Source organism: Mustela lutreola, chromosome 15 (assembly GCF_030435805.1).
Source record: "Mustela lutreola isolate mMusLut2 chromosome 15, mMusLut2.pri, whole genome shotgun sequence".
Classification (NCBI taxonomy): Eukaryota; Metazoa; Chordata; class Mammalia; order Carnivora; family Mustelidae; genus Mustela; species Mustela lutreola.
The window spans coordinates 52,738,537-52,810,625 of NC_081304.1; positions in this window are offsets into that span (position 1 = coordinate 52,738,537).

The following is a 72,089-nucleotide window of genomic DNA, read 5'->3' on the forward strand; positions in this document are numbered from 1 at the left end:
GATAGCCTATACAGGACAGACCCAATTTCCCGAAGGGATTTTTCCAGGAACTTCTGCCTTTATACCTGTTTTCATTGGCCTGTGACCTTCATTTTGGGAGTTATTTTGTTTTTGTTTTTGGTCCTACAGGACATTAAAAATGTTATGTCATCAAAATGTCTTTACAGAGTCTGAGTTTCTGTAGCAGTCCTTGGAAAGATTTCTAGAGGTATATTCTCCTGACTTTTCTTTTCTCCTGTTTTTTATTTTTACACTTAAATATTTAATTTGTGTGCAATAAGTTACTGTGTATGGAATGAGTTTGGCTTTATTTTTGCCTATATGGAGAACAAATCATGTCAGCACCATTTATTAAATATTGCAACGTCTGTGGGCACCTGGGTGGCTCTGTCGGTTAAGTGTCTGCCTTTGGCTCAGGTCATGATCCTAGGGTCCTGGGATCAAGCCCCATGTCTGGCTCTCCACTCAGGAGGGAGTCTGCATTTCCCTCTCCATCTGCCCCTTCCCCTGCTCATATACGCTCTCTCTCGCTCAAATAAATAATTAAAATCTTTAAAATAAACAAGTAAGGGGCGCCTGGGTGGCTCAGTGGGTCAAGCCACTGCTTTCGGCTCAGGTCATGATCTCAGGGTCCTGGGATCGAGCCCTACATCGGGCTCTCTGCTCAGCAGGGATCCTGTTCCCCCGTCTCTCTCTGCCTGACTCTGCCTACTTGTGATCTCTCTGTCAAATAAATAAATAAAATCTTTTAAAAAATAAATAAAATAAACAAGTAAATATTATAATGTCTAAGGAACCAAAAATACAAAAAGAGATTTATAAAAAATGCAATTATATTGGGAAATTTAAAAATTTGGACAAATGGCAAAATGTAAGCAGCTCTACATTATATCTGAACAACACAATTCCAACAATTTTCAAGTGTAATAACAGAGAAAACGTTTCACTACAAAAACCAGACTAAAGTTTATAGAAAATTTTATACTTATATATGATATGATTTTTAATTTTGAAAAATAAAAAAGGCTGAAATGAACAAAGGATATAATTTCAGAAGTTAGGAAAAGAAAAACCAGAAACCAAATGAAAGCAGGAGGTGGGTATTAATGAAGATAGAAGCTTGTACTGATTCACTAGAAGACAAAGGGAGAGTAGGAATGAAACCAGAAGTTCGTATCTGAAAAGATTAGTGGACTAGAGATTTCCCTGCTGATTCTGATTAAATAAAAAGCAAGAAAGCAACATTAGACTGTGATAGTAACAAGAATGGAGATACAAATATGGAAGAGATTAAAAGAAATACTAAAGATTATTATGTACAACAATGTGGCAATATACTTTAAAATCTAGAGAACACAGAAAATCTCTTATTGAAATATACACTTCTGAAATGGACCCAAGAAGAGTTCTAAAACTAGCACAAATACAGAATAGACAGGAAAGGTAATTACAGTGCCACTATTGGAGACAAGGAACTAGGCTCAAATGATCTTACAGCTGAAATCCATATAGCAGAACAGACAATGCCTGTATTTATTGGAATGCTTCCAGACTGTAGAAAAGATAGAAAACTCCTCATTTATGTGTGTGTGAAATGTTTAATGTTCGTGTGCATATTTAATATTTTAAGTGATAAAAAGCAAGAATGGTTGCTTCTTCTCTTTCACAATTGCCTGTTCTTTTCTTTCCTTTTTTTTTTTTTTTTTTTGCAATATTGTAAGTGTCTCGAGACCTGTTCTTTTCTTTCTTTCTTTCCTTTTTTTTTTTTTTGAATATTGTAAATGTCTTGAGAATATAAAGTTCTTCAAAAGTTTCCCTCTGCCGATTGCATGAGTCTGTTTGGAATGAAATAAGTTGCTTTGATTCTATACCTTGCACCACTCTCTCCCTTGCTGGCTTCTTTCCATTCTTAGAATACACATTTTATCCTGTCTCAGGGCCTTTCTGAAAACTACCTTGGGTCTAGAACATTCTTTCTTCCGTTTGCTTCGTGACTACTTGTCCTCATTATTCAGGGCTCCCTATTGTATTTAACTCTGTTTATTTCCTTCCTTAGACTCCATAACCAAGAATTCTCCTGTCTTCCTTGCTCTCTTACCCACTGTGGGAGGCATATTTCTAAGAACCACTCCCAACAGTCTTCACTTTTGTTTGATTCTTTTGACTGGGGGCAAGGCTGGGAATACGAGGAGATGTCATTTCTGTGATTGTCTTGTGTCATTCAGCAAAAGGGAGATTATCCCAGCCGGCCTACTCTAATCCCATGTACCTTTTAAAAGCAGAGAATGTTCTCTGGCTGGTGGCAGGAGGGGAACCAGAGCAAGCCAAAGCATGAGAAGGGCTTGCTGGGTTAGGGATAGAGGCGTCCTTTGGGGAAAAAAAATGTGAGAACCCTTTAGGAACTGGCAGAGGTCAGACAACCAGCAGGAAACTGGGGACTTGAGTTCTACGAGCTTATGGGGCTGAATTCTATCAGTGGCCTGAAGGAACTTGGAAGTAGATTCTCCTGCAGATAAAAGCACAGATAACTGACATCTTGATTTTTGTCCTTGGTCAGGGACTCTGGCTGATTCTATCCAGACCTTGGATCTGAAGATGTGTTCTCCCAGAATAAATGGGTTTAAACCTCTAAGTTAGTGGTAATTTATTGCACAGTGACAGAAAACTCACACTCCATGTGGAGTCATGGCTGTCTCAGTCATCACTCTATCACTAGCTCTGAGGACCGCCAGCAGATATCAAGCACTCAGAACATGTATATAGATGGGCTCCATAAATGCTTGACAGATGGGCAGCAAATATTAGCTGGAAAGCCAAATAATGAAAAAGAGGTCCTGACCGATTCGGTCACTGACCGATTCCTGGGTTATGACAGTTCATTCTTTACATGACTGTATTAACCTTTTAGCAATGTCACCTGGTCTCCAACCTTAACAGTCATAATTATTTTTTAAAAGATTTTATTTATTTACTTGAAAGAGAGAGAGCTATGGGAGAAGAGCAGAAGCAGAGGGACAACCAGACTCCGCACTAAACATGGAGCCTGACGTGGGGTTCAGTCTCATGACCCTGAGGTGATGACCTGAGCCGAATCAAGAGTCAGATGCTTAACTGACTGAGCCACCCAAGTGCCCCTTAATGGTCATAATTATTAAGGATCATTTTTCCTAGGGATGTATCTGTTGTAAGAGAGAAGCAGGACATTCAAAGTCCTTGCTTTTTTATTCCTTAGTTGGATAACATTGGGCCAAACTAAGACTTCTGAGTCTTAGTTTTTCATCTGAAAATTAAAGATTAGGGGTACCGTAAGAGGAGTATCACTGATATTTTTTAAAATGCACTATAGCTTTGTTTCTTCTCAAATACTCATTATTCTTCAAACTATTATCTCAGGAACTCCATATAGAAATCATGTGCAAATAAAATATGCCGTTTTACCACAAGAGGGTGTATTTGACCTTTATAGGCAACGGAGCCCAATTATTTAAAGCCTCTCTTCATAGACATGGACTTTTCAGAGGGTTTAATATGTATGAGATCAATTCCAAATGTCATCATCAAATTATTTAGGAAAGTTATTCGTGTGTGTGTGTGTGTGTGTGTGTGTGTGTTCAGGAAGTCTATATATCTCTCCCATGTGTTTTCTGATGACTATGGAATGGGAACCATATTTTGACAACATTTCCTCCTTCAAACAGTAAAGCTTGGCATTAAAACAAGAGATTGCCCCAGGAAGAAGACAGGATTCTCATTTGGAATCCATTAAAAAAGAAATCCCAGCCCAAAAGTACTGCTGTGAAATATGTCTTGCCTTTTGCAGCAAGTTGAATGGCTCATGATGGAGAGTCCAAGACTCAGAGCATGAAGTCCAAGGGCTCCTTCTTTCTTAAACTTCCCCATTTGATAATTCAGGTTTTTTTTGGTTTCTGTTCCTGAAATAAGCTACCTTCTACAGCCCTCTTCTCGACACCAGGGAAATTCTAGTTTAAATTCTCCATCCTAGTATCATGCTACCATGTTGCAATAATATTGTGCTCTATCCTAGCATTCTCTTTCTCTGCATTTCCCCAAAGCTACTAGTCCAAAATACAGAGCACAGGCTTGAGGTGGGTCAGATTTTGAAGTTTAAATCCTTCCTTGGCCACCTACCAGTTGGGTTGCAATGAGTTATTGAAGGCTTCCTCGTTTCTGATTTTTCTTCTGAAAATTAGAGACTACAGTCATTAAGCTATAAGTTTGTCATGAGGTTTCATGAGGTAATATTAGTGTGACAGTATGCTTTTTAAGGAATATGGAGTTTTTTGTTTTGCTCCCGTTTTTCCCTCCCACACACCCAACTCTGCCAAAGGAGACAGCTCTATTGTGCTTCCTTGCTTTGGAGAAGGAGAAGATAGCTGGAGGTGCCTCTAAGCCCCTTTTCTTTCCAGCTACTCTTTTGCTAAATCCTGACCTCATTGATGAAATTCCACTTATGGAATCCTCTTTGAGGAACACCAGAAGAAAAGGAAAGTGGGAGCAAGTGAGATTATTAGTTTGCTCCTACAATAAAATGAGAGGACAAAAGCCAGGGTGGGGGTAAGAGCGCAAAGTCACAGACCTCTTCAGGTATCAAGACATAATAGGGAATAAGGAGAGCTCTTTTTAGGACACTTAGGGAGGCTGGACCCTAGGTTCTGAGGCTTTCAGTCCAGTCACTGATTCCTAAATTTCATCTAGGGGTGGCATGGAAGCAGAGAGCTTCCAAATTTCAACAAATCAGTGTAGACTCAGACAGTGAGGCTTTCAGCAGGGTTATGATGAACTAGAGACTAGAAGCCCTTCCTATCATTACAATATTGCACAAATCTTCCCTATTCTATTGCAATTCTTGGAAGGAGAATACAGAAATGAGTGAATTTTCTACCAGTCTAGTGGTAGAGGGTCTTGAACTTAGATTTCATTGAACTGAAGGAAAATAGAGAAAGAGTTGGAGTTTTCATGTTGGATTTGAACACGGAGAGTCCACTCCTGCTACATTTAAAAAATCCTTAGGCAGGACCTAACACTTAGAATGTTATTATGGTAAGACAATTAAAAAAATCTGCCTTATAATTATTGGATGAGTTCTTAATACCACTGGGTCCCAGCCTTCTCCCTTGATGATAGAACATGACTATGTGATCCATATATCCCTGCAAATTCTAATGTGTTTTCATTCAGCAAATATTATTCAGTACCCGGTCAATGCCAGGGCCTGTGGTAAGAGACTGCAGCGAAAATAATCATAGTCTCTGTCAACATGGGTTTATCGATTACAGGGAAAGAAAGTACCAGTAAAACAATCCCACAAAGAATGTAATATTATATCTGCAATGAGTGTTATAAAAGAGACACACATGTAAATTTGAATTAGCGTGTTTTGAAATAGTTGAGGCCACCTATTGTTCTTAGAAGTCTTACTAAGATATATGATGGCTTCAATATGGGGGAAAGGGAGAGGGAGTGTCAAGAAAATATTAGGTTTCTGGTTTGATTGACTGAATGGATGAGGGTACAGTCCCCAAGGAGGGAATTCTGGAAGGGAACATGTTTTGGTGGGAAGATCATTATGCTATTCTTCATGTGTCCCTCCAGTTCTACTCCCCTTTCACCTGGATTTGAGCCCCGGGAGGCTGACTTAAACTGCCTCAACAGGCTCCCATGTTTTTCTGTTTCTGGTTGAGTTTTGCCAGTGGTCAAGAGGTCACAGGGCAGAGGAGAGTGGATGTCAAGGTATTTATTCCCCTAGCTCACTGTCTCTTGTCTGTTTCCTTTTACTTTTTGGGTCATTTCACACAATGGAAAGTAATCTTTTTATGATTTTTTTTGGGGGGGGTTGTTAAATTCTTCTTAATTTATTCCCATTGAAAGGTGCCATTGTTTTCTGGCCAAGAAGCTGACTGAAATGCAATGAATTTACTTTTGCTTGTGTTAGGTGTGAGGAACTTTAGAGGCTTCTGTGAGGCTAGGTCAAGCAGGTAGATGGACATAAGGGACTGGAGCTCAGAGGAGAGGACCAAAGGTGTTAGTCTTAGTCACCAATGAACACTCTACATTAGATGTATTAGTCGTCTACTTGTAGGTGGTAGTTGAAGACACAGGCATCGCTTTAACTGATCAGAGAGAGGAGCACGATCCTACCAAGCAGATGGAGGAGAGCCAGGAGAATGTCCAGGAAGCCTACAGAGTGTTTCAAGGAGAAGGGAGTGATTAACACTATCAAACACTGCTGGGAAATTAAGTAAAATTAAGGACTGAAAAAAGGTTTATTGCTTCTAGTGACAAAGAGGTCCTCAAGGGCCTTAAGAGGAGCTTTTGAATGGCGGGGCGGGGAGGGTGGGGATAAGGAAGATGCAAGTCACTAGGATGTGTTGAGAAGGGCTTGAGAGGTGAGGAATTGGGGATTGTGAATTTAGGCAGTACTTTGGGAAGCTGGAATGAGAAGAGGAGAGAGGAAGGAAGACAGCTGGAGAGGAGGTAAGGTGAATGGATGATTTTTTTTTTAATGGGGGAGTTGAGTTCATAAATCATAGACTTAGCCAATTTGAGAGATAATTTGAATCCAAGTCAAATATAATAATTTCCCAAATATCCATGGTGATATGTGACGGCAACATAGTAGAAATCAGAATGTTATCTCTCTGAAGGGCGATCTGTATTTGGAGGCATTGGACCAGAGGATGAACATATCTAGAAGGAAGAAGGAGTGAGGTGAAGGTTGGGGGGCGGTGGGGGGCGCTGAGGTCTCTTTCAGAGAGAATGAATTCTGTAAAAGGGATATGAGAGGAAAAGCTTGTTATTCCTGGGGAGTCGCCTGATGTGATGTCAAAAGTATCAGCTACTTCTTAGTGCTCTATGACATTGGGGTTAATCAGAAATGATTAGAAACAGAGAGATCAAAAGTGAGGGTAGAACAGTCAGAAATTGAAGTCAAGCTCTTAAGTGAGCAGGGTGAATTCCCAAATCAGAGTCAGGAACAGAGGAAAAGATACAGGTTTCTAGGCTGAGATCAAGTCCTGACAGGGTTAGGAAGGTTTTTGCTATAACTTTGCAAATTTTGCTACAAATTTGCAAAGCTATGAGGCTTTGCAGCAGGAACACCTGGAACAGGGAGGCCTTCTGAGCTGTTTTAACCCTCAACACCTCTGACACCAACTGTGTGTGGCATTTTTCCACATCGACAATCCATTCCTCATCTCTCTGGACACCAGCTAGGTGCCCTACAACCCAGTTCCATTTGAACACCCGGCTACCTACTTAGTGCCAAACTCCACAGGAGTAAAGTTTCAGTCCCACAAGGCTGCCCTCACCTCGCAGGCCAGCTGCAAGTCCCAGACTGTCACCTGTAGTTCTGGCTAATTGGCTATAAATCCAGGATTCTTACATCACCTTCCTTCCTTAGGTTTCTCATTTGCTTGATTGGCTTACAGAACTCAGGAAAATGCTTTACTTACTATTACTGGTTGATATGAAAAGTTGTAGCTCAAGAACAGCCAGATGGGAGAGATGCATATGATCAGCCTTGCAGAGCTCCCGTGGCCACTCCAAGTGCATCACTCTCCTGGCACCCGGAATGTGTTCACTGACTTGGAATTGCTCTGAATCACATTGCTTAGGGGTTTTTATGGAGGTTTAGTTATAGGCATGGTTGCTTAAATCGCTGGCCACTGGTGATGACCTCAATCCCCAGACCTACTCCCCTCCCCAGAGGTCAAAATTTGGGGTTAAAATGTCCAAATCTCAAATCATGGCTTAATTGTTCTGGTGTTCAGCCCCCAATCCTAAAGCTGTTTTGGGGGACCTCAGCCTCCAGTGTATCACTAGCATACCAAGACACTCTTATAACTCCAGAGAGTCCAAGATTTTTAGGACATGTGTGCCAGAAACCAGAGCTGGGGACAAACCCCAAATATTTATCTTTTATTATCCCAGGTAGTCATTCACATATGAGCCTGAGAAGGGAAGGGGACTCTGATTGTACAGGCTAGCAGCCCTGATGGTAGGCTTACACTTTTCTTAAGAGATAAAAGTCCTGGACATACTCGGAGAAGAGAAGAGAGATGAGCGTGCTGCTGTGAGGAAACGGTTTTAAGAGTGTTGGCCAATAGGTAGGCATCTGTTTCCTGGGAACTAGAGGGATCAGGGCTGGTGCAGAGAGGGGAGAATGATGAAGCTATGGGAGGACTCTGAATTGGAGAGAGAAGAGGGCAGTTGAGAAAGCTCAAGAGAGATGGGACTTTATGTCCCATCGTGGGAGGAAGCTGAAGTCATTGGAGAAAGTGGGAACCATGGTGAGAACAGGCTGGTTTCCCTTGCTCCATTTACCAACTCTTCTCTGGATCAGGGCATGTGATTCACTTGTTTCCTGTTGACCGACTGATGTGGTTGGTCTCACTGCACCTCTGAGTCACAGTCCCCAGAGGTCCTTCTAGAAGTCAGGTGGCACACAATGTCTCCTCCTGCAATTCCCAGCCTAAGAGACTTGCCTGGCTGGAGAGGAAGTTTGATTTCCCAGTGCCTGACTGTCCCAGTCCTCTAGCAGTGACTTCCACCCTGACATATGTTCCCAAGAAAAAGCCAGTACAAACATCCAGGTGTGAAGAGAGTTTCTCCACATAAACCAATGCCCAAAAAACTGTTTTGTGGGGACAATCCACAAAGTCAAAGCCTTCTTCCAAAAGTTGTTGCTAAAGAGAAACGCTCTCACTTTCAACACTGGCAAGGAGTGGAAATTACGGGTCTCAACTCTTAAGTAGAAAGAGTACTCTGTTTCCTACATAGGATGGGCAGGGTGGGAAGTTGTGGCACTGCTGCTAGGTCAAGTCTCCCAGGTTAGCACAAGTCATGATGTGTTACTTCCCTAGGAAGTACAGGCCTTTGGTTGCAAGTTCTTGCAAAAAAAAAAAAAAAGTCTTACTTTAGAAAATAACTTCTTTTAAGTACAGTTGACAATGATGCCAGGACTGTCATGTCCCTTTAGGTGCTTCTTTTTCTAGAATTGTTACACTCACTGTAATTCTGTTTTACCACTTTTGGCAAGTGCCTACTTTCCTTATAGGACAGATATGATTTAAGAATTCCTTTCTTCCTCTGTGGGGTTAAAGAAACAAATTCCATTTTGCATTATTATTATATATTAACTAATTTAAATAAAGCTTTAAAAATTCAAGTGCTGAGGACTTAAGTATTAATGGTTTGTTGCCAATTTCAATGGTCTGGTGAAGATCTTGGTTCAACTTTTTGAAATGGAAGCTAACAGTGGGTATTAATTCTGCCATCTTCCTCTCCTACCTCCTACCACAATACTGTCACCTCCACCCACACTTGGATGATTCTCCCAATAGTTTGACCAGAGACGGTTCTGACCTTCTCTGACCTTTGTTTCTACTTCAGCTCCCTTCTGGACAGTCCTTCTGCAGAGTGCATGTGTTGACCACTTCAGAGATGTTATCATGTCCTTCCCACAGGAGATCTCACTGCAACTTGGAGCTCTGGAGATCTCTGGGGTCCTTAGCTCTGAAATTCCTTTATTTGCTTCCAATCTCCTTATCTTCAAGATCTTCCTTGTTTTTACTCTTATTTAAATCTTTTCCCTCCTTTCCTACTCTGGTTCCTTAGTTTCTCCTTCACCCCTGAAGTCATATTCCTTCACTTTCTCTTTCTTGACTTGGGTCAACCATTTTGGTGATGCCTTACATAATGGCCCAATAGCCTGTGTCTTCCACCAAACCCCACCGGCCAGACCCGCTTCTACACTACCTCTTGTCCTTGGGTCTTAGGTGTTATTGGAGAAAATCTGACCACAGGGGTGCACAAATATCTGCTTAATCTAGAATATTACAAACCCATTCTGTTCAATTGAATAAACATCATAGCAGGCCACTCTGGGCAAGGCAGCATTATGGGCTTCTGGGAGGTATTTTGAAGTGCATGTAGGAGAAAAGCATTGTCATAAAAACAAAGAGGTGTGTCAAAGGAAGTAAAACTCTAGTAACCCAGAGGAAGGCAAATTTACATCTGTGCTCTGAGTTTTACCCCCGACCTTTGGTGCTGCCCTGACCTTGCTTTCATTTAGCTTTGTTACTATATATCTCAACTATAAATCCTTGAGAATGGTAATTTCAGTTCTAAGCAGCCTGTTAGCAACACAATTCCCGAACATTTCTGGCAAGCCTCTGATTGAGGGTGAACTCTCCAGAGTTCCTTATCTATTAATCTGTTATTTATTGGGCTTAGTTTGCATCCTGCAGAGAAAAATTGTATTAGATGAGCAACATATTAAACCATAAAGGGTGAATTTGACTTTTCCCCTTGTTTTCCTTCTAGTAGCCACAGCCCAGAAACGGGTGATAGAGGAACATTTTGCTTTCTTCTGGCTTTGAGGTCATAGAGAGGGGTCAGTGCTGTGGACATCCTAAATATGGGTAACATATGAGCCTAGGAAATGTTAATTACTGAGGTGGAGGGGTAGAGGAAAGAGGAAAAAACGGGACATAGGTCAAATCTCTTTAACTATTTACATATTCTAATTTTAGGTTGCCTACATTAGATATTTATGCATGTGTTTAGAGATGGGGAAAAATAGTTTTCTTTCTGGCTGTGGAATTTATACCTTGTTGGGAAAATGTATACAGACTTGTCCCCACCGGGGAGTGAAATCCCAACAGTGAACTCGTTATTATTTATGGCTGGAGAGATAAATGAGATAGGTTATGAAATGTTCAGGGATCTGAGAGAGGAAGCTTACTATCAAGTGGGATTTCTCTGTTGGCTTTAGCATGCTGGCTTTGGTGATAAGAGTTTAGAAATTTACAATGTTAACGTGACCTATATGCTATATGACTTTATTTTGCAGTTGAAATGACTTAAAATGGCATCTGATGAGCAGTTCTCTATGGATCTCTTTCAGCTTCCACTGAACTATTTTTGAAGACAGAGTGAGATTAAAACTAAGCCCGATGAACAACCTAAAGCCCAAATGGGGAGTCAGGTAGATGGGGCCTGAGGGAGAAAAACTAACCGGGCTTTCCCTCATGGCTAACTCAGACTTTACCTCATCATGAGTAATATTCCCACTGAAACAAAGGTAGGGGGATATTTCATATCTCACCCTCTACTCTGAGCCTGGGGAGGCATCTATTTATGTTGCAGGTTTAGCCTTTGGCAATTCTTAAAGAAATAATTTTGAAAAAAGAAGGGGGAAAAGCAGCAGGACAGAAGGCAGGCTGCAGGGTCTGGCTGTGGTGGATGATAAGAGCCCAAGAGCACTATGGAGAGGGCTTGGGTTGTGGGTCTTAACACTAAATACTTTGAAACATTGGAGTATCAGGCAGAAGGGGTGAGAGACAACTCTCACCTCGGTCTCTAGGACTGTGTTAGCCCACTGGATTGCCTGCTAGGTTGAGCCAGGAGCCATACGTGTGAGCCTGCTCTCCAGCTGAGGATCTGAGAACAGGTTCAACTGACTAGAGCAGACAGTGAACGGGACCATGACAAATGAAAAATTCTCCTCCCTTTTAGACCCGCTGTCCTGAAGAAAACAACCCCCCAAACCTATATTCTCATTCAAACATGCATACGAAGAAAACAAGAACTCCAATTAGGGAGCTATAAAAAAAAAAAAAAATACTCAAGGCTAACAGCTTTACCATCTACATGTTGATGACTCCCAAATTTGTTTGTTCAAGTTCTTCTCCCCAAATGTAAGGCTTATATATCCAGTGGCTCATTCAGCATCTCCGCTTAACTATCTAATAGAGGTACCTGGCTCATCACATCTAAAACTGAGCCCTTAATGTCCCCCCATCCTAAAAATCAGCTCGAGGTATAACATTCCCTCATCTCAGATGATGAGAGATCTGTTCTTTCGGTTGTTCAGGTTACGAAATGCAGAACTATACTCATTGCTTCTCTCTCATGTTTGACATCAAATGCCTTAGGAAATGCACTGGTCTATACCCCCAAAGCAGATCCAGAAACCACTTTGTAGCCAGCAACTTCATTTCTGGCCTGGATTATTACAGTGCGTTTGCCTATTTTATTTTTTACAGAGAGAGAGAGAGAGAATGAGCCAAGGGAGGGGCAGAGGGAGAAGGAGAGAGAGAATCTCAAGCAGGCTCCATGCCCAGCGTGGAGCCCAACAGGGGCTCAATCTCCCAACCCTGAGATCAGGACCTGAACCACGCACATGCCCCACGAAATTTATAAGCGGGGACTCTTTCCCAGAAGCCCTTGCAGAGTCTCTCTCTTCTCTCATTGGCCAGAACTGGGTCACATGACGACTCCAGCCGCCAGGGAAGCTGGGAGCGGGAAGGATGAACTGCCCTGAGGGAAGGACGGAGAAACCGGTCGTTTTCTGTGTAAGTGAATTTAAAAGTTTACCACCACGTTTTTATGAAAAGATGGAAAAGGGAATCCTCTTCCGTATACAGTCAGAAACTTAACAAAAACTAGACCTGCTTCCAAAAGTACTAAACGGGTTACACTTTAAAGAAAACTGTAGGGGCGCCTGGGTGGCTCAGTGGGTTAAAGCCTCTGCCTTCGGCTCAGGTCATGATTCCAGGGTCCTGGGATCGAGCCCCACATCGGGCTCTCTGCTCAGCAGGGAGCCTGCTTCCTCCTCTCTCTCTGCCTACTTGTGATCTCTGTCGGTCAAATAAATAAATAAAATCTTAAAAAAATACCCAACAGCTATACAAAGGCAAAACTATCAAAAAAAGAAATGAAAACGTGCCTTCACGCACAGAGGTGAAACGATAAATTGGTCACAATATACTGGAAACACGTGGCCTCGGATGAGTCGGACTGGCTTGCAGTTTAATGTGCATTTCTTGCCCTCATTTCCTTGGCCGTGACTTGCCCTTCAACCATGTGCGTGTATCAGCGTCACCTTGAACAGGTGATATGGTTGGGGATGGGGATGCAAAAAGAAAAAGACCAAATTAAAAAAAAAAATTTTTTTTTAAACTTTCAAATTCGGGAAGGACAGCAAATCTGGAGGAAAATATAGGGTGACGTTTAAGCGTTAGCAATAGACTAGAAAAATAGATGGGAAGGAGCCAGGCTGCCTGGGGGACTCTAGAAGGTGGTCCCCAGTAGGAGTGAGTGGGATGAGGGGATGGAGCCCTCGAGGAAGCTGGGGAAGCTTGACCAGAGTGCCTGGCTCGGGCTCCCATGGCTGGAGGGTCAGGGTCAGCAGCTACACTGCAGCCCAGCATCTGTGAGCAGTGCCCCAAGCCCAGAAGAGGAGAGCCTTAAGAATAGTGCCCTTAGGACGCCTGGGTGTCTCAGGGGGTTATAGCCTCTCCCTTGGGCTCAGGTCATGATCCCAGGGTCCTGGGATTGACCCCACATCGGGCTCTCTGCTCCGGGCGGAGCCTGCTTCCTCCTCTCTCTCTCTCTGCCTGCCTCTCTGCCTACTTGTGATCTCTGTCTGTCAAGTAAGTAAATAGAATCCTAAAAAAAAAAAAAGAAAAAGGAATAAGACTCCACACCATGGTCCTGTTGAGGAGCCAGCATGCTGTTCGTCTTGCTCCTATGCGGTGGGGTCTCCAACACATGTCTGAGTATCTATCGTGCATTATCTAGGCGAGGATGTGAACCCAGGCCTCCTGGCTTTGTCAAGCCCATTCAAATTGCCCTGCCCACACAAATTCCCTCCTGCTGCCCCCCCCTTTTTTAAAAGATTTTATTTATTTATTTGACAGAGAGAGATCACAGTAGACAGAGAGGCAGGCAGAGAGAGAGAGAGGGAAGCAGGCTCCTTGATGAGCAGAGAGCCTGATGCGGGACTCGATCCCAGGACCCGAGACCGAAGGCAGCGGCTTAACCCACTGAGCCACCCAGGCGCCCCTCCTGCTGCCCCTTTTAATGGTCCAGGATACTTGTTATATCCCCCGAAACAGGTACAAGAAGTCCCTAGCGCCAAGCTGAGCAGTGGTGGTTTAGAAGGCAAACCCCAACCCCTGAACTGGGGGTTGGAAATGGACAGCGGTGGAGATAGTGAACAATTCCTCAAACGGCGGGAAGATTATGTGAAACCTTGTCAGGGGTTTGAGACGTATTCCCATTTATGTCTTGAAGAAAGTCAATTTCCTAAAAATGTTTAGTTAGTCATTTCAGATGATGTAGTTATTTCTCAGCCGTTTGAAGCTCATGTCCCCATTTGATAGATGTAGGGTTTTTTTTCCCCAACCACACTTCCCAGATTCGGAAAAATCCTTGCACCTTAAAATCAATCAGAGGCAGATGATAGTCTTCATGGTACTACTGAGGAATAATATTTGGTTGAGTTTCACTTTCTGCAGCTTGTAAGACAAAGTCAATACGCATTTTCTGCTATAAATCATTTTCAGGTTGTAAGTAATTTGGAAAGTAAATCAACCTCGGCTCAAACGTAAATCAGCCGGGGTGTGTGTGCCTGTGTGTTTGCGCATGTTCACATTCATCCATTCGCGATAGAAGCTGAGACATTGTTATTTTAATATCATGTTACGTATAACTGCTAATGGCTGTCACATGGGCATTTTATGAGGGACCAGCAATAGGACAAGACTAAGCATCCGGTTGCTTTTTAGTTCAGTTCTTAAACCTGAGACTCCCAGACAAGGAGAGGTCTTAGTTGGAATGGGAAAGTCAAGTCCTGCTGTTTGGAAGCTCATTGGCTATCACTGACAAGAGTCTCCAGGGTATGAAAGTAACCCCATAGAAGGAGTGCTCCTGAAGGCAATGGGGAGAAAGTCTGGTGCCCTGATCCACAGCGGTGGATTCACCTCACTGGGGGAGGCCATGCCAGCAGGCTGGGAGAAGCAAACATGTCATCCCATATCCTGCCAGGATTCTCAAATCCTGCTGATGGTATAGGATTGTCTCCTCCTCCTTCAACATAGGGTAATAAGATCGCTCGCTCAGTAGAGTGGCTGAGAGGTCGTCTTGCTTAGAGCAAAACCCTGAGTGGCAATAAGGTACCCTTAGAATTGCCCAGTGAAGGAGGTGCGGTAAAATCCACCTTTCCCCATGGATTGTCTTTCCCTGCTGCCTGAATGGGAATGTCTCAAAGGTGGGAAAAGACTATACCATCTGTAGCGTTAAAGCAGAAAAAAGTTGTAAGGCCATACTGCTCACACCCACTGTGCGGGTGCTATAGATGATGAAACTGACATTCAGAGAGTTTACGGGAGCTGCCCAAGGCCACAAGGCAAGAGGAGGTCCTCAATACCAGGGCCCTTTTCAGTGGAAGGCAGTCGATAAGATAACTTACCAAGGCTATCAGATGGGGCAGGTATAGTGGGAGGGATTTGTCCCTCTAAGTTCTGGGCAAGGGCATTTTTCACAGGTGACTGGCTTCTGTTGAACCTTTACTCCTTTGTCTCTGGAGAAGTGAAGTGACTTTACATGCTTAGTAAATTTGAGATCAACAACAAGAACAACAATAATAAAACCAGCAGAGAGCTGGAGTTCTTCATGCCTTAGTCTTATTGGAGCATGCGCCATTACCAACGCGCAGGATGGGGAGTGGAGAGGCTGGCCCAGTTGGTCGGCTGCATTCCTGGCCTCACCAGCAGCCCAGCGAGGCTCTTACACCAAGCACTGTGCTCCAGTCTGGTGTCTACCAATAATAACAGTGATATTTCAGTGCTCAGATTCACTCTCTGTTCTGTTTCTCAGCTTACTGAGTACCGAGGTAGGAAGAGGGGATTCAGATATTGGAGGTCCCTTTAAAAATGTCCAAAGCAGGGGTGCCTGGGTGGCACAGTTGGTTAGACATCTGGATTTTGGTTTTGGTGCAGGTCCTGGTCTCATGGGTCATGGGATGGAGCCCAGCATGGGACTCTGTGCTTGCAGTGGAGTCTGCTTGAGACGCTCTCTTCCACTCCCTCTGCCCCTACCCTGCACCCTGGTGCTCGCTCTTTCTCTCTAAAATAAATAAATCTTTTTTTTTTTTTTTTTTTTTTTTAGATTTTATTTATTTATTTGACAGAGACAGAGAGATCACAAGTAGGCAGAGCAGCAGGCAGAGAGAGAGGGGGAAGCAGGCTCCCTGTTGAACAGAGAGCCCGATGCAGGGCTTGATCCCAGGACCCTGAGATCATGACCTGGGCTGAAGGCAGAGAGTTAACCCACTGAGCACCCACCCGGGCACCCCCAAATAAATAAATCTTTAATGAAATAAAATAAAAATGCCTGAAGCAGGACAACCCAGTTTTTGTAGTATTGTTTTGATTGCAAGTTGAATTCAAATGATGGAATGTATTCTCTTCCTGATTTCTTTTACTGAAAAAGAGGTTGGCCATTTCTCTCTGTGACCCAGGTCATTAAAGGATTTGGAAACGAGGCAGGAAGATCTGCCTCCCCTTCTCCCGCAGCTGAAGCAGCCTGAGGTCTAGAACATATGTGATTTACCCACTTTCTCTCTGTCCTTCCACCAAGTGACGAGCCACTCTTAGGGCAAAGTGGCCCCCATTCCTCTCAGAGGACTGTTTCCAATTGTTTTCTGGCTCTGTCCAGAAATCCTGGCCCTACTATCACGAAACATTTGTTTTGGCTGAACTGGCGATTTAGGACTCAGATTCTATTGCAGGAGGGATATGGGGTGTGTGTGTGTGGGGGGGGGGTTAGTAAGCCAGAACTTCTCCCTCATCCTCATTTCCTTTAGTCTCAGATGCCAGTGAGACCTGGAGAAGCCCCTGCCCCTTCATTTTTTTTGCCCCCATCAATTTACACGTAGGCAGCAGGCTCTCCCTTAGATAAGGGTACTAACCAGCACTAGCATCCTGCCACACTAGGTTCGAAAAATATATCGAATGGCTCCAGGGTGTTTCTGTTCGAGGCCAGTCTGGATGAAGGAACAACAGGCCTAGAGAGGGAATTTACAGAGACTGTCAGTGAAGTCTGAATTAGCAACAGGGACAACATTCCTGCGGCAGGGCTGGTCCCCAGCACAGCACAGGCATGAAGGACCATGCCGTTCCAATTCCACGGAGTGGGGCGCCCAGATCCCTGGATTTACTACTGCAAGAAGGTGGGTGGTGGTGCATGGGTGAGTGTAAGGGTGCCGGGTGAGGGCCTCAGGCAGCAGCATGTCAGTGACCATTTGTCTGTTCATTCATTCATTCATTCATTCATTTGGTGCTTATTGAGGACCAGAGCTTATAGAGGACCAGAGCTGTCTCCATAGGCCTGGCAGACAGGCAGATGAGATCTGTATACCTGCAGAATTACCGGGGCACCTGGGTGGCTCAGTCTGTTAAGCATCTGTCTTCAGCTCAGGCCACGATCTCAGGGTCTTGGGATTGAGTCTCATGTTGGGCTCCCTACTTGGCAGGGAGCCTGCTTCTCCTTCCTCTCGCCAGTCCCCCGGCTCTCTCTCTGACAAATAAATAAATAAAATATAAAAAAAAATATAGAATTTAGTGCATTGGGGGGCAGAATCTGACAGTAACAAGAAATATATGAGCAAAAACATAATTACAAGGTCAGAGGTGATTCTTAACGTCAGCACCCCTAGGGAGTGCTTAAACTATTTGGGGAGGGAAATCACAACTAGTACAGAAAGTGGGGTCTTGGAGTCCCAAATCTGGCACATGTCTAGCTCTGACTTCTCTTACACCCTGGGGTTTGGGCCGGGGAGGGGAGGGGTCCCTTTTTACAGGTTTCCATGCAGTGAACTTGTGTGTTTCTCAGTTCTGATTAATCCTTTTATGGACATCCATTCATTACCTTATTTTTTTAACCTCTTGCATTTGTTTGGCTTTTATTTTTGTCCTTTTTTCTTTCACTTTACCTCCCCCCTTCACACCCCACACCCCCTCACCTCTCCTATCCCAGCCCAATTTATACTTTCTGGGAGTCAGGTGGCACTTAATTAAGTCTTTGGAAAATTCCAGCCGAGTCTCGGTTCTCACGTCGGGTGGTAAGAGGTGCCCGGTCTCACCTTCTTGTTATTGTCACCAGAGCTGAAGCACCTCTGACTCCAGGCCCGTCTGGCTGGCTGGGTTGGCAAATGTCTCAGCCAGCTATGGCCCCTGCAGGCCTGCTGCTGGCGAAGCCACATGCCTGCTCTGTCCCTTTTCCTCCTCACGTGTGCCCGCATGTCTTCAGTGAGAAAGACGCCTGGGCGCTGGGGGAGTGGGGGGCGTGGGGTAGAGGCATCCCATGTCTTCCAGACTCACCACCAGCCCTCTTGGGCTCCCTCCACGGTTACAGGGTTTCATGGGAGAGTCGCATGCTGGTGTCCCATTGAGGACCCTCCCGACTGTTGTCACCCACCAGCCTGCTTCATGCCCCTGTGGGTCCCTGAGTTTGCTGGAGGGTCATCATGAGCAGGAGTGCTCACCCACTGTCTTGTGCAGCCTGCTCATGTAACAGAGGGGCACGGATATGTCCCCCAAGTCCCATAGCACAGAGCCACAGATCAGAATGGGAAGGGAGGCTTCTGACTTTCCCTCTGTGCTTTTGCTGTACTTCCATACACTGTTCCTTGCCACTGAGACAAACTGCTTGCACAGAGCCTAGGGACATCTGTCAGAGCCCGTGTGAGGCCCGGTCATCCCCAATGTGTGGCCTTGGTCAAGCTTTTCTTTAGAAAATTCTCCTCCTCCTCCACGGGCCAAGGGACCCACTTCTTCTGCCTCCTTTCCCATTGCAGCTGCCACCCCTGTTCCCCGGGTGGTCCCCGACTGGGAGAGCTCCATCAGCGCAGAGATCTCCTGAGTTAAATCCATCATTCTGGGGCCACAGATGGAGAAACAGAACCCTAGAATTTACATCTCAAAGTCGCAGAGCAACTAGATAACCGAAGAGGAGCCCAGCAGCATTGGAAATCTGAGAAACGAGACGTAGGAGAAGCCTTTTGTCTTTTAGACATTCTGGCCTTGGCTTTGTCCTCAGACCGTGGTGTCTGTTGGGAACCCGGGAAAGCAAAGGGTTCTCTGGACTTGGTGGCTCTCAAAACAAGTGACCCAGAAAGTCACAGAGATACGCTGCTGAAACTCATCTAGGGGACTTGGTTGCTCTTTTGGGGAAGGAGAAGCAAGTGTGGGGAGAATGTGCTGAGTGCCCCCCCCCCCAAACTGCTCATAAAATATGTGTTTTATTGTCTGGTCATTCTGTATCAGGTAACTCCCAAATGTTTGCCTTGATGTGGATTCTGCCTCCTCCTCCTTCCCACATCATGGGAGAGGGAGAAAGGAGAGACCCCCTAGGTGCGGGGGGTCAGACCCTCCACAGTGGCCCCAACACCCCACCTCTCAGGCTCGGTGCATTTAACCCCGCCAGATCCCAGCGTCCTCCTCTAGAGGATGTGGAGGGGGCGGGGAGGTGTCCTCAGTCCTGTCATTTCGAAGTGCTGTTAAATGGAACAGATCGGCCATCGCTCTTTCGAAATGAGACCTAGAGTCCTTGTTTACAGAAGCTATAACATTCCTGCCGAGATAACAAAGTCCAATTTGGATTGAAACTGTGTCTCCTTGTAAATGGCTTTGCCACAGCAGGTCTGGGTCTGGGGACTTAAATGGCCATAGCCCGCAGCCCTATTCACTTCTCCCCGAAGTGACTCTTTAACAAGGCACAGGCAGGAGCAGAGGAAGGCAAAGCCCAAATCTGTCTACATTTCTTTGGCAGAGTTAGGAGGTAAACAGTCCCCTAATTTATAACAGCCCATTACTCAACACCTTAGATTCATTGTAACAAACTGCACCAATGGAAACACAATGCCAGGCCTGCTCTCCCCACCCCCACCCCCACCCGCTTCCCACATCTGCTTATAATATTCACTTCTAAGCACATAAAACCCATTAATGTCTCTAGGAGTTGGCTTGTTTTTTAATCAAGATAAATACAGACAACTTTAGGACAATTAAAAAGGTACCGGGCAAAAATGGCTTCAACATATAACATTTATTAATAGTGGATCGTAAGCAGAGACGATCTGTATTACCATCATATTCTCCACTGACCCACTCTATAAATGCTTGCTTTAGTGTTTTTCTAATGTTGTTAATTTGTCTATGGCTGTCACTCCGGGGCTGTTAACTTTGAACAAATGACTGGTATTAATCACGAAGGTCCATTAGATGCCACGGCCCAGTGTTAAATCATTCTGGAGTGGCACGTGTAAGCATCCTTAGAGTAAATTTTAAAAACTGCTCCAGCTCTGGGAGCTTGTCGCTACCACTGGGACTTTACCCTTTGGGTGTTGGAAACATGGCAGAACCCGGAATAGGCTGGTGGGGTCAATGTTGATATGGGGAAAGCTTCGCAAAGGGGCAGAAGGGGCGAAAAATGTCTTCACCTGATCTTTGCTGACCCACTGGCTTTGAGGCGACCATATGAAAGCTGAGTTCCTTGGGAACAAGTTCCCTGATGAAGAGGGAAACAGAGAGGCCAGGCAGACTGTCTAGCCTAAGCTCCATGGTCTAAGTAGGAACTTGAAACCCACATTTCTGTAGGTCAGTTCTCAGGGTTCAAAATGCTGGCTGGTTTCAGTCTTGAGAAAACGGAACACCTTGCAGATGAGGAAAGCTTGTTAGGGGACCCCTGGCCTGGCTTATGACCTCTGACATCTCTTGCTGAGAGTTCAAGAGGAATAACTTTTGACTTCGAAGAAAATTCTTTGGAACTGCTATTTATTTATTTTAAAGGTTTGATTTATTTATTTGACAGACAGCGATCACAAGCAGGCAGACAGGCAGGCAGAGAGAGGGAGAGGAGGAAGCAGGCTCCCCGCTGAGCAGAGAGCCCGATGCGGGACTCAATCCCAGGCCCCTGAGATCATGACCTGAGCCGAAGGCAGCGGCTTAACCCACTGAGCCACCCAGGCGCCCCTGGAACTGCTTATTTAGAGAGGTCAGGAAATGGCTAAAGCCAACGGGCTGTGGTAGGTATTGGGCCTAGGGTGGTAGGTTTCATTCTAAGCTTCTGTTCAGATGAATGAATGGGTACAGACTTGGTTGCTCTGAGTTTCAGGCTCAGAAAACTTACCAGTTGATTCAGGAACTGGGGTAATCCAGCTACACACACACACACACACACACACACACGCACATGCACATATGCACATGTAGCTCTCACACACATGGTCACACACACTAATAGGACATTTGCTGTTGGAATTTGAGGCTTTTCTCTCCCTTACGATTGTAACTTGCTTAGCTCAGACTGTGTAAATATTGGTGCCTAGCTATGGCTGGGTTAGCTAAATTGGTGTAAGAGCAAATGTAAACACATTCTTCGGTTAATTATAAATAATAAATTCTCGGGACGCCTGTGTGGCTCAGTTGGTTAAGCAGCTGCCTTCGGCTCAGGTCATGATCCCAGCGTCCTGGGATCGAGTCCCACATCGGGCTCCTTGCTCCGCAGGGAGCCTGCTTCTCCCTCTGACTCTGCCTGCCTCTCTGTCTGCCTATGCTCGCTCTCGCTCGCTGTCTCTCTGACAAATAAATAAATAAAATCTTTAAAAAAATAATAATAATAAATTCTCAGGATGCAATATACGGCTGTAAAGATACCTATGTAAATGTATATTATATATACAGCTGACCCTTGAAAAACGCAGCCTTGAGCTGTGTGGGTCCATATATGCATGGATTTTTTTCTGATAAGTACAGTACTATAAATGTATCTTCTCTTTCTTACGATTTTCTTAATAATTTATTTTCTCTGGCTTACTTTATTGTAACAATACAGTCTATAACACATATAACATACAAAATACATGTTATCGACTGTTCATGCTATCAGTAAAGCTTCTGATCTACATTAGGCTATTAGTAGTCAATTTGAGGGGAAGTCAAAAGTTACATGCGGATTTTTGACTGTGTGGGGGGTGCGGTCAGCGCTGATAACCCTCATGTTGTTTAAGGGTTAACTGTACAATATACTATCTCTCTATATGTATATTTAGAGCCTTGCATTGTCTCCTCAGAATCGATTTATATAAATATGAATATAATTATAAATATAATATGTATTTATATAAATATGAATATTTATTATATAAGTAAATGCCTATATAATGTAATAATATTAAAACCTAATTATACATAGCACACATTCAAATATATATGTGTTACATATCTGTATACATATTTATAGCCTTATATTATTTACTTAGAATTTATTTATATAAATATGAATATGTTATGCATGTAAGTAAATGCCTAAATAATGTAATAATATTACATATCTAGTGATATGTAGTACACGTTCGAATATATATGTGGTGTATATCTGTATACATATTTATAGCCTTATATTATTTCCCTGGAATTTATTTATATAAATATGAATATATTACAGACACATATATCTGCCTATACAGAATTTGCAGAAAGAAATTCTGGGAGAGAGTCCTAGGGTGGGTGTGTATGTGTGTGTATGGGAGGCTAGATATAGTATCAGTGGATCACGATGGGATCAAGACTGCTCATTATATATTTTTAATGTTGTTTTATGAAATGTTTAATTATATTAGCTATTCAAAAAGGATGGAATTTCCATTTTTAAAAAAGTGTAGCAGTTAAGCAAATTCATGATTTGTCATGCGTTAGAATCTAGCAGTGGTTCCCCTGCATGGGAGGGTCACCCGGAGAGTTTTTAAGGCGTCTAATGCTGGAGCCACATCCAAAACCAATGGAATCAGAACCTCTGGGGGGAAGGACCAGGCATCTGTATTTTTTAAAGCTCTGCAAATGATTCCAATGTGCACTCAAAGTTGGGAACCACTTGAATTAGACCAAGTGTTAAAAAAAATAAATGCTACTTTAAAAGAAAAAGTTTTTATCAGTAATATTTTAATAGAACCCTGGTTTTTCTCTGGGGCACCAAACAGAAAGCACAGTAGAACTGTTGTTAGAGTGTAACTGGGATTGTACTTAGGCATTCAGAGGAATTTAGCTTCAACAACCACAAACTAATCAGCCTTTCATTCCCTCCTGTATAGTTCGGAGGGAAAAAACTCGCACTACATTTCAAGGCTCAGTCCACTCCTTTGACTACAGGGACAGCTGGTGGTTTTCTGCTCTCTCTAGTGCTTGATGCCTTTCGTAGCTATGCGTACCATCTACTATTGTCAACTTTCTTTCTTTTCTTTTCTTTTCTTTTTTTTTTTTTAAAGAAAGAGCGAGCTCATGTGAGTGGGAGTGTGGGGAGAGGCCAAGGGAGAGAGAGAGAGAGAGTCCACAGCAGATTCCATAACCAGCACAGGGCCCCACATGGGGCTTATCTCATGACTCTGAGATCATGACCTGAGCCAAAATCAAGAGTCGGTCGCCCAACCAACTGAGCTACCAAGGCACCCTACTGCACTTAACTTCTAATGAAGATGAGAATAATGAAAGGGACTTGTCATACTTGCACGTTCCCTATTTGAGCCTTGGGGATTCTGACTCATTAGTTCCGGCCTGGGGTACAGGAGTATGACTTTTTAACATGTCCCTGTAGGTGAGTCTCTTGAAGGTGGTCCAAGGATCCTATGTGATTACCAAACACCATGGTGCCCCGAGCTGGCTTTACTGGCTTTTGAGAACCTACTGTTACACATTCAGGAATTTTGGAAACAAGTCATTAACCTATTGAGATCTTGAAATTAACTACCTACCAATTAGTGAGGGTATTTGCACCAGGGGAATGAACAAAACCCAAGAATCAGATTGTTTTTTTGTTTGTTTTTGAGAGAGAGCTGATTTATCGAAATATCAGTGGCCTTAAATCACATTATCTTGGTTTTTGGCCTAATGCCCTTTGATTTCATATTTATTTATTTACTTATTTTTTTAGAGGGGGGGCTGGTGGTAGGGAGGGGCAGAGGGAGAGGGAGAGAAAAAATTTTTAGGTGGGCTCCTTCTCACAACCCTGAGATCATGACCTGAGAGGAAACCAAGAGTGAGATGCTTAACCAACTGAGCCATCCAGGTGCCATTAGTTGTGGGTTTTTTTGTGTTTTTTTTTTTTCACTTATTATTTTGCAGTAACTATAGATTCACAGGAAGTTGCAAAGATATTACCGAGAGTCCCATGAACCCATCAGCCAGCTTTTCTCAGTGGCGACATCTTTTATAACTATAATACAGTATCAAAACCAGGAGTGGGGGACCTGGGTGGCTCAGTTGGTTAAGGGTCCGCCTTCAGCTCAGGTCACAATCCCGGGGTTCTGGAATCGAGTCCCACATCAGGCTCCTTGCTCCCTCTGCCTGCCCCTACCCCCAGCTCATGCTTTCTCTCATTCTCCCTCTCAAATAAAATAAAATAAAATAAAAAACCAATATGAAAACCAGGAGATTCACACCAGTATAGTAATGTTACATAAATTAAAACCTTATTCAGTTTTTACCAGTTTTTATACTGGTTCATGTGTGTGTGTGTAGTTCTGTGCAGTGTGATAACGTGGATAGTTTGTGTGACCACCACCATAATCAGGCTATAGAACTATTTAATCACTGCAAAGGAACTGCCTGCCTCCCGATACCCCTTTGTAGCCACCTCACCCCGGATCGTATCCCAGTCCCTTGGAAGCCACAGATCTGCTCTTCCTCTTTATAGTTTAGTCCTTTTGAGAACATGATATATAAATGGAATCATATAGATGGTAACCTTTTCAGATTAGCTTTTTCCCGCTAAACTCGATGCCCTTGAGATCCATCTTTCTGTGGCATCTATCAATATTCCTTCGTTTTTACGGTGGAGTAGTATAACTTTGTACAAAGTACCAAAGTTGATTTAACCATCTATTTGGTGAAGGACGTTTGTGTTGTTTCTGCTTTGGGGCTGTGAATCAAGCTGCTATGAACATTTGTGTACAAGGTTCTCCCGTGAATGCGAGTTTTCATTCTCTGGGATAAATGTCCAGGAGTGTGATGGCTGCGTTGTAGGGGTTTAGGCTGGTGAGACTCTGCCAAATTATTTTCCAAGCGGCTGTACCATTGGACATTCCCATCTTCAGTGTGTGAGAAAGCCAGTCTCTCTACATCCTCCCCAGCCTTCGGTATTATCACTACTTCTGAGCGCAGTTGCTGTTGCGTGTGCGCAGTGGTACATCATCATGGTGGCAATTTCCATATCCTTAATGGTTTATGAGGCTGAACATCGTCTTTGCTTGTTTGCCTTCCATATCTCCTCTTTATTGAAAGGTCTCTTCCTGTCTTTTGCCTGTTTTCCAACTGGATTTCTCTTTAAGTGTTGAGTGTCAAGAGCTCTTTTTATATTCTAGATATTAGTCTATGGTTGGTTATGCTGTTTACAAATAATTGCTCCCAGACAATTGCTTGCTTTGTCATGCTCTTGTAGGGTCTTTTTCAGGACAGAAGTTTTAAATGTGCATGAAGTCCAGTTTACCAAATGTTTCCTTTATGAGTTGTGCTTTTGGTATCCTAAGAGCTCTTTGCCTTAGATTTAATTTTGCTATATCTTTTGGCATTTCAGAAATTGTTATAAGGAACAGACATTCAGTTACTTAGCACATTTGTTGGAAAATTCCTGTGGATAGATTAACTGTTTTCTTACCCAGGATCCCCCCTATGAAATTCCAGTGGAAGGATGACTTTCATTTGAATCTCCCTGATGGCTAATGATGATGAACATTTTTTCATGTGTCTGTTAGCCATTTGTATGACTTCATTGGAAAAGTGTCTGTTCATGTCTTCTGCCCATTTTTTGACATGATTATCTGTTTTGTGTGTGTTGAGTTTGAGGAGTTCTTTATAGATCTTGGATATCAGCCCTTTGTCTGTAGTATCATTTGCAAATATCTTCTCCTATTCCGTGGGTTGCTTCTTTGTTTTGTTGACTGTGTCCTTTGCTGTGCAGAAGCTTTTGATCTTGATGAAGTCTCAAAAGTTCATTTTCGCTGTTGTTTCCTTTGCTTTTGGAGACATATCTTGAAAGAAATTGCTGTGGCTGATATTGAAGAGGTTACTGCCTATGTTCTCCTCTAGGATTATAATGGATTCCTGACTCACGTTGAGGTCTTTTATCCATTTTGACTTTATCTTTGTGTATGGTGTAAGAGAATGGTCAAGTTTCATTCTTCTATACATAGCTGTCCAATTTTCCCAGCACCATTTATTGAAGAGACCTTTTCCACTGTATATTTTTTCCTGCTTTGTCGAAGATTAGTTGACCATGTAGTTGAGGGTCCATATCTAAGCTCTCTACTCTGTTCCACAGGTCTATGTATCTATTTCTGTGCCAGTACCATGCTGTCTTAGTGATCACAGCTTTGTAGTAAAGCTTGAAATCAGGCAACGTGATGCCCCCACTGATGTTTTTCTTTTTCAACATTTCTTTAGCAATTTGGGGTCTCTTCTCATTCCATACAAATTTTAGGATTGTTTGCTCCAGCTCTTTGAAAAATGCAGGTGGAATTTTGATCAGAATGGCACTGAAAGTATAGATTGCTCCAGGCAGTATAGACATTTTAACAATGTTTATTCTTCTGATCCATGAGCATGGAATTGTCTTCCATCTTTTTGTATCTTCTTTGATTTCTTTCATGAGTGTTCTGTTACTCCTTGAGTACAGATCCTTTACCTTTTTGATTAGGTTTATTCCCAGGGATCTTATGGTTCTTGGTGCTATAGTAAATGGAATCGATTCTCTAATTTCCCTTTCTGTATTTCTATTGTTAGTGTATAAGAAAGGAACTGATTTATGTACATTGATTTTGGAAGGATGACTTTCAGAGCACTGCTTCTCAAACTTTCACATGCATACAAGTCATCTGGGATCTTTTTTTTTTTTTTTTTAAGATTTTATTTATTTAACAGACAGAGATCACAAGTAGGCAGAGAAGCAGGCAGAGAGAGAGAGAGAGGAAGAAACAGGCTGCCTGCTAGGCAGAGAGCCCAATGCGGGGCTTGATCCCAGGACCCCGGGATCATGACCTGAGCCGAAGGCAGAGGCTTTAACCCACTGAGCCACCCAGGCACCCACCTGGGATCTTCTTAAAGTGTGTATTCTGATTCAGTAGGTCTGGCATCACTAGGTCTGGGATCATCTTGAGATTGTTCATTTCTAATAAGCTTCCCATTGATGCTGATGCTGCCAATCCAAGGACCATGATTTGAACAATAACCTGTTAGAATTCAGTGTCTCTCTGATGCCCAATCATGGGAAGTACAGAACAAACATACCTTCTTTTCCAGCAGGAAATGAAAGGCATAGATTCGAAGTGTACATAACACATAGGTTGACATACGATGGGCATTTTTTTGTTCTTATTTTCCTTGTTTCTCATTCCCTACTTTCATTCTTCTACATACTCTTCTATATCTTCTCAAGACCCTCCCAGGACAAGGTGAACCATAAGCAAAATTAAAGGACAAGGTTTGAAAGGACCCTGCATGCATGGTATATCCCCGGTCTGTGCCTCCATTGAGGAAGTGTTTCTCTCCCTGCCCCAACTTATGCTTTTAATTATATTTCTCTGTAAATTTGTTTTCAAGTCATTTTGTACATATGTGAATGTTCTGTTTCTACCAACTAGATGATACTTTTTTCTTCTTTTTTTGGATGGGGACTGTCTTTTATTTTATTTTATTTTTTTACAATCCCACTGATCCTAGAATGCTTGTCTACACATGGGTGGTGCTGGCAGTGGTGGTTGGGGGAGGGAGTGGGGTTGAATGTGCTGTCTAGGAAACACCACGACCTCTAGCTGATGAACAACACATGCCTCTATTAGTTGATAGGACTTTACTGTGACCAGATGTTCTACAGTTTCCCCAAAGGTCCTTGCTTGGGGTGGTTAGGATTATGGGCCTGAGAGACCAGTCCTCAAGGCATCATGTGCACAAGGGCAGGAGATTAAATTCTAAGCCCTTTGAGGGGGAAATCACCAAAATCCAGAAGGTTCTTTGGAATGTGAAACATTCTTCTTTGAGTCTCTTCCACCAGCAAAGGCAGGAGCTGTGGGGCTTTGTGTCACAATCAGAAGGGATCCAGTAATGGATGCTTTCCTGGAAGACAGGGAATTTGGCTCCATACCCCACACTGTAGATGGATGCCCCAAGGAGACAGGGGTAAGACATCCCATAGGCACGAATCTCTACAGAATGGAGCTGATCTCCTTAGGGCTGGCAAGCCCACCTGGTCTTCCTTGCTTCACTGAGCCCACGCCCTAGGAGCATGAGCTTGGATCCAGGAAGGGGCTATCCCTTTCCTAAACAGTACAGAACCTCCCAGGGAGCCTACACTCCTTAGCCTTTCCTCTCCTCTCACCACACCCACCACCCTGACTTTGGGACTGATGCAATGGCTCACTTACTGCTCTCTTTGTCTGTGATCTTACCGTCTTCCAGTGCACCAAAATGTTGGTGGAGGGATGCAGCTGAGGGGTGAATCTGGCCATGTCAAATGCTTTGAGTCCTTCAGCAACTCCATAAGATCAAATTCTCCATCTTGACTTCCAAGGCCCTGCTGCTCTAAGCCCCGATGGGAGCACCTGCCTCTGTCACTTTGCCACCTGCACAGCATTTCCTCCAGGCAAGCTGGCCCACTTGTCTGTGAGCGTCCTAAGATTTTCTCTTGTCTTCATCCTCCCACAGGCCCAGTCCTTGATCCTGATACCCTTTCTCCCTATGATTCATTCTTATTTTTAAGCCTACCCTGAAAGCATCTCTTTCTCTAAAAATATTTCCAGGATTCCCCTAAACCAGGCACACACTTCCATACCTCCTCAGCTTTGATCTTGGCCCCAACCACACCATCTTTTAATTCTCCATGAACTTCTTGGTCATGCCGGTGACTGGACTGACTCCACCCCATACGCACGTGATCCAAGAGTTTGTACCTGAAGATTTTCTGAACAATAGTAAAATAAGTCGCTGACATCGGCGTTGCGGGCTGGGTCCACAGTGATTCTGGTGACTCATTACAAAGAAAGGCCCTTGGAAAGAAATTAAGAACAGAGCTTAAGGATTGCCCTTTTCACTAATAGGGGATTAAATAAGAGGACCCTGCCCCAAACATGCACACAGCCTCTCCAGCGAGCTCTTCTCTACAGGTACTAAGTCCTCAGTTTATCAAGAAAGAACGTGGCTCTCAGGTGGTGGACATGTTGACATTTGCATAAGCTGGGTCTCTGGGTTCCTAGACAGTAGCTACCCTCATGGGACAGAGCGAACACCACAGAATCCTTCTTCCAAGGACCATGAGGGCATAAAAAGCCAGGGGCTTTCAAGTAAGAGGGAAGGGAGACCATCCTCCAGAGGGATGAGGAATCTGTTTCCATCACCCTGGTGTTTCTCCAAGAACTTCACAGAAGTTTCACACAGGAAGAGTTCCAAGTCTATTATTAACAGGAATACGGTGTGCGTGTGCAACTCCTTGGCAAGCGTGCACACTTAGCTCCGGACTTTTCAATGACCTAGAGGTTTGAGACTGTGCCAATCAGTTAGGCTTCTGGAAAAACTCGCTTTGAAAAACTACAGGGTCTTACTTCAAACAGTAATGTTTTACATGTTTCCTCCCCTCCCTGCTCACGGTGTTTGAATCATCCAGATGGAGTGGCAAGACCAAACATGGACTTTGGTTTCTGTCAGTACCTGAGGACCGTTCCTTTTCTTTTTTTAAGAGAGAAAACTCTCTCTAATTGTTTAGCCATATATGTATTCCTTGACTCCCAGTCATCTGTTTCCTTCTACCTAGTTGGACAGGCTCATTAGAGCCAAGGCTGCTGACTTGCTCCCTGGTTAGCCCGCACCGATGAAAAGTGTTTTGTGACCGTTGCCTGAACTCTTAATCCCGGACAAGAACTTTGCAATCTAATCCCAGACAGCAGCTCAATCCAGTACTCTTAATCACACCGTGCACACATGCCTTAAACCCACTAGGCAGAGAAAATGCACGATTCCCCATAATCTTCTTCCTCTATTTGCAAAGCCCGAAGAATGCTTTTTGCTAAGCCCAAGAATGCTTCTTGCTGGTTACGTATATGAAGTTAAGTGTGGCAGGAAATTCTGACTCAGCCAGTTTGGAGGATGGTGAGTCATGGGCACAGCATGAAAGCAGTCACACCAAAATATAAGACCATATGAATCAACAGCTCTTACCAAATATGGCACATAACGATATAACGATACCCCTGACACCATCCTTCATCTGCGCATATCCCTCATTCTATCTCTTTGGAGCAATCAGCTGAGGCTAAGAGATAGGTGAACTTCAAAACCAGCCCAAGGCTGACGGGGAGGTGAGCTGAAGATGTCAGTCATTCAAGATGGTTTGTTTTCAGGACTTCTCAAACTCAAGGTCAAAGAATGTCACGCATGGCTTCCATTGTTCCTTCACCTTGGTTGATCCTAATGAACACTAATGCTACAGTGGAGAGCAGAACTTCCCAAACTGTGATGTGCATGCACATCCCCAGGGGGCTTGTCCAAAAGCAGGTTCTGATATAGGAGGTCTGGACAGGGGCATGCAGTGCTGCATTTCTGGCAAATTCCCTATGATGTCCATACTTCTGGCCCCTGGACTACACTTATAGGAACAAGGCTGTAGAGAGCCTGACCGTAATAATCAAGAAACTTATGACAGAAAGGAAGGAACAAATTTAAGCCATAAAAGAATACAATTGCTTTGTTGAGTTTTGCCCACCAGGTTGCCATGACTCCAAGTAACTAACTTCAGTTGTTGGGAGACATTGTATATTTTTTCCGAAACCATATTTACCCAAGAAAAATAATTGTCTAAATCTTTATTTTCTAAACCATGCACTGATGACCACAAAGGAACTACAGCTGAGAGAATTTTGAGAAATGCTGATTGCCATCAGCCCTTCCATCAGTCTTGGAGACTCAATGCTCACAGTCATAATAATAAAGGTTCTGACAAGTCCTGCATTTAAAAAAAAAAAAAAAAAAAAAGACTGGTTTAACTCCCCTCAAACTGTTCCTCAAGCTTATTTGGTCATGAACTTTTTTGTTGTTGTTCTCGAAATGATGTTAACTCCCAAAGCAACAGATTTTGGTGGTGCAGGGAAATGCTGGTTTGATTCACAAGGAATTGCCTGACTGTAGTGGAGGAGAACATTTTCATCCCTGCAAGGCAGAATTTTTGCTCTTTCTGAATGTGCCATGTTCCTCCCTGCCTTCAAGTTATTTGCCCGTGCAGTCTCTTCCCCCCGGTGAATAGATCTGTTTGCTTCCTTGATGTTACATGTTGGATTAACTTTGTTGTAGCCTATATTGCTGGTGCCTAGACATTGGCCAGGCCCTTTGAAAGGTTGCTGAATCATTCATCAAGCAGCATCCTGGTTGGGGATTAATTGGGTGCAGCTGAGGTGCTGCGGGTGTCAAACGCCTTTGTTACTATGATGCGGAAGCGGCCCAGAAGCACTTAAAAGTTCTTGGAACCAGGAAGTGCCCTTAAGCTGGAGGCTTTGGACAGCCTGTTATAACTAAAAAGGGGGGCAATTAGAAAGGCAATTTTTAATCCATTTTTCATTAGAAAAACAATATTACTCCAGAATTAATGGGCTTCTGTTTAAAATAGTTGTAATTAGAGGATGAGGGAATGGATTATCAGAAGATGATCACAAGTCAATTAAAAGCTAAAATACTCCTCTGTCCCCAGGCCGGTGGGGCTTTTTGCTTTGCTTTCTAATGATTTGTATTTATGTTACGGGAAATAACAATGTTTACTTAGTTTTGGAAGTATAATAATGCATATTGCTGTTCCTTCCTAAGATTTTACTAACTGCCCGAGAGCAACCTCTCTGTAGTGACTTGACTGCACTGGGAAAATGCATACGCCCCCGGTGATGGAGAGGAATGCACCGGTAAGACACCTCACTTAATTGCTTGACCCCCTCCACATTTCTGCATCTTACCCATTTCTCACAGCCCCCCTCAAGTCCTGACCTCTGTAGGGAAGTCTCCAGGACTACTCCTGGCTCTCCCTCCAGGGATCTCATAGTGAAAAACGGCTTCTACCACACAGGTGAACCACGAATTCAAAAACATGTCACATTTGTTAGTCTTGGCTTGCCTTGTTGACAGAAAGCTCCTCCAGGGACAGAGCTTATCCTTTGATTGTAATTTTTTAAACTGTACAAATCAAACAGTGGACATTCCCTTCCCCCCACCCCAGAATAGTTTTGGATGTTTATTTTCACGTACAGGGGATCAGGCCATGTATATCTGTATCCCACTTTGCATTATATCTTACAGATAGAGGCACACTAGTCATAGAGACGCAATCTTTTTTTAAAAGATTTTATTTGAGAGTGTGCACACGAGTGCACAAGCAGGGAAGGGAGGGAGAGGGAGAAGCAGACTCCCCAAGAAACTGGACCGGGGCTCGATCCCAGGACCCTGGGATCATGACCTGAGACAAAGGTACACACTTATCTCATTGAGCTGCTCAGGTGCCCTGAGATTTTTTTTTTTTTTTTTTTTAAGATTCTATATATTTATTTAAAAGAGAGAGAGAGAGAAAGATATCACAAGTAGGCAGAAAGGCAGGCAGAGAGAGGGGAAAGCAGGTTTCCTGCTGAGCAGAGAGCCTGGGCTCGATCCCAGGACCCTGAGACCATAACCTGAGCCGAAGGCAGAGGCTTTAACCCACTGAGCCACCCAGGCCCCCCCCTTGAGATTTTTTTTTTTTAAAGATTTTATTTATTTATCTGGCAGAGATCACAAGTAGGCAGAGAGGCAGGCAGAGAGAGAGGAGGAAGCAGGCTCCCGGCTGAGCAGAGAGCTGGATGCGGGGCTGGATCCCAGGACCCTGAGATCATGACCTGAGCCGAAGGCAGAAGCTTTAACCCACTGAGCTACCCAGGCGCCCCCTGAGATTCTTTTTTAACCAGTATATAGATTCCATTGCATGGAGGTCCTTTAAAAAAAAATTCTTATTGAAAGACACTTAAGTTCTTTATGAATTTTGTCTTTTGCTTCTTGTGTACTCCCCATAAAGCTAGTGCTTTGCATGCTATTGAAACAGGTGGGCCGGTTCCTTCCCAGAACGTGGTCTTGTGATGCAGGATCACAAAAAGATTTTCAGAATACCTCCTCGGCTCTCTTAGAGGAGAAAAAGGATGGGTCGCTCCTTCCGGCCAAACTGGACATGAGCAGTACACAGGTCTGGGCAGCAGCAGAGAGACCAGTAATACAAAAGATGGGGGGTGAGACACCCTTGAAGTTCCTATCTGCCAGATCAGGGGTTCCTGGGGAGGGCGAACTGGTGCATGGAGGTCCCGCAGCTGCAGGGGAAACAGTCTGGTCCTCCCTGTGCAGCGGGGTTCTGAGTTCATCGGAGACGTGCCCGGAGCAGGATGGAACCCTTGGAGTTGGAACCTCTCTGAGGCACTCGCATTGCTCTGAGGTTCTCTATCGAAATGGGGAAGAGAAAGCAGGAGGAAGCAGGGAGGGGCAAGGTGCCGAGGACGCCCCTATGGAGCTTAGAGAAGGCTGCAAGATGCAGGGGGGGGGGACGCTGGAGGTCCAGGGGTGTGCTCTGTGTCCAGTAAACCCATACCAGAAAAATGTAGGGAGTTTTGGATGTTCAGCCATTCAGGAGTGCTGGATTGGAAGGAAATGATGCAAATTATTTACCTTGTTGATAATCTCTCCCTTTTACCGACAAAACCGCAACGTGCAAGTTGTGCGTCTTCCTGGGTAAACTTTAAATTTTGATGGTGGTATGAACAACAGGTTCTCCCGAAACAAGGAATTTCGGAATTATGGGGATAACTCTGTGGGTTGGCATTTCACAAGGCACCCATTCAAATAAGTCAGCTAGATTGTGTTTTCACACGCACATACACCTCAGCCCACAGCTTATTGTCACATGTGATTTTTTGTTATTAAAAATTTTTAAAAATTTTATTCATTTGAGAGAGATACAGAGACAGAAAGAGCACAGCAGGGGGTGAGGCAGAGGGAGAGGGAGAAGCAGACACCTCACTGAGCTGGGAGCCCAACGTGGGACTCGATCCCAGAACCTGGAGATCATGATGTGAGCTGAAGGGAAATGCTTAACTATCTGAGCCACCCAGGCGCTGCATACATGTGGTTTTTAAACAAGTTCTCTGGACGATAATCTCCGGGTGCTGCCAACCTGATTTCCTTCCCGTTGGCATAAAATGCCCCAAAGTTTGTTTCTGTCATTTTTGACTGTGTTCCGATTTACTGATAACTCTTCAGTGCACAGCCTAGAGTGAAACAGAAATACAGTGAGTGTATTTCAAATAATGGGATTTTCATGTACATGTTTCTGGGATAACGGCCCCAACTATGCCCCTGGGAACAAATTAACGGCAAAGGTTTGCATCAGTGACTTGGATTTCCTGCTGAATTTACTTTGAAAGAGCAAATACGTGTGGAATGAAGCTGCTTTGTAGGTTTCCTCTTTATACAAGTCCTGCCTTCTGCCTTAATCACCTGGATTGACTCTCTAAAAGCACAAATGGATGTAGTTCACGGAAGAGCGTTTCGGAAACATGTGCTTTTCCTGTGATGATGTGTAATTAATCACCTCCAGGCAAGGCAAACAAGTCAAGGTGGCTTTTAAAGCCTCTGCCAGTCTTTCTTCTTCTTTTCCTGTCTTGTGCTTGTCAGAAGACTCTGTGCTTGCCTCTGATTTTTCTCTGCTTCAAGCCTAATGTGATCACAGAGGTTTCATCAGAGGCTGCTTTGAACCCCCATTCTCTTCTCCAGATGCAAAGGCCACATCTACGTGACAATGGACACAGGGATGAGAAAAGGCAGCCGTGTGAATCTGCGTGTCCAAGGGTCTGGGCAACACTCTTCCTCCCTTCCCCTTCTCTCTGTGCCCAACCACGAGGCCCTTTATGCAAAGCTTATCCATTAGTCTTGTGCCATCTGGTAGCCACACCTTCTTCCAGGGAACATTCCACTCTTGGCCATCCATAATGGGATAGGGATTCTCAGAACACATCTGCAGCGAAAGCCCCATTTATGAGGCCCAGAAAAGTTCTGTTTTCTGATGAGATGACTCAAGACAATAATGCACAGATTGGAAAGATGTGGGGGCGGGATGGAGGTGGGAACACTCGTGTTCACTCATAAATCACAGCCTGGTATTGACAAGCCAGAAGTAAGTATCTTCCCTAAGTAGTTGCTGTGGATTGACTCCCCCGAAGATGCTGGGGTCCTAACCTGACGTACCTGTGAATGTAACCTAGTTTGGAAAGAGCATCTTTGCCTACGATCAGCTTGTGGTGAGATCATTGGGGTGGACCTGATTCAACATGGCTAGTGTCCTTTCCAAGAGGAAATTGGATCACAGAGACAGGCATCCACCCATGGAGAAGGCTGGACAGGATGAAGGCAGAGGTCGGTGGGATGTTTTACAATCCAAGGAACAATTAAGATTGCCAGAAAATTCCCAGAAGCTCGAAGAGAGGTATGGACCAGATCCTGCCTCCCAGCTTCAGAAGGAACCAGCCCGTGAGCACCCGGTGAATGCAGATGTCTATCCTCTGGAATTTGGAGACATTAGATTTTTATTGTTCTAAGACCCATATTGGGGGTGGGTGGGGGGAAGGAGGACAAATAGAGGGAGAGGGAGGGGGAAAGAGAACCAGAGAGAGAGAGGAGACTCTCGAGAGCCCTCGGACGACCAGCCTTGGCCAGAATTGATTCTCACCCTTGCCTTGCAGGTGCACCTGTGCGTGTCTCTTCTTGGCCACTTTAAAGAACAAACTGAGCTCATTCTTGTAAAACTAATGAGGCTTCTGGCAATGGAGGTGGATGTTCAAGAGGGTTCAGAGAATGGAGTTTGGGATTTGCTGTCCTGAATGCACCAAAGTGCAACATTGGCTGCTTGGCCGGAGGTGAAGGAAAACAGTGCAAAGGGAGAGACCTCTGCCTCCCCACCCTGTCTCTCTCCTCTGCGTCTCTGTTTGATTTGGGACTTATAATAGGATAATGGAAACTAAAAGCACTTTTTTTTTCCTGGTAAGATCTAAACAGTAGCAGCCATAATATATTATGCCAGAGCACAAACGCTATGTTAAGAGAAAGGGGAAATGATGTATTTTTAAAGAGCTCTTATTTGGTTCTAACTTAAAAGCAACAGTGTAAATTTCTTTCAAGTAATGTTGCCTTAATTATTCATTTTCCTTGGCACTGGTAAAAGAGCCAAGTAATGACTTCTGTCTCTTTATATTTAGTCTATTATTGTTTGAAAAAGGCCAGAGGAAGGCCAGAGCAGAGCAAAAATGATATTTGCTTTTTTTTTTTTTTTTTTTATTACCAACCGCCTATGTAAAGGGTAATATAATCACCAGCAGCTGAGAGACAATGACATTTTTATAGACCTTCTGGCAACACTGGAGTGTGAAAGAGCCTGATAGGTATTTGGCTTTCCACTCTGTTCTTTCAACTGCATTTCCCATCAGACTCACTGCTGGGCGTGCAGCTCGAGGCTAGACCCACATCTCCCTCCAGATAGCATTGTAGGAGCCTGACCAGCAGCTGTGTATTTAAGTTTGGTGATTTTATAGATGGGGACCAAGGAGGAATGCCTGCAGGACCCCTGCCTGCACAGTCCTGGAGGACCCTGGTCCTCGTCTGTGGGACTTAGCTGGATTCTCATATTCCTTGCTGATTTCAAAGCTGGAGAACGTTTCCATCGCACCGGGATCCTGATGGCTTATAATTTGGGATGCTCGCGCTTTAAATGTGGTCTTTCTGTGGGGTCATCTGAAAACCGGTTTGTGCACGAGAACCCATGTTGCTCCTTCTTTACCTGGGAGGAATCCGTGTGAGGCGGCTTTCTCCTCACCCCATAATCTAGGGAAGCTCTTGCTTTATGGGATCTTTCCAGGCTGTGCAATTTGAGATCTAGGTGGACAGTCCAGGCGTTTAGAACTTTTCAGCTTCAGGGGCACCTGGGTGGCTCAGTCAGTTAAGCCTCCCCTTCGGCTCAGGTCATGGTCTCAGGGTCCTGGGATTGAGCCCCGCATCGGGCTCTCTGCTTAGCGGGGAGCTTGCTTCTCCCCCTTTCTCTGCCTGCCTCTCTGCCTACTTGTGATCTTGCTCTGTCAAATAAATAAATAAAAATCTTAAAAAAAAAATAACTCTTCAGCTTGGACAGGAAAACAAGAATCAGATTTGCACTGTGAAATCAGACAGTTCAAATGTAGGACAATTGACACGGGTCCCCATTTTCTGTTTGCTCTTTAGACCTGGAGATCGTGTCAGGATGCTCTTTCTACCTTCTGAGAAGCCAAACATTTTCTTCTGCTGCTTCTGGTGGGCTATGGAGTCTTAATGTTCTTGTGTAAATTATCAAAGATGTTTTGCTTTGCCTGTGCCCCTGGAACATGAGGGACCAAAAGTTAATGGGAAAAGCCCTGACATGAAAAGATACAGCAGTAATAAACACATGAGCTAAAATTAAGAATATATGCTTTCATAAAGTTGGCCCATTTATTACAGGGACTTTCTTTCGTTTTGTTCTGTCTCCTTAGCCTTTGGTTGGATTATCTGGGAATTTAAAGTTGGGGCTCTTGTGCCTTTGGTGAGATCAATCCCTCCTTGGCATTCTGTGGGGGATGAGAAACAATGCTTCTTTATCTTGTCATAGGTATTCAGAAAGGATTTGCTACCCACTTCCCTTCCTACAATAGTGATAGTCCCTCTTTAAAAAAAAATATTATTTTTTAATTTTAATTTTTAAAGATTTTATTTATTTATTTGAGAGAGAGAAAGAAACAGAGAGAGCATAGGTGGGGTAAAGGACAGAAGGAGAAGCAGACTCCCCACTGTGCAGGGAGCTCAATGCAGGACTCTGATCCTGGGATCTTGGGGATCATGACCTGAGTGGAAGGCAGACACCCATCCAACTTAGCCACCCAGGTGCCCATGATAGTCCCTCTTGAAACCAGACATGGAAATCTCATCTGAATGGAAGCTGAGCTCCAGTGGGCTTGGCCCATGTCCTCAATTAATTCTGCCCAAGGAAGTCACCTTGGTTAACGCAGTTGGGTAAGACTTCTACCTAATCTTCCCTCAGAAAATTATTAAGAATCAAGTTCTGAAATAGAGATGCTTACGTCAGAAAAGTAGTTTGAAACTACCCTCCTTATTACACAGTTGAAAAAAATCTGAAGCCTAGGGACGTTTAGTGACTTCCACTATGGGGCTCAGATAAGAGGAGGAAGAACCAGAAGTAGCACAACTTGCCCACCTAGTGCTCCCACACTGTTTCTCAACCCTCCTGATCCCACCCACTTCCTTAAAGTCAAGTGTCTGTAGGTGGCATCACTTTCAGTGCCCCCTGACCTCAGTTTCACTGCCTTTAATGGATACCTCGATCTCGCATAGGGCAAAGATGCTAGAGATGATAAAAGAATTTAGTTGTGATGATCGCTACTGAACAAAACAAACAAACAAAAACCAAAAAAAAACAAAAACAAAAACAAAAAAACCCACAAGCAAACAAAAAACAGAAAGTGCCAAAAATGCTTGATCCTTTCAACTATGGTTGCAAATTAACTCTAGCACAGGGTTAGCCAAATTTTTCCGGCAAAATTGTGGCCAATGGAATTATTTGCTTTTCTCTTGAGATACTTCCCTTGTGCAAAACAAGAAGTTTTGATCTGTCTAAGAGGCATTTCATCGTCCTTGCTCCTTATCCTGCCTTCTCCAGCTTCAGGGGAGCTGAACGCATGTGCCTTTAGAAAGAAGTGTCCTTGAGAGAGATACCTGGGGCCATCACATTCCTGATTTCAAATGGCGTTACAAAGCTATAGTAATGAAAACAGTATGGGACAAACGGAGTGTTATTCAGCCATAAAAGAGAATGAGATCTTGCCGTTTTCAACATGCATGAATCTTGAGGGCTTTATGTTAAGTGAAATAAGACAGGCACAGAAAACAAATACCATAAGATCTCACTTATTCGTGGAACCTAAAGCAAACCAAAGGAAAAACCATATAGAGGAGAAATTCATGGGTGCCAGAGGTAGGGGGTTCGGGGTGGGGGTGGGGGTGAAAGAAACGAGTGTTTGTGGTCAAAGGCAGAAACTTCCAGTTATAAAATCATGGCGACATAATATACAGCAAGGGGATGGTCATTAATGATACTGTGTTATATATTTGAAAGTTGCTAAGAGAGGAGATCTTAAAAGTTCTCATCATAAAGAAAAAAAATGTTTAACTATGTGGTAACAGATGTTAACCAGATTTGTTGTGGTGATCATTTCACAGTACGTACAAATATCAAATCATTGTGTAGTACACCTGAAACTAATACAATGTTGTCCATTATACCTCTTAAAAATAAATAAAAGAAAGAAGTATCTTTCTGTGTACGCATGAGCGTGTGTGCATATATGGATTCTATTGCTTAATGGTTGGGAGGACCTTGTTTCTAAGTACTTGTTTTCTATAAATCTGGTTTTACTGGTGGCTTTAAGCAAAAAGCAAAACAGCAACAACAACAATAATAATAAAAAAAACCCAATACGTCTAAATGGGTATAGGAAATTTTGGGTAAATATAGCTTCCACCTGTGTTGGTTATTCTTGGTTTAGTTCCCACCTCCATATCCATTTTCTACCTTCCCTGTCCACTTCTTTGCTTAAGGAGACCAACACCTCAGGGTTCTAGAGGCCAGGCTCTAGTAAGCTGGCTTCTGACTGTTCAGCTCCTGGAAGGTGCCTGCCAGAGCTCAGAGGGCAAGTGCAGAGAGAAGTCTCATCTTCCTTCCTTTCCCATTACTGCCCTGGGCTCTACTTTGGACCAGTGTCCCTCCATGACCACTGCTCCTGCCGGGCCACCCCTCGAAGTAGGCATCAGCTTTTTTTTTTTTCTAATTTTATTTTATTTTTTCAGTGTTCCAAGATTCATTGTTTATGTACCACACCCAGTGCTCCATACAAATACGTGCCCTCCTTAATACCCACCACCAGGTTCACCCATCCCCCTCCCCTCCAAAACCCTCAGTTTGTTTCTCAGAGTCCACAGTCTCTCATGGTTCATCTCCCCCTCTGATTTCCTCCAATTCACTGTTCTTTTCCTTCTCCTAATGTCCTCCAAGTTATTCCTTATGCTCCACAACTAAGTGAAACCATATGATAATTGACACTCTCTGCTTGACTTATTTCACTCAGCCTAATCTCCTCCAGTCCTGTCCATGTTGATACAGAAGTCGGGTATTCATCCTTTCTGATGGACGCATAATATTCCATTGCATATATGGACCATAACTTCTTTATCCATTTGTCTGTTGAAGGGCATCTTGGCTCTTTCCACAGTTTGGCGACCGTGGCCATTGCTGCTATAAACATTGGGGTACAGATGGCCCTTCTTTTCACTACATCTGTATCTTTGGGATAAATACCCAATAGTAGAATTGCAGGGTCATAGGGAAGCTCTATTTTTAATTTCTTAAGGAATCTCCACACTGTAAAGCTGTGTTGCCCTTCTGACCTCCTATGTCTGTCACATAAAATACAGGAGACATAGTAAACTTTACATTTCAGGTGATCAATGAATACTTTTGAAGTGTAAGTATGTGTAACATTTGGGACATTTATCTTAAAAAAAAATACTCATTGCTTTTCTGAAAGCCAAATGTAATGGAACACCTTGCATTTTTATTTGAATCTGGTGATCCTAGGTCTGAGGGTGTTAACAGGATGCCCCTCCCCCCACATCACCCATGCTGGCTGCCATTGCTGGCGTCCAAGTGTTTCTCCTGTCCCTTCTGGTTCCTTGAAATGTGCCCGCAATTCTGTGAGCATTCCCTCCGTGGAGATCACTATAAACTGGACTAGAATCTGTTTCCTTCTGGAACCCTGACTGGGTCTGCTTCCTTCGGGGACCCAGTGTCCATACACAGCTGGCCAACATTAGCACTGGGCAGACGCCTGCTCTCAGGGCTCCAGGTCCTAAGATAAACTAAAACTTTCAGGCAACCTCTGAGTGAGCGAGTAAACCTTCTGGAATCAGGATGAGTCTGGGCGAGGGGAGGAATGAGCCGAGGGAAAACACCTTGGGCTGCCATCTCCGCTAAACTCCGGGACTGAACTGCGAGCTATACTCTGTCCCTTGGGACAGAGTCTTAGCTTTTCAGCCCTTTTCTGTTCTACGCTAGCCATAAGAGCTAAAACAAGTATTTTCTTTCTTCATTCAACAAACTTGGCTAGAACCCTGCTACGGGCCAGGCTTTGGCCAAAATGCTGTTCTTTTCAGTCCACTGTGATCCTTTTGTATTGGAGACTTTTGATACATTTTCAGGGACAGTCCAGTCTATGCAGTGTTGAGTCACTTTCTCTTCGCTGGGTCTAGGGATCACGGCATAGTTTTTCAATGAAATGCATTCTCTCTCACCAAATAGGTGAGATTCTGACAGCTTGTGATAAGTCCTGTTTATTGCCTGAAAATCGAGAGGAAATTCTATCCTGCTGGCCACTCCCTCGGGTTTTGGCTCAGTGAGGGTATGGTAATGATTCCCATTTAAAATGATGCTCAACAAAGGGCTTTGTTCCAAAATCAGGAAGCTGTGTAGGTCAGCAAATCCTGCAAGAAGAGGTAAGGAACAAGCATAACCCATGTCTGAGATTCTCTTTGGCTTAATTCCCCCAATAACATATTCAAATATGCACAGAGTTTTAAAGTAAAAAAAAAAAAATTATTATTTTTTTTTTGGTCACTAAATTCATCAAGCTTGGAAACTTTCCAAAGCAAGGAATATATTTCCGACATTTCTGTATCCTCAGGACCCAACACAATGGCTGGCATAACAGATGTATCTTGAATTTAATATAAATAGCTTGTATCAGCAGGGAAGTGGACCTTGCAAAAACCAGTGAATTCTCAGATGGCTGAGTCTGGTGCTTAAGTTCCAAGTTTTAACTTTATTTTTACAAAAGATTTTTATTTATGTATTTGAGAGAGGGAGAGAGAGAGGGCACACAGGAATGGGGAGACAGGCAGAAGGAGAGGGAGAAGCAGGCTCCCTGCTGAGCAGGGAGCCCAATGTGGGACTCGATCCCAGGACCCTGGGATCATGACCTTGCTGAAGGCAGATGCTTAACTGACCGAGCCACCCAGGCACCCCTATTTTTATGTTTTAAATCAATTCCATTGAGGTATAATTTACATGCAATAAAATGCACCCTTTCAGCACAGAGCCTGATGACTTGGTGAATCCATACATGTCACCCCCTTCCTAATCACGATGCTCCAGGACTTCAGAGTTCTTGTCTCACAGAATCAAAGAACAAATCTTGCAGACACAAAAGGGTCAAGTGCAGTGAAAATTTTTTAAGTGAAAGTGAGAGCAGAAAGGAAAGGAAAACTCTCTAGCATAAGAGGGGTCCCAAATGAGTGGCTCCTGAGGGATTTTAGGTCTGGTCTCTTATTGAGAACTGACCAGGAGGCTTGTGGCCTTGAGATGCTTGTGCTATCTTGGCTTAAGCAAGGACCAATGATAATACCCTTAATGACTTACTTCTTTGAGGTTTGATCATTTTCTGTGATTACAGTGTAGCCTCCCAAGAAAAACACTCCCTAATATCTGGGACCAGGTGATCTGGCCTGTTCCCTTACCTCTTGTTCACTCTGGCTTAGCGCTTCTGCCTGCCAGGAATAGTTTCAGAGCCTGGTCAAGGGTCCCCAACCTCTCCCTGCCTGTAACTTAATCCCTTCCTTACTCAGAGATAAGTCTCCATCTCCACCACCCCCAAAATTCTTTGGTGCCCCTTTACAGTCTGCTTCCCCCATGTGATCATTTTGGATGGAAAGTTGTCTAAAACACACTCCCTCTGCTTCCTTCCACCAGGATATTGAACATGTAAGCTAGTGACCATCTGAAGGCTTCATTATGAACATCAGTCCTTGTGTTATCTTGGGAAGTGGGCGAAAGGATTAAAATATTTTGTGTCTTGGGACGCCTGGGGGGCTCAGTGGGTTGAGGGTCTGATTCTTGGTTTTGGCTCAGGTCATGATCTCAGGTTCCTGGGATGGAGCTCCAGGCTGGGCCCCAAGCTCATTAGGGAGTCTGCTTGACATTCTCTCTCTCTCCCTCTGCCTCTGTCCCTCTCCTGTCTCTCGAATAAATAAATAAATAAATAAATAAATAATGAAGTAAATAAATAAATACCTTTTAAACAATATTTTACCTTGTACCTAAATGAGCCTGAAGTGTTTGGCTTGGAGGATTTTGTTTGCCTCTGCAAAAATTTCACATCTTTTCTCTCATCAATACCTTTTACTTTTATGCATGTATCATTTTTTGTTTTTAAATCTGTGTTCCTGTTTTTAGCAGCATGCTTGCCCATTTTCTCACAAGCTTCCTCAAATCTGTGATGGGGTGTAAAACCGGATAATCCATTTTACCAGAATTGCTTTAAAACAGAAGCCAATAGGGTATACCTATGAATAAGTGGGTCCGGATTTAGTGCTCGGACTTGGTGGGATGTCTCTGTTCAACTGTCTTTTTTTCATTGTTCTGCTCTCAGCTTTGGATATCTGAAGCCTCAGGTTTTCAGCCCCACCTTGACTGATAAGAGGAAGCAAAATGTTGCCTGTTTCCTTGGTGGTCTTAGAGGAACCAGAGGGCTAGGCTGGTGAGCATTTTTTACTTCCTGAGGCTAAATGATAGAGTTTAGAGCTTTCAACCCACAGAATGTAGACACTTTCAGTTAAACCATATCAGCGTTTTCTTTGCGAATTCTGTAATAATTGTTTCGCATCAACTCTTCTGGCTCAACAGCTTTTTTTTTTCTTTAATTTTAATTTAATTTTTTCAGTGTTCTAAGATTCATTGTTTATGCACCACACCCAGTGCTCCATGCAATACGTGCCCTCCTTAATACCCACCACCAGGTTCACCCATCACCTACCCCCTTCCCTTCCAAAACCCTCAGTTTGTTTCTCAGAGTCCACAGTCTCTCATGGTTCATCTTCCCCTCTGACTTCCCCCAACTCACTTCTCCTCTCCATCTCCCCATGTCCTCCGTGTTATTCCTTATGCTCTACAAGTACATGAAACCATATGATAATTGACTCTCTCTGCTTGACTTATTTCACTCAGCATAATCCCCTCTAGTCCTGCCCATGTTGATACAAAAATTGGTTTTTCATCCTTTCTGATGGAGGCATCATACTCCATTGTATTTATGGACCATAACTTCTTTATCCATTTGTCTGTTGAAGGGCATCTTGGTTCTTTCCACAGTTTGGTGATTGTGTCAATGGCTGCTATGAACATTAGGGTACAGATGCCCTTCTTTTCACTACATCTGTATCTTTGGGGTATATACCCAGAAGGGCAATTGTAGAGTCATAGAGTAGCTCTATTTTTAATTTCTTGAGGAATCTCCAGACTATTTTCCAAAGTGGCAGCACCAACGTGCATTCCCACCAACAGTGTAGGAGGGTTCCCCTTTCTCCACATCCTCTCCAACACTTGTTGTTTACTGTCTTGTTAATTTTGTCCATTCAAATGGCTAACAGACACATGAAAAAATGTTCATCATCATTAGCCATCAGGGAAATTTAAATCAAAATCACATTGAGATTCAACTGCTTTTTAAAAATACGGTAACACCAAGGGTCTTGTCTGGTATCCCATTAAAAGAATCTCTAACAGGGCAGGTGTCTCCCCTTGGCTTCTAATCTGAGCTGCCCTTCTTTGTGTTTCTCAGAAGCACCCCCACCCCCACCCCGAGAGCTGTTGAGTAAGTGTGTGTTTGTGCAAGTGTGTTGATTGTGTAGTGAGTGCGTGGTTTTGGCCACACTGGATGGGCTATAAGAGGCCCCCTTGGGACACTCTGTCTTCCATGTAAAAATGGCAGGCTACCAGAAAAGCAGAAAGTCAATCAGGTACTTTCCAAAGGAGCTGGGGAAATGTGATCAGGGATCGCTTCTTGATGAGTCAGCTGTGCGTTAAGGAGGAGGCACTCCCCGGTGATGCATAGGCTGTAAGCCACAGCTGGGCTCCTGTGACTTACTCCACAGGGGGAAAAGGGATTATCCAGCCCTTGCTTCTGAAGCTGGTGCTGGCCTGACCTGCCTGAAGATTCAGACAATGGAGAAAGCCTTGTCACTCCACTGACGTGTGGGCTCTGAAGAATGGAGGTGGGTGGCCAGTGGTCACTGTGGCTGTGGCCATTTGCATTCATCGTGGAGCATGCTGGTGTGTGTTCAAGGAGCGTCTGTGCACCCGTTTGGAGAGCAGGAGCCCAGGGGGTGAGAGGGAAAGAGGTAAAAACCAGAGTAACAAAACCTGAATATACTTGGGGAAAAACACATTTGTAATGTTATTCCCAACAGATAAATCAATGAGATTTTCGATCATTTCAGATGCTTTACCTAGAAGGTAAATGGTATATTTTCATCTGAGATGCAAAGTAAAGGTAGACTTCTTTCCAACATTTTGTGTAATTTTCCTGAAAAAAAAAAAAAAAAAAAAAAAAGAGGGATAAAGGAGCTCCTTTGTAATGGATAATTTTTGGATGGATTTTTATCTCGTGGTTGGTAGCCATGCCCTCCACTGTGCCCTCAATGTCTCATCCTCCTTCAGAGCACTCATTTTATTTTTTGGTCTATTTGCCGACTAGCTAGTGCCTCTTCCTCACTAGGACTTAAGTTCTGTAAGAGGAGGCATTTGGTCTGTCTCATTTCTTCATCTATTCTTAATGCCCAGGAAGTGCCTGGCCCAGAAGGACCACTCGATAGATGTCTGTTGAATAATCCAGTGAATATGACGGCAGTTTCTCTTCTTTGAAAAATATTCATAGTGCTAAAAATCTGCCTATAGGGGCACCTGGGTGGCTCAGTGGGTTAAGCCGCTGCCTTCAGCTCGGGTCATGATCTCAGGGTCCTGGGGTCGAGTCCCGCATCGGGCTCTCTGCTCAGCGGGGAGCCTGCTTCCCCCTCTCTCTCTCTGTCTGCCTCTCCATCTACTTGTGATTTCTCTCTATCAAATAAATAAATAAAATCTTAAAAAAAATAAATAAAAAAAAATAAAAATCTGCCTATAGAAGTAAAACATTTTTTTTAAAAATGAAAGGTATTTAGGCAGTATAGAGAGTAAAAGAAAACTAAAAACTGACCCCAATTTCTCCATGTGGACACAATAACATACACATTTTGACATCTATTTCTTTTTAAAGGTTTTATTTATTTATTTATTTGAGAGGAAAGAGAGAGAGAGATACAGAGAGCATGAGCAGGGCAAGAGGCAGGGGGAGAGGGAGAGGGAGAAGCAGAGTCTGTGTAGGGCAGGGAGCCTGATGCGGGGCTTGATCCCAGGATCCTGGGATCATGACCTGAACGGAAGGCATACACTTAACTTGCTGAGCCACCCCTGTGACCTTTGATATCAATCTTTTTTTTAAAGATTTTGCTTATTTATTTGACAGAGAGAGAGAAAAAGAGAGAGAGAGATCACAAGTAGGCAGAACAGCAGACAGAGAAAGAGAGGGAAGCAGGCTCCCCTCTGAGCAGAGAGCCTGATACCGGGCTCGATCCCAGAACCCCAAGAACATGACCCAAGCTGAAGGCAGAGGCTTAACCCACTGAGCCACCCAGGCACCTCTGACATCGATCTTTTTGATAGGTTTTTCAAAGCCTTCATTGACTTATGGAACAGGGATTCAGTGAGCCTGCACTTTATCAGTTTATCAAGAGATACCTCCAGTGTCCCAGCAGCCTAGTCAAATCTCACAATCTCCTTGGAGCAGATGCTTGTGACTCTTCTCTCCACACTTCAGTGGCCCCACACGGGTGTGCACATTGGTCCCAAGGCCCAGCCTGGAAATCCCAGTCTTGGAGCCTGGACACAGAGTACTCCTGAGCTGGTTCTGGGAACCAGGTAACTGAGAGCAGTGACCTTGGCTAGCAATGCTTCCAATGGGACCAAGTAAGGCTTAAATAAGAGGTTTTGGTGGCAGCAACAAGACCAATGGCAAACACAGTCTAGGTCTTCTTAGTGAACTGGTCACACTTTCTGTTTCTCTCTCTGCCTGGGTTTTTGGACTATATTATAGGTGGGTGGGGAGGGGGATGAGGCCTCAAGAAGGAGATCCTGGGAGCAGCTGGACAGTGCAGTTGGTTAAGCTCCTGACTCTTGGTTTCAGCTTAGGTTGTGATCCCAGGGTGGTGAGACGCAGCCCCACAACGGGCTCTGCTCTCAGCACAGTCTGCTTGAGACTCACTCTCCCTCTCCCCCACCCACTGTGCACCCTCTCTTTCGAAAAATAAATACATAAAATCTTTTTACAAAATTATTATTATTTTTTTAAAAAGAAGGAGGTCCTGGACTTCTTGACAATGTGAGCCCCAGGGTCTCCACCAATTAATTGGTCTCCTACAAAGATTAAATGGGTCACAATCATAGTCCGATTGGAAAAAAATAATAATCAACTTACTTTAGTTAGTTTTCATTTATTTTTAAATATTTCTAAAGACTCCTGAAAATGTAAAGTCTTCCTTGGATTAATAGAAGTTTCTGACTTAACACACTTACAAAAAGATAAAAATTGCACAGAGTAGAGAAGACCTGCCAGGCCCAGAGTCTTAAGTTCAGTTCCCCAAGGGAACGCTGAGACAGAGATTCCAAAGCAAGTTACAAACCAGAGGAGGCTCTTAACTACAGGGAACAAACTGAGGGTTGTTGGGAGGGAGGTGGGGGGATGGGGCAGCTGAGTGACGGGTACGGAGGGCACGTGATGTAACGAGCACTGAGTGTTATATGCAACTGATGGATCACTAAACTCTACCTCTGAAACTAATAATACACTGCATGTTAATTAACTGATTTAAAAAAAAAAAAGTTTGCCTTGGAGGTGATTCCCGGAAGCACCACTAGGGGTCAGTGGAAGTCTGACAGCGCAGGAAAGGGAAGGAAGCCATTGCAGGTGGATCCTGAGCAGGACTTCAACAGGCAACTAGGGATCCCACGGCATAGAGTGCACTTGGCACCTGGCAGATGAGAAACCGGAAGCTTTTCTCACTGACATCCATGCCCATGGTCATTGATGATTGGTTGGGGATTGTCAACATAGCCTGCCCAATGCACAGGCCAGATAAAAACGGCACGGTGCCAGAGAAAGCCAGATGTTGCAAGACCTTGCAGTTAAGAAGCCATCGAGCTGACTCAGAAAGATGAATGCCTGCAGAAGGGCTGTGGCCCAGGCACCAAAAGCATCTGTTACACCTGGAAAATGGTTCTCCTTCCCCAGTCCTACCGGGCAGCTCTCAACAGGAAGATACTGAGTCTGGCTTGTTTTTATTTATTTATTTATTTGAGGGTGAGGCAGGGTGGGGCAGAGGGAGAGGGAGAAGCAGGCTGCCCGCTGAGCAAGGAGCTCAATGCATTGCTCGATCCCAGGACCCTGGGATCATGACCTGAGTCGAAGGCAGATGCTCAACCCACTGAGCTACCCGGGTGCCCCATAGCCTGGCTTGTCTGTTAATTAAATGCCATTTTGATCTCCCTTCCTTGCTGATAGCCTCCTTTAATTGCTTGCTCTGTTCCTGGGTTGGGCTCACTCGGACGCAGAAAGCAGGGTGTCTATAGGTAATTGCGATAATAAGGAGACCATCATTCTGGAAGTGGAAGTCTTTCATGTAATTCATTCTGGGGCAGAATCGTCTTTCTTCCCCTTTCAACCACAGGCATCTCTCTGTCTGTTGTGGAGGTCTGAAAGTACCTCAAGCTGCTTTAAGAATCTTTTAAGACCCAATGTTGCCCATGCGTGCTCTCCTCTAACAAAATTCCCCAAAGGGGCTCGTTTTCTGGTTTCATCTTGGAGGCAAAAATCTGCTGTTAAAGCCAACCTCTCTGTTGAGGGTGGGAGGGCAAGAGGGATAGGAGAGTCCTGATAATGATAGCTTTCTAAAATGGGTTTTGTAAGTAAAATATCCTATGACTTCCTGGGGAATCACTCCTCTTGTTTTATTCATTGTGTTGGGGAACACCTGGCACTTTGGAGTTCTTCATCAACTGTTACACTTTCCTTTTACCAAGAAATTACAATTTCTTTGTGTGTGTATGTGTTTTTAAGATTTTACTTATTTATTTGAGAGAGAGAGAGAAGGAGAGAGAGAGGGCATGGGCAGGGGGAGGGGCAGAGGAAGAGGGAGAAGAAGATTCCTCACTGAGGAGGGAGCCTGTTGCAGATCTCAGTCCCAGGACCCTGGGATCATGACCTGAGCTGATGGCAGATGCTTAACTGATGGAGCCACGGAAGCACCCAAGAACTTACAATTTCTGTTGTGTTGTTGATACACTTTTTTATTTTTCAGGGGTTTAAGGTTATTATGATTTCAAATTTTATAGATCTTCCTCCACTTACATTGGAGTTACAAGTGGACAAGCCCATCGTAAGTAGAAAATACTGTCAGTCAGAAATACATTTAATACACCTAACCTCCCAAACTTCATAGCTCAGCCTAGCCTACCTTACATGTGTTCAGGATATTTACATTACCCTCCAGTTACGCAAAATCATCTAACATAAAGCCCTTTTTAGAAGTTGACAATCTCATTTAATTTGTTGAATACTGTACTGACAATGAAAAATGTATTTTGGAGTAGAATAGTTATACAAATATCTATTGTTTACCCTCATGGTCATGTGGCTGACTTTGGGGTGTGTCTCGCTGCACCTGCCCACCATCACGAGAAAGGATGGACCACTGCTAGCCTGGGAAAAGATCCAAATTCAGAATTCGAAGTACGATTTTTACAGAATGTGTATTTCCTTTGCACCTAGTAAAGTTGAAATGTCATTAAGTTGAGCCACAAGTCAGGGACCATTTGTATATTCAAATTATATATATGTTACATATATAATATATGATTTCAAATTACATATATATTTATAACATATATAATTCAATTGTATATACTATATAATTCAAATATATACGTTTCAAATCCATATATAATTTTAATAGGGTATTCAAAAGGGGTTACATATAACAGGTGGCTGTTCAATCTGTCTTTTGAACCAAAATGTTATTTTATTGTTTAATGGTATACTCCATACTGTTTATTATTATGATGATATTAAAAATAGTAAGAAGGATATCTATGCACTGATAGGATAAGATAATTATGAAAAAAAAAAACCCAAAACTGTCAGGGCACCTGGGTGGCTCAGTTGATTAAGTGACTGCCTTTCATTCAGGTCATGATCTTGGGTTCCTAGGATTGAGCCCCATGTCAGGCTCCCTTCTCAGTGGGAAGTTTGCTTCTCCCTCACCCTCTGGCTCTCTCCCTCCCACTTGTATGTGTTATGTTTATGTATGTGCTCTCTCCCTCTCTCAAATAAATAAATAAAAGCTTTAAAAAAAGAAAAAAATCTGTCAATCAAAGTAGTTGCAGAATAGTAGGTTTGTAATAAAGAGTAGCAATCTCTCTCTTTCTTACTCCTACTCCTCTTCCTTGTCTCCTCCTCTCCCTCTCCTTTGGTTTAGGAAAGGTCTAGAGAAAGCACACACAATATTTAATAATGTAGTGGTGAACGGAATTTTCCCTCACACCCCCGCTGCACCATTCATACGTTGAAACCTTAGTCTTTAATGTGATGATACGTGAAGTGGGGACCTTTGGGAAGTGATTCGGGTTAGAGAAGGTCATGAAGATGGGGTCCTCATGCTGGGATAAGTGCCCTTATAACAAGAGTCACCGGAGGGCTTGCTTGGTCACTCTCACTGGGCCATGTGAGGACACAGTGAAAAGATGGCCAGGAAGAGTGCTCTCCCCAGAACCCAGCCACGCAGCACCTTAATCTTGGACTTTTAGTCTCCAGAACTGTGGAAAGAACAAAGAGGAGACGTAAGTCCCAGCCCTCTGGATACTGTTCAGTGTTCTGCAGTAACAGAAACTGGAGGGGGGGCGGGGGGGGGATAGTTAGGAAGGTGGGGAGCTGACGTCCGGGAAACCGTTTGTCTCAGGTTGCTGGGACTAGACCTTTGGAAAATCCTGGTTCAAGGTTCAAATGAGCGAGAGATACAGGCAAGTGTGCAGCGACTGGCGCCCTCCGGTGGTGAGACACATGCAATGACAGACCCATGGAGTTGGAGACAAGAAATGCTCTGGCTACCTTTCCTGGTGTCACATCCACTTCTGCCCACTCCCTGGCTGTCCCCGATCTAGTGAGCAGAGTTAAACTACATTAAAAAGCTGTATCTGTGAGTGTTTTGGCACTCTCCTCTCCTCGTGTTTCTAATGCTTTTTTCCCAGTGGCCGAGTCCATGCACATGTGTAGGTAAGGGGATACAGAGGGACTTGTGCCTGATGGAAGATAGGCAGAATTTCGTCCTGTGCTCCTGGAACAAGCATCTGAAGGTTCTGTAACACACCTCTTCTTCTTCTCCCACACAGAAGCTAAGTTCAGCTGGGGAGACTGGAAAATCCACTTTGGTCTTGAGGTCTCCTTAGTGAATGGACAAGATGGCTTCCACCAGACAGTCTTAAATAGGGAGTAACTGAGCTGGAAGAATAATTATTATTATTACTGATGTCATTTACACTTAGTTACTCTTTCTTCATTCTTGATCCCCTGCTAAATACTATCTAGTATTGAAATGCCATCATAACCCCCCCAAAAGACTGGGAATTTGATAACTTGTGGGAAGGAATGAGACTATTGTTTAAACATCCCAAGGTTTACATGTGTTAATATAAATCTGATAATAATACTTGATCTGCATTTCAGATATTCCCAAGAATGCTTGGGAAAAAAGAAAACTAATTTATATTCTATGTGCTAATTACTCCAGAAGTGAATGGTAGGTTGAACTGACATGGGTGTTCTATTATTTTGGTATGAATATTAAAAAATAAAAAACAAACCCATATTGGTTCCTTTTACATGTCTCACAAAAATTCAGGGATTGAAACAGGATTTTTATTGATTGATTGATGTACACCTACTTGTAAAACATTTGACGTAGTTCTTTGCCATCTTGATCTTGGGAGATCGTGGTTCTGCTTGGCAGAATCTCAAAACGTGTTCCTGGAACAAATACTCAAATATGTTCTAAGTCTACAACAGTCAAAAGCAATTCTTCAATTCAAATCATAAATATTTGGCTTGTTTCTTGGTAGCAAAACTGTCTACACTTCCATTACCCTTTGTATCATCAATGCAAGAGTATTGCAACAGCATAAAATGCTGACAACAGAGCTCTTACAATTTTTTTCGGCCTTGCTTCTCAATTTTTCAGTGGAAACACTTAGACTGTCAAAAATAATTACTATAATGTTGTTATCTGATATGGAAAGTCTAACAAATACTGTTTTCTGATTTAGATGCAGTAATTCATGAGGCCCTGGGATCAGCAAGGAATTCCTGTCCTTTCTATTCTTGACAACATTTCTGCTTCCCCTGGCTTAGTTGAGATTAATCCCATCTCTTCCTACACAATTTGTCTCAAAGCTCACCTTCCTGTGGGCAGTCTAGTCTGAGAAACTCTTCCCTGTTTTCCTCTCTTCTACCTTAAACAATCCTCTGTTAATATTTACACTGTGCATAGGGCGCCTGGGTGGCTCAGTCAGTTGGGCATCTGACTCTTGATTTAGGCTCAGGTCATGATCTTGGGGTCCTGGGATCAAGCCCCAGGTCAGGTTCTATGCTCAGAGGGGAGTCTGCTTGAAGATTCTCTCTCTCCCTCTCCTCACTTGTGCTCTCTCTCTCTCTCTCTCAAAAATAAATAAATCTTTAAAAGAATATTTACATGTTGCATTTGTGTTGTGTCAATGGGAAACTATTAAAGTTTTTTAGAAGGGAAGATGTATGGTATGATTTACAGTTGAGAAATACCATTCTTGCTATAGGATAGGGTATATGTCCAAGGGGGTTGAGTCTTGTCAATGAACTGGGGCATCGGTAATGAGGGAACAAGGAGGAGATGCCAGAGGAGTGGTTTAGAAATAATCAAAAACAGTTGATAATGATTTAGTCTAAAATGACAACGAGGTTTTGAACCTAAGATACTGGGAAGATGGGGCAGCATTAAGCCAGATGTACTATAAAAGGAGAGGAGCAGACCTGTAGGAGATGTCTGTATAGAGGATAGAGACACCTGATGAGTCCTATTGTAGATGTCTATATAGAGAGAGGACATCTACATGGGATTTTTTTGCCTTTTATTTTTTTTAAATTTTTAAAAAATTTTAAATTTTTTATTAACATATAATGTATTACCAGCTACATGGGATGTTTTATAGACACCCATAAGTTGGAAATTTCAATGTAGTGTTTGGGAGAGGAGATGGAACTGGAGACATAGTGTGGTAGGTGTTTCTGTGTGTGTGTGTGAGAGAGAGAGAGAGAGAGAGAGACAAATCTGTGTGAGGCCATGAGACCACAAGAAAAGTGCCTTAAGTAAAAATTAAAAAGGACCTTGGGCATTTTTACATTTAGAGGGTTATGGATAAGGAAAGAAGGACATTGGGAAGGAAGTCTCAAACAAATAGGAGCAGAATGTAGAGCTTACCTTAGAAACAGTGTTGTATTGAATTTATCCATACAATTAGATTTAACAGACCTTTATTGACCTACTAGAAAGACATACTGCTGAGCTCTAAAAACACAAAAGTGGTTTTTGCTCTTAATGAACTTCCAAAGGAAATGGAGAGATGGACACATATCAGGTGAGTCATCCAGAATGGCAATGTTCCACCAGTTTTGACCCCAAAAAATGCAATTTCAGACAGACCAACCTAATCTAATTAGACAAACACAATTAGAGTCTTGATGGAGTTTTTAACAATGCCATTTAACAAAACTCCATACACAGTTTTAAACAATGTCATTTCTGTACACAGAGAAAAGACTCAGATGGAAAGACATGTCCCAGAAGATCTAACACATACATATTTTCCTGAATGACTTTCTGAACAAAATTGCTTAGACCTTAGAACCTTGCGAAATGTCCTCTAACCTAAGGTTGACTTGCCTTATTGTTGCTGACAAGACTTACTTCTCATTTATGACCAGAGACAGGAGAGAGTTTTGGTTTCTCTGTTAATGATCCAACAACCATCCTGAGATCATCCTGTCATCCTGATCAGACCAGCTGGGTTCCATGCTCACCCTCCGTTGCAGCTGGGGAATTCCATGTGTTTCTAACACTCGGGGCCCATCCATGACTGGGAAAAGGCATCAAACCCACAGTGGTGAGCTGCCATCCAGTGGAGACTGGGAAGGCAACCAGCCATGTCACTTCGGAGCTGAAGGAGCAGGGTGAAGGTTCAGGTTTGGAAAGATTGCTTTGTTACATTGTAGTTGTAAATATCAGAGGTGTACATGGTTGAAGACAAACCAGTGAGGAGGGAATCGAAGGAATCCTGGCAAAAAAGATGAAGGCAGGGGTGATGGGGTGGTGGTGGGGGCAATGCAAATCAAGAGAAGGTGGGATGATGCAGCTTATGGTAAGGCAGAGCTATTGAACTTGGGGACCACCTTGAGGAGGAGAGTGAGAGAGATAAAATCAGGGTAGGAATGACTCACATTTCTTCCATGCTAGTTGGTAAAAATGGTGGTGCTGTCACTGGAAGAGGAAGTGAAGGAGGAAGACATTTACATTTTGGTGGAAAGATAACAATGTATTCCCCCCCTTGGACTTTTTCCCCACTTTGGTTGAGAAGGTTGGGGGAATATAAAACTGTGAGATGGGTGAATGGTTTGGGATCTGGAAAAGGCTAGAAAGGGCCAACATCTTCCTGGAAAGACTGTGTGGTGAGAGAGGTGTGGGTGTGGATTGGACAATGAAGGGGAGAGGCAATGAAGTCATGGGGCGGGGGTTCCCATATGTGTACTGGGGAGAAGGGCATAGGTCCTAAGGACTCACTTTATAGTCACTCTCTGTGAAAGGACATTTCTAACACACATTCCATGTGTCCCAGGAGATCAGGGGATAGAGAATGTGTCAAAAATCTGGGACTTACTCTATGGAAGGAGGAAAAGGAGCCTCATTGGCTTTCGCAACGAGGAGAGCCTATTGCCCTGGGAAGATGCAGTTTTGAAGTTGTAGTGGGGATAGGATCTGGCTGCAGGTGGGCTGTACACCCTAAAAAAAGGTGAGGCCAAGGGAGCCAGCATGACCTTCAAGTACTAAGAGAGGGAAGAGGAGGAAGAGGGTACTATCTAGAGGGTCTGTAAGGTCATAAATTTTGTCCCTGGGTTGGTTTTGTTTTCATTTTAACACAGAAATAGGTCCATTCCTGGATCTCTTTGTGTGTTTCCAAGATATCCTTTTAACTCAAATTTTAGAAAGGATTATAGAAAATACTGATCATCCATTACTCAGGATGAAGGCCTTTTCTTCCTGCAGGTTTAAATAAGACAGGCTTGTTTGGATATAAAGACTATCCTTTTAATCAAGATAAATGACTTGTAACTGTTAGAAAAACCTTTTTTTCCCCTTCTAAATCACAGTCTGCTTAAGATCAACCTAATCAGACAAGACAAGGAAATTACACTGTATTTAGAAACATGGGCAAGAAGATAAAGATTTGACTGGGTGCAAATCTTTTTGAACAGATGCATTGCCAGTTAAAATGCACACACACACACACACACATCATGATGCCCATACAACTCTATAGCCCACACCTCAATTTTTCAGTGAGTAAACTGAGGCCAATCCCTGCCCCCCCGCCCCAGCCCCGTAATGATGTAGTTCGTCAGTAACAGGTGGGACCCAATGCTAGGTCTCGTGACTTGGTTCAGGTAACTGGTGTTTATTCCTGTTTCTCACCAGCAATCTGTGAACCCAGCATTCAGTTTTCCCTTCTATGCTCTATACATCCAGAGAGCACTGCACAGACATCTGTTATTAAGATATATTTATTATATGTTATTATGACATTATCTCTTCTATTGGAACCTGCAAGGTGAAGGCTACCTTTTATTCATTGCTGCTGCTAAAGATGTGTATCTCTGGTGCTCTCCACTGGCCGGGAGACTCATGTACTGAATACATGAATCAATGAATGGACAAATAAAGGAGCAATGTGATGGATATCAATTTCTCCTTACACAGATTCATGGCATGATCGGCAGGCTCTGATACTTGGGTACTTTCTGTACACTCATGATCCAAATAGACCTGCTCCAGAGCCCTTCCCCCAAAAGGAGGATTTCTATTACTGCAGTCTATTTGGAGTGTCTCATTACAGATGTCATTGGAACATATGTTCTTCTGGCAAGGATGGGTAATTTCTCTTGAAAATGAGATTATTTTCACTGATCTCAAAGCATCTGGGGTATCTCCACAATGTATTGTAACTTGGGTGTAATTTGTGGTTTTACTTTTCTTTTCTTTTCTTTCTTTTTTTTTTTTTGCTAGAAGTTCTGATTTCAAAAGACCACCCCAAATTAAAAGTAGAACATCCCAATTCAGCTCATAATTCAGCAGATAAATCATTGGGTGGAGGATCCACACTCTCTGTAGGTAGTCAACTACTCATCTTGGCAGATTCCTGGATGCCTTTTGCCTTAAGACAGTAATGACTTAGAGTCCCCAGATATGGCCCCTTAGAACTCCTTCCATTGGGGCATCTGGATGGCTCAGTCAGTTAAACGGCTGCCTTTAGCTCAGGTCATGGTCCCACGGTCTTGGGATCAAGCCCCGCATCGAGTTTCTTGCTCAGCAGAGAATCTGCTTCTCCTTCTCCCTCTGCTGTTCTTCCTGCTAGTGTTTTCTCACTCCCTTTCTCTGTCAAATAAATAAATAAAATATTTAAAAAAAAAACCTTCCATTGTTCAAATTAGAGGAAGTTGACCTTTTCCACAAGTGAATAGAATAAAAATTTCAAAGGATTCATCACCCCTTTGGCTGTTGACCATCTTCCTCCAATGTATGCCCAAACGTCAATGATAGCTCCATTATTCTCCACTCTTTCCTACTTGCTCCTCAACCTCCTTCAATCACTTCCCACCCCAGCACTACTTACATCCACAAGGTTTACCAAACTCCTATAATATAAGCTATGTTCTTGTTTCTTTCCCCAGGTTGACAACCAAACATGAGTTTCACACGAAAAAACCAGAAACAAGTGAAGAAAGTTACTCTTAAGCCATAAAGCCATTGGTAAGCAACTCAGGTATGGGCATGGTGAGTTCCCCACTTGAAAAGACACACAATGTCTAGACCTGGGGAGGGGAGATAGGAGAGAGAAACAGAGACTAAGGAGGCAGGAGAAGGTGACACAGACAATGTCACAGGAGCACTTGGCTTGCCCTCATTGCTTCCATGGAAGATGACCAAGACAAGCATAGAAAGGGAATCAAGACTTACTTGCAAAGATTTGAGCAGTGGTACTCTGTACTCAAGCAGTACTTTGCTGTACTGAACAGGTATGTATCAGTTTCACCTGCTAGGAAAAAAAAAAAAAGCTCATCTCAAGTTAGCCGAAGCCAAAAGAAATTGCCATCAATTCATGTAACTGAAAAGTCCAAGAGTTAGTTAGTTCCATTTCAGGCATGGATGGATTGAGGTTTCAAGAAACAATATCATCATGTTCTGTCCCTTCTGCCCTCCTCATTTCTTGGCTCTGCTTTCATCTGTGTTGGCTTCATTCTCTTATAAACGATCTCCATGTAATGTGACATTTCCAGGTTTATCAGGTTCTTAAAGCTCATGCTTTCAGAAGGATTGATAACCTTTCAGACTTCCAGAATCAGTCTCTTCAAAAGGATTCGGGCTGACCACAGTTAGGTTGCAAGCATACCTTGGAACAGTATCTGTGTCTAAGGGAGTTGGATATACTTTGCTAACCTCAGCCATGTATCTATCGCTGGGGCAGTGGACACTCATACCTTGATTGATAGTTCTACAAGAACTACATGATGTGGAGCAGAGCAGTTCCCAAAGGGACCAAAAAAAAAAAAAAAAAAACCCAGTAACAGTTGCACAAGTTAATTAACAGAACACAAATTAATTAGGTAGTTCTGAGGAAACTAAGGTAAACAAAAATGATAAAGGGTATGATACAATAAAAATATCTTATATCAGTGGTAGTTACCCTTGACCTTCTAGATATCTCAAGTGAAGCTCCAACATGGAAGGGAGAATTTGTCATGTGTGTCCTCATTTTCCTAGTGCCTGGGATGTAGTAGGTGTCTAATCACAGCTTCTTTGGAATGGAGTTTCAAGTGAAGTGAAATTTAAAATAGTAGGCAAGTGACTACTAAGTCACAAGAGCAAAGGTGGAAGGGTTTTCCCTATCAAGATTAGAATCATATTAGTGGGTCCTCTCCATTAGGCAGTTGTAGAGGCAGTGGACTCCCAGAGAAGAGGATGAAGGATGTAACCAATGGCATCCTACAACTGGATCTCCAAGGGAAAAAACAAAACCAAAAACAACAATCCTGATTTGTAGCAATTGCTAATTTCTATTGTGTAAATACTACCATTGTGGTTGATTTCAAGCCATCCCCATGAGGCACTGAAGGCAGAGGTAGAAGGGCTTGCACACAGGTAGTTGTCGGGAGCCTGTATGAGCTGGCTTTAGCCCAGCACTGAATATAACCCAACCTTCTATGCTTTGTTGAAGATTCTTTAGTATGAATGCCTTGGAAGGGGTTGACCTATTGTATATAAAATCTGGGGTTTTCTGGGGGCAAGAGATGGAAATCTAAAACCGTTATCCCTGTATGTGAAATTAGTTAATCATAACAAAGTGACCCAAAGTGGTTTTGATAAGATGCTTAATCAGATAAGGGCCCCAAGCACTCCAAAGAGAAACTCCCCGTGAGGACAGCAGTTGTTTTAGTGACCTGGGCACAACATTGGCCCAAGGGTTTCTAAGAATTCCTGTGTCACCCACGGCTGAGGCTAGAAGCTACTCTGTACTCAGCCACCCAGGCAAGGGTGTCGTCCTTCAGAGAGAATAAGGTTAAGACCTTGAGTGAAACTAAAAATATTATAGTCATGAAGCCCACTGTGTTCAGATTTCCAGAGAAAAAGACATCACCACAGCAATGGACAAACATGTATTCCATGGCAAGGTATGAGTTATAACAGTAACGCACACCAGGAGCGTAAGTAAGACCTAACTCCTCATGGAGTGTTTCAGTCAGGATATGCAACACTGTGCAAGTAAGACCTAACTCCTCATGGAGTGTTTCAGTCAGGATATGCAACACTGTGCTGTGGTAACAAGCAGTACTGAGCTTTCCAGGGGCTTCATACAACATGAGTTATCTCTCACTCACTCTGCATGTCCATTGTGAAGACTCAGACTGATGGAGATTGCTTCTGGATGCCTGTTTCTGTCTTTGCAGGGGCAGAAAGGGATGTGCCAGGTGCCCACATTGGATCTTAAATGAGGCATCACTTCTTCTCTGTTGTCATTGACTAAAGCAGATCCCCAGTGGGCAAGATTGTGTCATCCTGGCATGTGCCCAGAAGATAGAGCTGACAAACAGCACTAAGAAGTTGATTAAAAGAAGTTGATTGAAATTTCTAATGATTTTCTCTCTTTTAACCTTTGGAAGACAGAACCAGGCTTGTTTGATGTCTGAGTAAGCCCCCAGAATCTTGAGCAGTTCAGCTGGGGGAATGCCTAAAGGTTCATAGGGGAAGCCTCTAGCCATGGAATGAGCTATTATACATATAATGCAGAATATAAAGAGAAGTAGCAGTTTGGGTATGTCAGAGGTAAAATAAATCAAATCAGGCACATGCTGAATGCAGGAGTAAATGAGTAGATACATGAATGAAACTTCATTCGAGTGGAATTATACCTCTCTTCTATAAACACCTTTTGTGACTTTTCTTGGATATTTTCCCCTGCAGCTCCCATACCTTTCATTCAATCACATTATTAGGGGCACCTGGGTGGCCCAGTGAGATGAGCAACTGACTCTTGATTTCAGCTCAGGTCATGATCTCAGGGTCCTGGGACTGACCCCCCCCCCCCACATCGGGTTCCCTGCTCTGCAGGGAGTCTGCTTGAGATTCTCTCTTTCCCTCTCCCTTTGCCTCTTGCCACTGCACAGTCATGCTTTCTCCCTAAAAATAAATAAATAAATCTCAATTGCATGATTACTGTAGGTGAGAATAATCATTTACCCTCCTAGCTTGATAAGAAGTCACCATAATCAGGTTACCCCTCTCCCATTACGTTTCATACAGGGAATTGAAAGATTTATGTTTTTTAATAACTGGGAGCCAAATGCTGAATGGGGAGGCAATAAAGTTAGAAAGACTTAGATTTTATCCCACAGCACAGAAGTTTACAAAAGATCACAAAACTCTTTTGTCCTAATTCGCTGAATTGTTCTTAAAGACATCCAAAAGCAAAGCGTTCTTTTTGAAATGTAACAAACGAAACAGGAAAATACAGTGAAAATCTCTGTCCTACCACACTTGGGCCCCCTCTCTGGGGTCTTTCACACTGTGGGTTTAACCATTTCCATACCATCAAAAGCAACGTACTGGGTCCCAGTCAGGAGTGTTTAAGGAAAGTGACATGGGATCTGATAGCAATTCTGAATGTGGTGAGGATGAGTATTCTTCTTTGAGAACTTATTTCCAAGTGTGGATGTATTGTTTCCTCATCTATGAAATGAGGGTTATAATAGTGTCTACTTTATGGGTTGTTGATTGGATTAAATGAACTGTTTTATGTAAGATGCTTAGAACAGCAGCTGGTACCTTGCAAGCACAATATAGACTTGTCATCATCACCATCATCATCCTCATGAGGGTACATTTTTTCTAAGGGAAAAGTGGAGAAAGGCATTTTGTTTGCATTTGGGTTTGTCTGTAGCTATTCACCAGTGAGCCGGATTTTCTTTTCATATGTTTGTTGACCCTTTGCATATTTCCTTGGATAAATTTCCTGCTTCTTATTCCATGCCCATTTGTCTGTTAGTTATTTGATTCACAAAAAATTATTTTGTCTTTCTTTATACAACAGGGATACAAACTCCTGACTCTAACATTAGCAAATATTTTCCCCCCAATCTGTCACAGGCCTCTGGACTCTATTTATGGTGTCCTTTTGTCATTTTGACATTGCTGGGTTTTGAAATAAAATTTATTATTTTTTTTTAAATGGCTTTGGAATTCATTTCTTGCTTAATAAGAACTTCCACACCCAATGGCTAGATAAATATTCTCCTAAATTTTCTCCTAATAATCGTTCTTCCTCAAATTTTTTACATTAGTTCTTTAATCTAGCTGAAGTTTATTTTTGTCTATGGCCTGAAGTAAGGGGCTATCATTATTTTATTCCAGATGAATAGCCAATTATTCCAGTCTCATTTATAAAATAAACCATTCTTTCATGACTGAATTTAAATACCACCATTATCATATATTAAGTTCCTATATATACTTGGATTTATTTCTGGCCTTTTATATACTGATCTCCTCTGTCTTTTGCCAATACCATATTACTTTGATCGCACCAATTCATAGTCTCTTAGTCTACATTTTTTCTACAATATTTTAACAATTCTTACACATTTATTTTTCAGTATAAAACTTAAAGTCACTTCACCATTTTCATTAAAGAACCCTTTATGATTTTATGGGAAGCTAAATTTATTTCTATTGAGAAAGATAGACTTTTTTATGATGTTTTCCATCCACTTATTTAGATATTTTATTTTTTTAATTGTGTTCTTCACATAGATGTCTTTTGCTACCTTGATTCTTTAGAAATTTAAAGTCTCTGATGTGACCATTAATGGAATTTTTAAAACCCTCTTTTCATTACAAATAACCCTTGCTAGTATAAAGACAATTTTTGCATTTTTGTGTACTTATTAAACTTAAAAAAAAAAAATCCCTTGCCCTTTAATCGCCATAGTTTCAAAGAATATTACTATATTTTCTTGGGTGTTCTATGTGTTAAAAAAGAAAGAGTTCCCATCTTTCCTAGGAATGTGACCTTAACTAGTAAGTCTGGAATCACCTGGTTAGCGTTAGTGAGGTAATCTGTCTGATACACCCCATCCTTCCCTCACAGGAAGGTGACCTTGCCTGAAACAATCTGCTGTTTCCTTGTTCTTCCCACTTTCTGCTTCTGAAAACCTTCCATTTTGTTCCTCAGAGCTCCCTTCTGTCTGCTAGATGGGATGCTGCCCGATTCGTGAATCACAGAATAAAGCTAATTTGATCTTCAAATTTACTCAGTTGAATTTTTTTTTAAACAGAGGCATGTGGTTACATAATCCTTAAATAAAGATAATTTTCTCTTTTCATTTTCAAATTTATACCACCCATTTTCTTTTCTTTTATTATTGCATTAGCTAGAATCGCCAAAACAACAGATGTTTGAAGGCACCCCCATTTTCTTTCTTCCTTTAATGAGATTGCTTACTATTTTATATTTAATGTTTGATTTTAGGCTTTGATAATAGTCTTTATAATGCTCAGGGCATTTCTGTTTATTTCAGCAATAGTTGTGATTGGTGATATTTATCAAATAACTTTCACAGCCTATATATCTAATTTGTTGTGACAATTAATTTATGGATAAATGTTTTAATATCGATCCATCTTCCATTTCTGGAACAAATGACTACTTTGAATGCAAAGAGGGAAAAATGGTAAAAGAAAAAGAAGAAAAAACTGTGTATGAATGTGTGTAGAGAGCAAAAAAAAGGTAGCTATCAAAACACAACTAGCAAGTGTGGTATGATCACTGATATTTGGACTTACAGGGAGAAAAAAGAAAGAAGGGAAAAGAAATCTCTAAGAATGTAAAACAAACAAAACAAAAACCAGATCTTATTTTCAGATAGGTCTAATTCCTTTTTTGGCAAGGTACCAAGGGGCGTTTGCCTCCTGATTTCTGAGTATAGGAGAAAACTATTTTCTATCTGCTGGATCCAGGTTTGGGCACAATATTTGTGTAAAACTGTTGCAGAGGGGATGTTGACTATGGTCTTCCTAGTATTTGGAAACAGCTACAGATATTATTTTTTTTGTTTTTAAAACATATTTATTTACTTGAGGTAGATAGCAAGAGTGAGAGAGAGAGCATAAGCGGGGGGAACAGCAGGTAGAAGGAAAAGCAGGCTCCCCACTGAGCAGGGAGCCCGAGGTGGGACTTGATCCCAGGACTCCGGGATCATGACCTGAGCTGAAGGCAGACAGTTAACTGACTAAGCCACCTGGGCACCCTTATCATTTCTATACTTATTACCAAATTAGTGAATTGTTTCTTCCAGTGCCCATATTTAATTACATGTTATATATTTAATTATATAACTCTTAGTAAAGAGTTATTTCTAGATCCCAAATAGCTCTCAAAACTGACCTTATCTCTTTCCCCAGAGCCAACACTCTAGGTCAGGGCTCATAATTTCCCACTTGGAAGGGAAGAATACCAAGCCCAAAAGGCAAAGATCCAAGAGAATGAGCTTGACAGATGGTCACTATAGAGCTTGACATGACAAAACGGAACTAGGGGAGGAGGCAAATGGAGAGACCATTAATCCTGACTGAATGTTAGAATCATAGGGATGGATAGCCCAGACCCCAGCCCAGATAATCTCACCAAACCAGTCCAGGGTAGGACCTACACATTATATTTTTATAAGCACCTCAGCCCTGGGGCCATTTTAATGCACAGGCTGAGTTGATAGTATTTGAACAGTGGTGCTGGAAGAGTGGGTGCTGGACAACCTTGGAAACTTGTCACACAAATTCTGGGTCCCACCCAGACCTACTGAATCTGAGGGTTGGCCCAGCAATCTGCCTTGTAGTCAAGCCACCAGGCAACTCTGATGCTGGTGAGAACCACTCCCAGAGAGAGTCAAAGAGCAGCTGGAGAACCACATCCTTAATGGATCCCAGGCTCCAGTTCTGAGATAACATTCTGACTGCCACAGAATGGCCAAGAATGATGTGCATCCAAGAAAAGGCATTGACTTTGTTTGATGAGGGGATCAGAGGTATCCCAAAAGCAGTTTCGGTGCAGAGGTCCTCCAGGAGGAGGGAGTCATGATTCTCAGAGTTGAGGGGGAGGAGATGACAAGGAAGAGGTTGAAGTGGGTCTGGCCTGTTTGCTGCAGACCTGGGACCACGGAAGGTGGAAGAAAACCAGAGTTGAACCTAGAAGCAGCAATCAAGTTCATACAAAGAGGATTTCTGTTTCTTATCTTTTTGGGAAAACAGTGGGTTTGGTCATGGAGAAATTTCTGTGCAGAGAGAAAGGTTGGTTTTGGAAATTAAAAAAAAAAAAAGACGATTCCTCATTTTCTAGGTCAAGAGATGCCCTCTCAACTCAAGGTTAGTTTGGATAAACCAGTAGTCCATTTGCATCTAATTTTTGCATTGACCTTTAACAGCAAGAGAATAAACTTGAAAGGAAGAGAAATCAGAAGTGTTTCAGATGGCTTTGTGTCCCTAAGTTCAATGGCACCTTCCGAGGTGCACCACGTGGGCTCTTTGAGGGTGCCACTGAGAAAGGGCCCCTTCATTCCTCTGGGGCTCCTGCTCTCTCTTGGGCTGCATCGGACCACACCCTTCTCCTTGCAATTCCAACTCCTGCCCACCCACCCCCTCCACGGCCACCCTCGACTCCCACTGGCCTCACATCTGATCAGCAACTGAGCAACCTTTATTACCCTTGCTGTTTAAAGCCGGTTTTCAGTTTGATACTTTTTTCCACTCGTGAATGTTTAAAGAGGATGCAGCTTTGCCCAGCTTTTTGCCATCTTGCCTCCTCCTCCCTCAACACTCCTCCCTCCTCCCCTTTATTTATGAGGCTCTCAGTCGTAGACCTTATGTTGATGCTTGTCCATGTTTGGTTCCAGCACATTTTCTTTGTTCCCAGATTAACCTTCCAGCTACCTCTGTCATTACCCCCGGGGGCACACCTGGGGGTCCTGTTTTTAGGACTTCTACTGTAAATCTCTGACACAACCTGCTTCCTGCTCTGGAAATCTCACAACAAAGAGGTCTCCTCAATTAGCATAATTACTATAGTTCCCGCATGCATAATTGTCCCGCCCCAGAACATTAATTTACCATTCATGCTCTGCAGGATTGTAAGACCCCGGACCAAATGTGATCCGGAGTCGGGCTTCCTTTGCCTGGTCTGGTGTCCCCGGGAGTGTTCATGTCCCTGTTAGGCGGATCGGGGCTGAGAAACCCTGGAGGATTTGGGTGGCAGGTTAGAAAGAATAATGTGTTGACAGTCAACGATTTATAACACGAGCCTGCACTCTTAGAAAAATTACACCTTGGCTTGAAAGAAAGAAATGTGTGTTTCGATGACTGGTTTTATTGTTAATTATTTTGTTTTCACTATCTGCTGTGTAAATAGTGCCCCAACAGGGACCCTATATCCTCTTGGGGTGAGAGTCAGTTTGTAATAGCAATGATGTCTAGGTTTCTCCTATTTCTAAAGGGCATTACCACTGCAGAGTCCTTTCAAAGAGATCATCCCTCTTTAGAAACATTATATTCTATTAAGGAATCACAATCTTTGTTCTAATTTACAAGCGTGAAAGAATCACATTGCCTCACTTATCAGGATGCTGGGTGTCCTTCACTAAGAAGCACAGCAACGCACCCGAAAGCAAAGAAAATGAAGTTTCACTTGATAACGTGTACATACTGGTGGATTAGCCTGGTTGGCTATTATTTATAAAATTTTTGCTCTTTTTAAAGCCGGTCCTTCCATTCCGGCATAGCTCAGATCATGTTAAAAAGAAAAAAACAAGCTCACATACATGGATTAGCTGTAGACTGGCACTGATCTGTAAATTGGTTCCTAACACTACGATTAATGGTGGCATCGAATTTCTAAAGTTCTTTCTGAAATATTCGTATTTCTTTACTGTGTGTGCTTTCTTCTGTTGCAAGTAACAAAAAGACCAAATTTGCAGAAGTCAGAGAGAAAGAGAGAGCGAGAGAGAGACTTTATTGGCATAAACATTTCTTCGTCCAGAGGTGGTTTTAGCTTCATGCATGATTAGCTTCAAGGCAGAGGTGCTGTTAGCTTGATGTATGGTTTGATCAGCTGGTTCAAATGATGTGTTCAGGACTTGATTTCTCTCCTTTCTTGGTTTTTGGCTTTGGCAGGGTTTGTTTTTGGTTTTTTTTTTTTTTTTTTTTTTTTTTTCTTTCCCCTCAGGTGGGCTCTTTCCTCCCAGCGGCAGGACCGCCTCAGAAGTTCTCACATATGAGGCAAAGCAGAAGAGAAGCACAGTGGGCAGCAGGAGCAAGTGATAGGTGCTTCTGGATTCCAATCATCCGAAAGCCTCCGTGGCCTCCTATGTGAAAAGGGCTCTTCTGGTGACTGTGAGGGTTAAACCAGATAATCTAGGGAATGTGTTTGCAGGCTTCTGGCACCCTGTACCCTTTGTGAGCTGTTGATGCTGTTTCTCTCCTTTCTATCTCAACTCTAGGAGAAAAGAGGGTCTGTCTCTCCCCCAAAAGTTACAACAAAGAAACATTCCATTCTGCGATGCTCCCATTGTGACAGTGATGGGTTCACAGGTGGACAAGTTACCCAGCTGCTGCAATCAGAGTGAACCTTGGCACTTCTGCTCCAACCACAGCAACAAAAACTGTCCTGTATTCTTTTGACGGTGACTCAGGCTGAGTTGAGGATGGCTGCAGCTCTTTTACTCCAATGAGAGAACCCAGACCAAGGAGGAAATTGTCAAAGGGGAGGGCCAACTAGAGAAAAAGTCATCAAAAAGGAACCAGAGCTCTATGAATATGATCAGCTTCTGGATCAAACCATACCTGAAGGCCATCTACCACTGCATTCAATACCCACTGTGTGGGTTTTCTGCCACTTGTAACCTCAGGATCCTTACCAGTATAAGAAACCTATATAATTTCTTAACAAAAAACATAAAAATCAAACTAAAACAGCCTTTTAGGGGTCAAATCCTTTAATATTATTTAATTAATTAATCAAATCCTTCAATATTATTGATTAATTAATCATTTAATACTGGAGCTTGTTAGTATTAATAAAAGTAGAAAAGACATTCTTTTGGAACATATAGTAGTTCTTTAAATTGAATACATTTGACTTTTTAAAAAAAGATTTCATTTATTTATTTGACAGACAGAAATCACAAGTAAGCAGAGAGGCAGGCAGAGAGAGAGAGAGGGAAGCAGGCTCCCTGCTGAGCAGAGCCCAATGCGGGGCTCAATCCCAGGACTCTGGGATCATGACCCGAGCTGAAGGCAGAGGCTTTAACCCACTGAACCCCCCAGGTGCCCCTACATTTGACTTTTTGAAAAACTTACTTTCGAAGTTGTTGCAAACTGAAAAATAAAACACATTTTGTGAATTTCACTGGCTCATGGATTCGATTTTAGGGACCAATCAGGTGATATACATACCACATATACTTGTCACAGGGCAAGGCACACGTAGCAGGTGCCATGGATGAGAGCTACCTATATTTTCAAGAGACATGGTATGACCGTGCTACGGACTTCATGCAGGAGATAGGAGGAATAAGTTACTCTTACCTTTGTATTCCCAAAGAACCTAGCACATAACAGACATTTAATATTTGTTGAATGAGGGGCACCTGGGTGCCTCAGTTGGTCAATCATCCAACTCTTGATTTGGGCTCAGGTCATGATTTTGGGGTCCTGAGATGGAGCCCCATGCTGGGCTCTGTGCTCAGCAGGGAGTCTGCTTGCCTCTCTCCCTCTGCTCTTCCTCCCACTCTCTCTCTCAAATAAATAAAATCTAAAAAAAAAAAAAAATTGTTGAATGAATGAGTGACTTTCAATTGAGGTTAATAGAAAGTCTACAGAAATATGAAAAGACACAAATATGAAGGAAGGTGGTGGCAGTAGGGCATGGGTGTTTTCTGGAATCCTGGGGCAGAAAACAGAGCCCACAAAGCTTTCCGAGGACATAGCATCCCTCCCATCTTATCTCCAGTTCCTCTCTTTCCTGCAAATCTATTACTGTTCAATTAATTCTAGGTTACCAACAGCCCTTCCAGATTTCCAGAATTCCCTCTTCTTCCTCTCCCAGACACATTGCCTTTCTTTTATCTCTGGGCAGTTGGCGAGATTCCCCCACCGCTGTGCCTTTGCACATGCCGTTCTTTCCACTTGGAATGTTCATTGCTCTGTTCTTTGTCTGGTTATTTGTACTCATCTTTCAGACATTCAGCTGAATTCCTGATATCCCTGACTAAGGCAGGCACTTCTTCAAAACTCTCCTCCAGCACCAGGTTCTCTACTTTGGAGATCTTTATTATTGTTGCCCTCTTACATTTTGACGAATTAGTGAATGTCTGTCTTCCTTACACACCGTGAGAATCAGGAGGGCAGGAGTGGTTTCTTCTTTTATCCCCAGTGCCTTGTGTGGTGCACAGCTCAGAAAAAATGTTCAGTGCATAGCTGTTGAACGGTTGAATGGGCATAGTATTAACAGCGCAGGAGTCGAGTTTACATGAGGAGGAGACCTGCTGTTCCAGCATGGTCAGAGGAGCTGCAGAAACCACAAATTTCAAAACCTCCCCTCTAAGGGCTTCTATTCCAAGATGAAAAAATTTGCCAGTTAGTGACCATCATGACTGGCCAGCTTGGCAAATCCCACTCCCCAAAACAGAGGGGTGTCCACAGGGTGCCTTATGTTGGAGCACTGCCCCTGGGGACATCATGTGCTTCTCCGAGGGCATTTTGGGTCCTGGCAACTTGGACAAGAAACAACAACAACAAAATGTTATCTTTTCAGCATTCTCAGCATATGGGCCATAAAGCACATTGGCCTTTAACGTTAATCTTATTCGAGACCCTATATTCAAGAGACTTTTATTTATGCAAATTTTATTTGGGGGTGAATCAATCTTTTTGCTTCATCTCTCCTCCCGCCTCAAATGCGTCCCTTAAATAGCATCTTATTATAAATCCACCATATTCCAGCTTAGGCTACCTCATCCTGAATATCCCCACCACAGCAGGTTTTGGGTTTTTCCCTTTAAACCCGACAAGATGGTGTCACAGGAAGCGTATCTCAGCCTCTTAACCTCCCCATCAAGAGAGCGCTTCACTCTAAAGCGCATCCAGTTTTAAACCAGTCGAGATTGGAGATTTCCGTAATACTTGGCGTTCTTTCGCTTCCCAGTCTCTTTTGAATTGCAATTTTTTTTTTCTTTCAAGAGTCAGTATTCTTATCAAAAGCAACTGAGAAGGCAGAGGAATAATAACACTAATAAATTCTATCTTCCGTACGAGGACCGTTGCCACGGCCCTTGCTAGGGACTTGTATGAGGATTAAGGAGAATCAAATGGGGGTCAACTAAAAAGGGAAATTTTCCCTGGGACCAGACAATGTTAACAAGGAAGGCTACACTGACAGGACCATTTGCTGGAGGACTCAGGAAGAGTGGCGAGCTTTGCAGCCTGTTTCTAACCCCTCCATTTCATTTCCCTGCAAATATTGAATACGCTGCTACACTGTATTTCTTGGCCCCTACCCACTACCCATCAATCACTTATTTAGTCGAAACATTTTCCCCCCATGCAATGAAATGACATTTCTTCTTCACCAGATTAGCCATTCATTGACTACATTAGCACAAATGAGTTGTTACAATAGCTGTAAATGTTGCATCGGCAGCGTCTTGACCCTGTGTTTGGTATGGTCTTGTTACGCTTGGTGCTGCATTTACACGGCCTTGTACAATCTCCTCTGGTCCATCTGTGTCCCTCCCATCGGAATACCGGGCTCTCTCTGTCTGCAGACCCGCAATGAGCCGGAGGGGGATAGAACAATGTGTTTCAGCTCTTTCTGACTCCAGGGCTGTGATTGTTGGGCTCTGGGGAATTTCTTGTTTTTATCTGCTTTCTTCTCCCAAAGGGGCACTTGGGGAGTCATCTTCTTGGTTCTGAATTAGAAATTAGTGACCTTTACCGGTAATGGCAAAGAGACTCATTCTTTACATGCGTTACCCATTCAAGAAGTGTTTGGAAACAGATCGGTATCACCGGCACATAATTTTGATACAAGTGCTTGTCCCTGACTTAGTTTTTATATATAACATAGGCTCATGCTTCTCTGTGGTTCTTCAAGTTGAGAGGTCCATGGGTAATCTGTGTGTCGAGCTACTTTAGTGAATGGCAGCGAGTTGGTTCATCATTGTTCTGTTTGCAGAAAAAAAGGGTGCCTTTTTAAGAATAAATAAATAAATAAATAAACTTCTCTCATCATTTATTAGCTATTGTAATAAACACTGTACCCCAGAAATTGAGTTTGGATCCCCTGAGACTCTGATGACATATCCTTATACAATCATATTGATAGTTTTTTTTTTTTTCCCCAGATTTTTAAGTTCAATGATACTCATGGCAAATTAGAACCAGACCGTCCAGGGATCTGGAGGGAGACAAACCCTGAGAGACTCCTTATCTCACCAAACAAACCAAGGGTTGCCTGAGGGAAGGGAGGAGGGAGAGGATGGTTGGGTGATGGACATTGGGGAGGGTATGTGCTATGTACTGGGAAGTGTGTAAACCTGGGGATTCACAGGCCTGTACCCTTGGGGCTAATAATACCTTATATGTTAATAAAAAAAAAATTAAAAAAAAAAAAACTAGACCATCCAGTGTGATAACCTCTGGCCACATGTAACTATGAATTATGACTGATCCCAAGTTATGGGTTTGTGCTGTAAGTGTACAAAGCACCCTGAATTCGAAAATCGAGTACAGAAAAAGTAAACTATTTTAATAATAACTCTTGGTTTACAAGTCGAAATGGTAATAGTTCGGATGTATTGTATTAAGTAAAATGCACTATTAAAATGAATTTCACCTGTTTCTTTTCAGTGTTTTGACTGTGGCTGCTAGAAACTTACAAATGACATCAGCACTTGTGGGGATGAGCCCTGGGTATTATGTGTAAGTGATGAATCACGAAATTCTGCATCAGAAACCAATTTTACCATGTACGTTGACTAATTAGAATTTAAATAAAAACCTGGAAAAAAATGACATTGGTTGTATTTGTGGCTCACATTCTATTTCTATTGGACAGAACTTCCTTAGAGATTGACCCAGATGTGTTCCACTTATCCGTTCACGGGACAGTGCTGATCCAAGTTTGAGAACACAGCTCTGCAAAATCGGAAGCTATAATTTACACGCCAAATTTGACTCAGGTCAGTAGATTTATAGAGGACACAATGAAATTGGTTCATATAAAGCCTGTCAAATCCATCCTTCCAACAGCACACTTATGCCTGTGTTGAACACTAGTACTGATGGGGGGCATGTAGGACTCGGGATGAGGGGCACTTCTTTGTTTCCATTTTCTCATGATAACTGGTTCATACCTATGGACCCTTATAGATGCATACAAAGAACAGGAATGTGCTAAGCCAATGTTAGTGTGAGACACATTCTCTGGTTTCTTTCTGGCCAGTGATCAGACAACTAAATAATAATAATTATGAAGTTGCAGTGTTATACCTCAAGTTCTGATTCCCTGGTGTCATCGCTTCCTGCCAAAATTCCTTGCATCCATTTCCCTAGCTCTGTCTCTAAGGCTGGGCACCCTGTGCTGGCTGTGTCAGGAGATCAATTCTGGAAGCCTCCGTGGCTGGCTCCATGGCCAACCTTCACATTTACCCAGGGATCTTACAGTCACACCTTGAACCTTTAATCTTTTAATATCCAGTTGGTCCAATCACTTCCTGGGAAAAATACAGGCCAACTGTAACTGGTAGATAAGGAACCCTCACAACTCACAAGCACCTTGAATGGAACAGAGTGAGCCAGGAATAAATCCTGGGGCTCCAAAGCCCATTCTTCTTCTTCTTCTTTTTAAAGATTTTATTTATTTATTTGAGAGAGAGAGAATGGGAGTGAGTGAGCATGAGAGGGAGAAGGTCAGAGGGAGAAGCAGACTCCCTACTGAGCAGGAAGCCTGATGTGGGATTCGATCCCAGGACTCCGGTATCATGACCTGGGCTGAAGGCAGTCTCGCAACCAACAGAGCCACCCAGGCGCCCTCCAAAGCCCCTTCTATTACATGTTGTAAGATGAGGCTTTGTCGGAGATGAGGAGGCCACTGTGGGAGAGGCATAGTTGAGGCTAAACCAAAGTAGGCAGAAGACTTGGTGTGTTTGGTCTTTGGTTGCTTCTAGTTTCTCTCTTGATGAAACAAAACAAAATCTT